Source organism: Elaeis guineensis, chromosome 10 (assembly GCF_000442705.2).
Source record: "Elaeis guineensis isolate ETL-2024a chromosome 10, EG11, whole genome shotgun sequence".
Lineage (NCBI taxonomy): Eukaryota > Viridiplantae > Streptophyta > Magnoliopsida > Arecales > Arecaceae > Elaeis > Elaeis guineensis.
Window position 1 is genome coordinate 33539752 of NC_026002.2, and position 72089 is coordinate 33611840.

Consider the following 72089-nt stretch of genomic DNA (forward strand, 5'->3'; position numbering starts at 1 on the left):
GGCCAAGACTTCAACGGGTGTTCGCGGTGGTGATGTCACGGTCGTTGAACCGCCACCGATGCCGATGACATCTTGAGCGCCTTCCACATTGTATCGATCTTCCACTCCCGACTGGTTGTCGGCTCTGATCGATCAGCCATCAGCTCAAGATCGCGGAAAGGTGCCACAACTTTTCGATGGTGCAATTGGCGAAGATGTTCCTGAGGGCTTCACAAAATATTTCAATATTCGGGTGTCCGAAGGCTAGTTGTCCTTGAGCAACCTAAGACTGGCCAGGAAGCTCGTAGAGGCTGCACTTCTTCTGACGGACAGAGAGAATAAAAAAAATTGGATTGTGTCCGAGATATTTTTTTTCATTTATCCTGTTCTCCTCACTGTAAGTCGATATTCTCTTATCCATCCATTTTTTGTTCACTAATATTTGTGATTCTGACTTTTCCCTTTCTTTTCAGTTGGCGCACGACATGTCATCACTGGAGCGAGGGTATCGAAAGTTTGCGAATCTTCGTCGGACGTAGTCTGATAAAGTGATGGCCTCAAATGTCAAAAGGGATGCCACCATACGGGTGATGGCTCAACTGGAGGAAAAGCATCAAGAAGAGACCTCCAAATTGAAGGCATAGTTGGGGTCGGTGAAAGCTGAACTGGAATCCGCAAGAGCTGAGTCGGAGGTGGCTCAAAAGTCTGCCAAATTTCATGAGGCCCAGATTCAGCAGAAGAAAGAGACTATCAAATGAGTTAGGAAGGAGCGCGATGATGGTCTCCAGAAGTTGGGGAAGCTATAGAAGCTGCATCGGGCCACCGAAGAGTAGTTGTTACTGACTGATGCGGAGTCGGCTGTCGTGAAGGAGTTAGCGAAGGCTGCTCATTGCACTTTATCGGAATCTCGATCTAAGCAGCATTCAAGTTGAGGCTCTGGAAAACACTGTCTCGACTGCTGAAGAAGAAACAGTGCCTACTGCCGAGGTAGTTCCGGCATTTGCTGAGGAAGAGCTGGTTGTTAGGATCCAAGAGACCGATGTAGTGGCAGCGACTGGAGAGACAGCCGATGGAGTCGATGGAAGGGAGTCGGTGTAGCTTTTTCTCTATTTTTGTATTCGGATCTTAGTCCATTTTTTGTAATTTCTTTGATTTTTTACAGCAATAAAAGTAAAATTTTCCATGTATTGAGTACTTACCTTTTCTTTCTTTGCTCGAATAATTGATTGGCTGATCAACTTTGACTGATTGGAGTCAGTGCCCAACCGACCGGAATCGATGTTATCAGTCAGTGTTATCTGATCGGAGTCGAAATTTACCGACTGGAGTCGATATTAGCCGATCGGAGTCGGTAATATGCCGATCGAAGTCGGTGTTTTGCCGATCGGAGTCGGTAATATGCCGATCAAAGTCGATCTTTTGCCGACGAAAGTCAAATCGGCATATTATTCCATCCGACCGTAGTCGAGTTGGCATATTGTTCTATCCAATCGGAGTCGAGTCGGCATGTTGTTCCGTCCGATCAGAGTCGATCAACATGTTGGTCCTTTTGAGACTCATTTCGATCCGAAGATCGGTATTTTTCTACTTTGGCCTTTTGGGGTTTGAGTTGGAGCTTGTATTTATCATCGAATCATCTTTGAGCTGGAGTTCATATTGTCTTGAGCCGGAGCTCATTGTATCATATTTCAGTTGAAAGTATGTTTGAAAATCGTCATTTCTCTTTATCAACTTTGTGTGGAGGGAGAATAAGTGACGATGTTGGACTCGATATGTGAGATATTATCTGCTTTGATTTACGACTATCTTTATATTTTAGTAGATTTTGATCATTTAAAATTTTATGATTTTATTTTTTAAAAAATATTTTATGTGAGAAGAATGACCTCCGTTAGAGTTTTTTTTGATCCTAATTAGTATAGGACTAACGATGTGTATTTTTTTATACCACGATTGGAAGGGATAAAGAATCATAAAAAAATTGAGAAGAGAGACATGAAGAAGAGAGACGCGAAATTTCAGCACAGTACAGGGGTCGGGTGGTCTAAAAGGCCGGCTTAGTTGTTGGTGAACTTTTTTCCGCCAGTCTAAAAGTCGCTCGCCACGTTACCTGATGGACCAGGTTCAGTGGGCGAAGGCCAATACTTACTCGCCATATTACCCCTTCCAAGATGAAATAAGGGACGTACACGTGCCCCGGATCAGGAATGGTCCACTGAACCGGGCCCGTATAACGATTTCTGAACCTATTTCAGACGTTTCGTTGATGTGCCTTGCCCCGTTCGCCTTACCAGCTCTACCCCATGATATATCGAGAGAGAGAGCGCGAGGGATTGGCGAGATCCAGGGCCCAAAGCAAGTAAATGGCCGCCTCCGAGACCTACGCGTCATCCTCCGAACCCGAAGATCACAGAAGAAGCCGTCGGGACGGCGGCGCCGCCGTCCCGACACCGGGAAGCCGAGACAGGCCAAGATCTGGCGGCACTGAATCTAGGCTTCCTGCAAGGGACGGAGGGACGCAGCGAGATGACCGTCGCAGCAGCTCCGGCGACGAGGGTTCGGATTCGGACGGCCGAGGGAAGGGACGGAGGTCGATGGACGATCGCCGGCACCGCGGGCACGCCGACGAGGGACAGAAGGAGAGGAATCACCGGTCGGGCGGGAGGGGGCGCGGTAGAGAAGAAGACGACGACGATGGTAGCGACGATAGTGGTAGGAAGAGGGACAGGAAGCGAAGGTCCGACGAGGACGAAGGCCCTCGGAGGCGAGAGAGGATAAGGGATAAAGGGCGCCGCAGGTATCGTGACCATGATAGCGCTTGCCGGCGAGACAAGAACAGAGATAGAGACCGGTATCGTAGGAAGCACCATTCGGATGAGGATAGAAGCCCTCGAAGGCGCGAGAGGATCACTGACAATTGGCATGGTGATGGTGATGGCGATGACGATGATGACCGTCAAGCACGGCGTCGAAGACATAGAGATAGAGATGTTGAAGAAGGCCATCCAAGAGACGAGGAGACCAAGAAAGTTGGAAACGAGCTGCCGCCGCCACCTCCGATGCCTGATTCCATTGCGGGAAGGACTGGTGGCATATACATCCCACCGTTCCGGATGGCACAGATGATGCGTGAGGTGCAGGACGAGCAGCGAGGCCTACAGAGGCTCAGCTGGGATGCTCTTCGGAAGAGCATTAATGGGCTGGTGAACAAAGTCAACGCTACCAACATTAAGAATATAATCCCCGAGCTCTTCTCGGAAAACCTAATTCGTGGGCGGGGTCTGTTCTGCAGGTCATGTATGAAATCACAGATGAGGTCGGCGGGATTCACAGATGTTTTTGCTGCATTAGTTGCCGTTGTGAATACCAAGTTCCCAGAAGTGGGTTGACTTCTATTGAAAAGGATTGTCTTACTGCTCAAAAGAGCTTATAAACGGAACGACAAGGTCTGCATTTATGTTTCTAACCTTTCAATTCTGTTGTCATTTGATTGGGAAAGGATGATGTTCTGATATATGCGATAAAAATTTTTGATGTCAGCCTCAACTACTTGCTGCAACAACATTTAAAGCTCATCTTGTGAATCAACAACTAGCACATGACGTTATTGCATTAGAACTTCAAACGGTGCTGTTGGAAAACCCTACTGATGATAGTGTGGAGGTAATTTTTTCTTTTAAAAGTGTTTTCATCATACTAAGTTTGATTGAACTGTCCTTATGTCTACATCTTCCATTCTTGTGCAGGTAGCTGTAGGTTTTGTTAAAGAATGTGGAGCACTACTTCAGGACTTCTCCCCTCAAGGTCTCCATGGTGAGTGGGATTTAATTTTTAGTATAGATTGGAATTTTATTTAGCTGATGCATGCTTGACGCCAAGGTTTTATGTTCCGATGGGATGGAGGGTGTTCCGGTCATCCTATCATGTTCTTGTGAGAAAATGGGACTGGGACGGGATTGGGAGAAGAAGAAATAGAAAAAAAAAGAAGGAAAGAAAAGATAGAGAAAATGAATGAAAGGAAAGAAGAAGAAAAATGAAAAAAGAAAGGATGGGAGAAGAAAAAGAAAGAAAAAAGAAAGGAAAGAAAGGAAGATAAAGGAAAAGAAAGAAAAGAAGGACGAAAGAAAAAAAATGAAAGAAAGAAATGAAAGAAAAATGAGAGAAAGATGCAGGATATCCACTGAGGTGCACGACCAAAATTGCTGTCGGGATGGGATGGGATAGTGGGGCATTCTGTTTCCTTGAGAGATTGGGACACTTTTGTCCCATGGGATTTAAAACCTTGCTTGACGCATTTTAGCTTGATAATTTGGTTATGCTTTTTTGTTTGTTTCATTGGTGGGAATTGATAATTTAGCTGTTGTTCATCACATACAAATAAATGATTATATACTTGTTGTTGTTATGTGGGGAGAATGTAGAGAGGTATCATCTAGAAGTAAGTATATACCATTGTGAAAGTGATCTAAGTTTGAAAGATATGTGGAGAAAAGCCAATTTTACTAATAAAAATTAGATGAATCATTTATATGGTCTTGCTCCTATTTCTAGCTTCCTAAAGCTTGATCTAAAGTCTAGAGATACTTCTTCTATTGCTGCAAAACAGTAAATTCTGATTTGTTAAACAGTTACTTAGAGAGTGAAGTTTGAGGGCACCTAAATAATCCTTAGTATATTGGGAATTTTGGATTTCCAACTTTTTAACATGTCTTTTTTCTTTTGATTTTCAAATCAGGAATCTTAAAATAGACTTTAGAAATTTTCCAAATAATGCCCACCAATACAATACTCTTTGAGGGAAGACTCATAGCATTGTTAAAATCTTTTTAGGAGTGAAATTTATTACAAGGGTGTGAAATGACTTGTAAATAAAGCTAAGCATGTAGCAAATGGTAATCTATCTGATAGGCTTAGTTCAAAGGAAGATGAGGATGAAATTTATAAAATACCTAGAGTCAAAGAAGGGAATCCAAAGATATTGATCAAGTTAGATGCATTAAGAGTGGTGATGATATGATATTAGTGAAAGATGAGGAAACTAAAGAAAGATGGAGATGTGTTTTGAAAAGTTGTTAAATGAGGATTCTTCTAAAGAAATCTTTGTTGAGGAAGTACAGTTAGGGAGGAGTTGAGGTTCCGTACAAACATTCTATGGGAGTGAATTTGTAGATAGCTTTAAAAAGAATGCAAAATGGTATGGAATTAAGATTAGATGAAATACTTATTTTGGGAAAATCATGGGAGATATTGGGCTAGTTTGGCTTTGCTAACTTATTTAATGAGATTTTAAAAACCAAGGAAACTCAAGATGTGGAGGAGAAGTCCATCTATAAGAGTAAAGGTGATGTACAAGGTTGTCCTAAAAATCAGGGAATTAAATTTATGGTACTTATTGAGGTTGCTAAAATCATGGGAGATATTGGCTAACCTGGCTTGCTAACTTATTTAATGAGATTTTAAAAACCAAAAAAACTTCAGATTATTGGAGGAGAAATTTATCTATAACAGTAAAGGTGATGTACAAAGTTGTTCTAAGAATCAATACAAAGTTGTTCTTAGAATCAGGGAATTAAATTTATGAGTACCATAACTATAACCATGAGAGTCTAGCCTTTTCTCAACCATTTTGGATTTGTTTTATGGATCCTTATTTGCTAAGAAATCCTGTTTAGAGCCACTTTTGATATTATAGGTGATTTATAAAATTGTGGGAAAGGATAGTTGAAAAGGATTAAAACAATAGCAACAGTTTCAGACAAACAATGGATTTATGCCTGAAAGGTTAAGAAGAGAGGCTTTTCGTACTTAGGTAGTTGATAGAAAAATATAGAGAAAAGGGAAAAAGTTTACCTATGGTCTTTAGTAATGCAGAGAAAACTTATGATAAGGTAACACGAAAAGTAATTTGATGGGCTTTAAGAAGTGTGTACATAAATAATATATTGAAATGATTGAGGATATATATGGTGGTGAATTATCAACTATAGAAGTTGTTGTAGTACAATATGTATATTTCCAATTACAATATGATGAAATTACTGCTGGTAAACAATAAGATGTACCATGCATATCTTATCAGTAGACAATATAATGTCATTGATGAAAACCATATACATGGAGTGTAAATTTGGTAGAATGGAAATGAAGAAGAGATTTTGATTAAGATTGAGGGGCAAGAGCAGCGTGATTGGTTCTATTATTTAGCATCTATTACACAAAATAATAGGGAGTTAGATGAAGGTATAGGTAATAGAATTAGAGCTAGTTGGATGAGGTGGTGAGGCGCATTTGGAGTATTATGTGATTGATGCATATCTTGGAGATTAAAGGGAATGTTATATGGATCGAAGTGCTAGGCAATAAAGAGAGTTCAAAATATGATGGAGATGAGAATGTTAAGAATCTTAAGATAGATGTGTTATAAAACTATAGAGGATAGATTAAGAATGAATAGCTTAGAGAAGGTGTAGGAGTTGCACAAATTGAGGATAAAGTGATCGAAAGTTAAGTGAGATGCTTTAGACATGTACAATGAAGATCTGAAGAGGCTCCCGTAAGAAGAGGTACTTTATTTTGTGTGGAAGTGGAGGATAATAAGAAAAAGATAGAAATCTATGGTAATATTGATGGAGGTTGTGAGGAAGGATATGGATAAGTTGTGTGTAATATCGTGGATGGCCCTAAATAGCAATACTTAGGCAAATGAGGATTCATAAGATTAACCCCAAATAGTTGGGACAAGGTTCAATGGTTATGGTTGTGGTATTTGATCTTCAATTTCATAACCATAAGCAATCATGGTTAAAGTTTTTAACTTAAGCATTTGATCTCCATTGTTGGACTATTGCTTGAATAAGTTTTTCTTGACATTTGATATCACGAGAATCTGTTTATGGCTTGCAATGCCATAACTCTGGGATCTGAAACATGTTACTAATTGAGGGAAAAAGTACATAGTACATGTGCTCTATTAAGAAGTGGCCCAAAGCAGTGTAAAATGATTATGCTGCATCGACTTAAGTTATTTTCATGTCTCCTCAAATGGAGGTGACAATCCTCTTTTCAAGTTTCAGCTGTTTTACTTGGAAACTCTCCTATGTGTTGCATGCATAGTTGAATGGTCTATGCGTCAGACATGGATATTTATTAATTTTCTTTAACTGTAGCTTTTAGAAATTGGCAGGGAATTGGACTCTTCTAACAATGAGTTCAACCCACTATAGTAGTGTCCAAAATAATTTTTTTTTCTTTTTTTTCCTTTCCATAATATTTAAAAGGAGGTTGAAGCACCTCTAACTTTCCCTCATAAATACTACCAAGTGCATTTGCCTGTTAAGATGCTAGGCTGGAGCCAGTGGACTGAAATCCAAATCTGAATGCCTTGATTAATCTCTATTTGATCCTGCATTTGGAAGCCAGTTTGCTGCTTAGTTTGCCTCGAAATTATATGATAACTTGAAGGAATATGGATGTTGGGGTGAGATGAAAAGTATTGTTCTGAAAGGTAGATGTTGTTTGTATGTAGCTTGACCTCAAAGGATCCAAGAAATAGCAGCAGCGGGGTCACCCTGTAATCATATATGGGTAGCATTAAGCTCCTTTACTGCATAATGAAGTCAATCCATGCTGCTGCTAGTTCTACAAAGGGAACAAATGTACTATGAAGGTGTTGGGATCCCACTGCAACCATTTACCCTTTGTCACTTCAAATGATGAAACCCTCTCCAGCAATGTCAGAAACCCCTTCATGGATTTCTCAAAGATAACCTTGAAGAAACTTGGGGATGCAAGTAGCTATAGGAATGTTGTAGATTGACCCTGATGGGTAAGTAGTGTGCTCCAGTGATCTGACTATAAGTAGTCGTTTTTGAGTGAAATCAGACTATAGGTAGTCAGCAGTTAATCAAAAGCACGCCATGCAATAGAATCTACATATTAGAGTATCTTTGTAAAGTATCATATTCTAAAGTTCAGAAGCTAATCTGGAAGTTTGGATGAGAAACGTGCATTACAAACCTTAATATATGTTTTCTAAGTATTTTCTTTGTACAATATTAAAAAAATATATTAGTTAAAATTTTTTCTTAGGTTGATTTCAACCCTCTTTATATTATGCTTAATGGCATCTTGGTCTGTTCCCATAAATGCAGTATGTTTCATTACTTCATGTCTATAAGTTCTTATCTGAAGGTTAGAATATTGTCCTATTTACTAGATACTTTAGCTCCACATACTCAGGTTTAGATGCAATCATGTATACTTTTCAGCTGCTAGATACCTAATTCAAATATAAAATCAGCTGTTAGTTCTATTATCTGGTTTTTACTGATATAAGGTGGCTTAGTGGGTCTATAGCTCAAGTTTTTTGTTACTGCAGCCTAATCCGACTTCTATGCACCTAATTTTTCTTGAAGTTCTAGTTTTTTTTTTATAAATTATTTCTTTTAATGCAGCCTAACCCATCTTAATCCATATGCACCTAATTCTTATTTCGAGGAAGACCTGCTAAACCACTTCTCTTGGGAAGTCTTGTGCAACACAATATGGGGAAAAATTGCTGCCACGTCATATGCTTGTCTGATATTCATAACAAGGCGTCCAGACGTGTATATTAATTGCTGAAATTTGTCATCAGCATAGAATTAGAGCTTAATTAACTTTTTTATACATGGTTTATCTGCCATGCGCAACTAGTCAACTTATATAGGTGTCTTTGTCCTTCCATCCAGAATCTTAACTCATCATTAGCAATTTTCCTTTTTTATCCAGTGTTTTATATTGGAATGGTGCTGATAAGTGTGTCATATTGTGGAAGTTATCATTGTTGTTTGTCCTTAAATATGAATTGTCTGATGTAATCATTTTCTTGCCTCATATTCTTACTGACCTTTCTAAATAAGTACAGAGTTGTGGGGCACACCTAGGTTGATATGTAATTTGCCAAGGGATTCACTTTGCAGTAAAGTCCTTGGATTGTACAATGTTACTCATGGTCTGCCAAACTGACTCAAACTGCTCGGCTTAGAGTGTGCTGATGTGAACCGATGTAGAACTAGGTTGGTTTGGCCTCAGCTCAGGAATGTGTGCAAATCGGCCCGAATTGCTCCAAACCAAGTGGATCTACTCAGTTCTGCCTGCTTTGGAGTGGTTTGGGTTGGTTTGGCCCTTCCCACAACCAGAAAGAGAGAGCCATGTGATGTCATTCTTCTTTCTTTTCTTCAAAAATTGTGAAGAGATGGTTGGATTTTGTGAGAAACAACTAGTATATTCTACTACAGGATTAGGTTCGTAATAAAAGTTTATAATCCTTGTCCTATTAAAAGGCATTGAAAGGGATCATGTTCAATTTCCAAATTCGTAGAGAATGTCGAAGGTTAGGATATGTAGATCTCATAGATCTCCATGATAGAGGCTGTTTCTAGTTTGCTTAGAAGAGGGACTGTTGAATACTCACTACCACATTTAATATTTGAATAAAAATCTTGCTCACTTCTAATAACCTTTTTCATAACCTATGCCATGCCCTTCAATAAATAGTTCGCCACCATCTAAGCTTTGTGTTGCTTAATTGATCAACAAATAAAGACACTTTTTATGAATAGTGATTGGAGAAGGCAAACTTGCATTCATTAGTTCGTTGAAGAACAAAATGCTCCTTAACCATAGCCTTTTGTCATCTAGGAACCTTAGAATCCTCCAATAATGTTTTAAATCTGGATAGGAACAGTGGTTGCATGAACAAAATGAAAGCTTAAGAAAATCCTAAGACTGTTTTGTTAGACCAATGCCGCTCTTATAGATGTCGATTGCAAATTGGGCAGCAACAATTACCCTCTATTTGCTATGAAGGATGGATTAAAGGAAGAATGGATGGAGGAGGACGGATGGATGGAGGAAAGGATGGATGAAAAATCCTTTCTATGTTTGGTGAAACAAATCTATCCATCCTTTCATATATTTGGTGAAACATGGAAGGATGGGTGGAATTGAATTCTTTGTTTGTTTGGTATAGGAGGAATGAGAGAAAGGATGAATGATATTTGTATAATATTTTTACTAAACTATCTTTTGATAAAAATATTATTATTATCAATTTATAATACTTATTTATACTAAAGAAATAAACAATGTATAAACTTATAATCTTTATAATCTATAATTATATAAAAAATTATATAAATATTTAATTTAATACATGATTTTATAAATTAATTATTAATAAATTAATTATATAAGTAACTAATTAGTTTATAATTTAGTTTAAATAGTTAATTCATATTATACAAATAATTAATTAAAAAATAGTAAATATAAATAGAGAAATAGAAGATAATCTAATTATTTAATTACAATTATGAAAATTATATACTAAAATTAAAATAATGACTAATAAAATTTAATAGCATATGATTAATAGTATATATAAAAAATATATAAATAATATGAATGAAAAGGTGAAGAAATATTATAGTTTTATCAAAACAATTAATGAGGGATAATTTTGTCAATGCAAAAGTCTATCATTCAATTCTCCATCCATCCTTCTTTTATCCCAATTTGGGACGATGCAAATTGGTGGGCCAAGATGGATGGGCAATTCTTCCTTTTTCATCCATCCTTCTTGTAACTTTTTGAATTAAATAATGGACGGAAGCCATCCATCCTTCCAATCTCATCCATCCACCCTCTCATGACCCTAACTAAACACAGGCTTAGAGAGGGATGCAGAAAGGTGCAACCATAAGCCTGAGAGTAAGATAAGAACTAGACCTTGGGTGTCATAGTTATCAATATATTAGGATAATGTATTCCTTTTAAATTTATGAGATGAACACAAAAACAATAGAGTTAGAAGTAAATAGAGGATGACAAAATTGAAAAGTATGAGTTCAAGAAGGTGACTGTTGAAAGAAAGATGAGGTCTTGTGGATGATGAAAACTAGAGCATACAATGATATACATCTGCATTCCAAGTTACAAATCTATGTTTAGTTATTACAACTGCATCTATTTAGCAATCATACAGTCTCTCCCAACCAATATGAAATAAAATAATATTAAAGTACTCTTAAAATCACAATTTAAGATTCATGATCTTAAAAATCAAAAAATTGAAATAAATAAAAAGGGCAAGAGATAGTGAATTGGTACCTTGAGCCAGTACATAACCATGTATTAAGAGTCGGTATTGTTCAGCTTGGCACTGTATCATACTAGTACCTAACTGATTTGGCCCCAATATTGAGATTATGGACCTTGATGCTACTGATATTTAGTTTTGTAATCATCTGTATCTGAGGTATCTATCCCTAATTATTACCATCTGAAACATCCGATTGCATTTAGCTGTACTGTAGAAAAGTTCATATTATGATTTGATTGAGCATTCTTTGATTGTATTGGATAGAACAAGTACTGCAAGCAATACATCTACATTTCTCATGGTAACTTTCATACTTCTTGATCTTTGCAGGTATTTTTGAACATTTTCGGGGAATACTTCGTGAAGGGGAGATAAAACGAGTTCAATTCTTGATTGAAGGCCTTTTTGCAATAAGGAGAGCCAAATTCCAGGTATGGTTGAACTTTCTATACGAGTTCGCCTGAATCATGCATGTCTCTATATAGTTTGAGTCAAAGTATATAATTAAATCAATCATTTTATATGGTTTCACATCAATATACAGGGATTTCCTGCTATCCACCCAGAATTGGACCTTGTGGAGCAAGAAGATCAATTTACCCATGAGATATCCCTGGAAGATGAGATAGATCCAAAGGCAAATCTTGGTGTGTATTGGTTTTAAGTTTTCCCATGCGTTTTGGTCATTTGCAGCATCACTTAATATATTGCAAGTTTTTGACTATATCTTGTTTAATTGGCAGATGTTTTTAAGCCAAATCCACAATTTCTTGATGATGAGAAGGCATATGAAAACATTAAGAAAAGTATCCTTGGGACAGAGTCTTCTGGAGATGAAGAAGGGTCTGATGCAGCCTTAGATGATGAAGACAAAGAAGAATCTGAAAAGGAGGAAGAAAAGAAAATGAAAACAAAAGATGAGACTGAGACAAATCTTGTTAATTTGCGGAGAACTATTTATCTCACAATCATGTCAAGTGTTGATTTTGAGGAGGCTGGTCATAAGTTGTTAAAAAACAAACTTGAGCCTGGTCAAGAGGTAAGCAATAAAATTTTCACTATTCATTTGCAGTAGTTTTTGTTAAGGACTACAAGTAGATTTGCTAAATTTTGGAACTTCTAAGCTTGTCAAAAGTGATCATGCTTTCATTGGCTACATTATGTGACTTCATTGTATGACTTCTGAGCACAGAATGAGTAATTTAATATTTGTAGGCTGTGTAGATGCATTTTTTTGAATTTGATACCGTGCTGTCATTGGTTCATAGCATATCTTATTTTTATTGACTATTAAAACAATAGCTGTTTTTACTTTTTATCAAGGTTTTTTGTACTGGATCGAACCGGCCGGTACACCCCATCCCGAGCTGGATCGATGGGGAACTGGCATGGTTCGGCTGGCGAAGATGGTATACTGGAGGAGGGAGAGGGAAAGAGAGGAAGAGGGAGAGAGAAGAGGAGAGGGAGAGAGAAGAGACGCCTCCGGAGGCTTGCGGTGGCCCATTGCGGCTGTCGAAGGGCTGCGGAAGCCTTTGCGGCTCGACCGTCGCCTGAAAGGATTTTGAAATGAGTGAGAAAGAGAGAGAGGGATGTACCGGAGGGAGGCAGAGCTCGCGGAGGGGTTGTCGGACTTTGCGTGATGGCTGCCGTAGCTATCGGATAGTGAAAACCGCATGGGCAGAGCCGCAGCTACGGAACAGGGGTGACCCTATTCCTTCATTCCATTTTTTAAAAACGATGATGAATAGTGAAGTCGGCAAATCCATTGTCGGCTTCACTTTTTGAATTTTTTTATAAAAAAATCAGAAACAGTGAAGCCGGCAATTGGTTTCATGGTTTTTCGACTTTTTTTTAAAAAAGACAGTGAAACAGGGGCATCGTTCCTGTTTCATGCCCACGGCACCGTACACGTGGAGTGCGCTGTCTGGCGGCCACGGCGATCACGGAGGCCGTCCGGCAGCCTCTCCGAGGGCTTCTCCTTCCTCCTTTTCTTTCTCCACCCCCCTTTCTCTCTCTCTTTCTCTCTTTTTCTCCTCTAGGAACCGCCGGCCGGCCGGCCGGCACGGGTCCTGGTTTCGGTTTCGGGAACCTTGCTTTTTATAGTATTGTGTGGCTGAAGGTTTCTAATGATGTCTGATTTCTGATAATTTCATCTTGTACCCTTTACACTTATGTTTGAATTTGGATTGGCAATATACTATACATCACCATTTTGGAGAATGTTCTTGCTTGCCTCGTTGTTGATAATGAAGTTTGAATTGTCGACTCATAATTGTTAAAAACAGTTTGAACATGATATGAACAATATAATCCTTTATGAGGGGGTATATGAGACAATTTATTTTTTTTAACAGCTGATGGAGAGAAAAAGGATTTTGCAAAAGCAAAAAAACCTTGTTGGAGGAAGGAATGATTTATGGACTTCTGCCATTTGAAGCAAAATAGAACATGTTAAACCTCCTTTAAAGTAACATATTGTGATATTATTTGATCATGTTATTATGCTGATTTTCCAAACCGAGCTGTTTCAATAAATATATGATCAGGATGCCTTCCCCCTGTATCTTGGATGATATTGGATAAATGTATGAAGATGAATAAGCATGTTTTATACTTTCAAACCATTTTTTAATTCAGACAAATACATCATAGATTATAGATTCTCGTTGAAATGAATTATAGTACTTGATGAAGCCCACCAGAGAGTTTAATGTATTTAGAACTTCATACTTGATATCAGAATATCTAATAACTATATAGGTGTGTCAACATCCCATCTTAAAATACCCTATCCCAGAATACCTTCATTGTCTTGGACTTTTTCATGGATTAATTAACTTAAAACTCTCAGGTGTCTTTTCTCTCCGAATACCCCTATCAATTATTTTACTCCTCCCCCCCACCTTCCCCCCAACCAAACAAGAACATGCATGCATTGGACACCTAACAAAACCTAAATAGCTTGGCAACTTTAAAAATGTCTCCACTTGAATCAAGTACCCCTACAAGTACATTTACTGACTTTCAAAATACCATAAGGACTAGGGACTCTGGACTTTAGAAGGTCGAACTCAATTCAAATTCTCACCAAAGAATTGATTCTCATGGAAAAAAAATTCAATTTAAAACTCACCATAATAATAATAATAATAATAATAATAATAATAATAATAATAATAATAATAATAATAATAATAATAATAATAATAATAATAATAATAATAATAATAATAATAATAATAATAATAATAATAATAATAATAATAATAATAATAATAATAATAATAATAATAATAATAATAATAATAATAATAATAATAATAATAATAATAATATCATTTATGACATATATATGCTTCTATGATGTCAGGACCTAACATATAACTTACCTATAGCTATGTCAGACAATTTATTAAAGTTTAGAAGGAAAGAAAAAAAGATTTTTAAGTAATTGCTTATTGAGCTATATCTGGATGATGTTTAAATGAATTGCTATGATAATATATCAAGACCTTCCATGTCATTGAGGTTACCTGTTCATAACATTTTTATTATCAAGTTCATATACTTAGAATAATACTTTTAAAATATAAATCTTATGCCAATTTTATACATTTATTCTGTGAATAATACATGATTAAAAGTTCATGTTATTGTATCATCATGATATATTATTTCTTTATATAAAAAATTGCAGTTGATATAAGAATTTTTTATTGCCAAAAAAATTCCAGTCTAAGGCATCAAATGAACAAAGAACGACTATTATGTCTATTCTAAGGAGAAAAATCCTTTTGGAATGGACCATTATTGGGGTGTATAATATTTGTTAGCGTCTTGCCTAAGCTGTTGTGTCAGGTGTTATCTAACATCACCTGTAATACTCGAGTTTTCATAATCAAAAATTTTAATTTGACCCAATGAATTTCTCAAATTTAGATCATCTGTGTTCTTAAAGGAAAAGAAGGTATCAAAATAACAACTTAACAAATTTTGTAATAGTCATGAATACATGGAATGGTTTTGGGGTGAGTGTTGTTAGGCCAAATCGTCACTGTGGAAACATTGCTTAAGATGTTATACCAGGTTTACATAATGGCTCCTGCAATATTCTAGTGTTTATAATCACAAATAGCAATTTGCCACTCGTTATAACATTCATAAATTCATGGAGTTTAAATCATATCTAGCTTCATACTAACCCCATCCAAAATAAATCCTCTCTGGCTAATGTAAAAGCTAATTTTCATAACTAAGTAGAGTTTGAAATAATAACCTTGGTCAATGATCAAGTTAACAGAACCTATAAAGTGGCTTGCTATTATCTACTTCCATATCAAATATGATTGAAGAAATATTCTCTCATTCCAAGATCAATATTTAATTCATGAATTAGATTTACAATTTGGTTCACGATTGATTTTCTAATAAATCGATAAGAGATGGAATTACTTCATTACTGGATTTAGGCATACTTAACCTATTGCACCTTAACTTGTCTACAGCAGTCTAAGCAGCTTCTTTTACAACATGTTTACATGTCATTTAATAGAACAGGTTAAAAATTGTAGGTGAAAATGTAGATTAGAAGGATGAAGATATTGTAATTTTAAATCATTTGAGTATTATGCAAGAATTTTTAAGCTGTTACCCAATGGATGCATCTCTCTTTTATTCAGAGGTGGCTCCATATTCAAACATCAGGTGTTTTCCCAGGTCTTTTCGACTATGCTATTGGAATTTTTCTTTTGTCAATTTAATTATTTTTCTTTCAATACACATGCATAAGCATGTGCACTATAACTAGTTACAATTAAGGAAAAATTATCTTGACATAATACTCAGATATATGGTCTTATCTTGCCAAAATTGTTTAGCACTACTTGATATGGGCCACATGGCACTACATGTACTTTTGCCTTAATCCTATTATCTATAAAAACAGAGACAATAATAAATGAGGGCTTTATCTGATGAATAAATTATTCTAGCCTTTAGTTGGAATAACCATTCTGTGCTCCTGTTTTCTAGAAGTGTTTGGCAGGCATAAGGCATATCCCAAGACATCTCTGTTGGTTCCAACCCAAATAGAAGTAGATCAAGGTTCAGTTTGAGTTACCGCTTAATCGAAATTTTGATTAAGCTGAAATTTGGTCAAAATGTTAGTCTAACATGAACCTCCTTACCTATATCTGGATCATTAAGATCTTGCAAAATGTTGTTTTTGATATAATAAAGATAGTTCCGATCAGAAGTTAGAAAGCACCACGAGTTTTATTGTATTCCTTTTTTCATAACTGAAATTTATTAACATAATTGTTTAGATGATCAAGTATAATATATAATATAGCTACAATCATAACATAAAAAACTTACTTTAAGATGGGGAAAAAGATTTTGATATTGCTTCTTGTTTGCCAAGCTAGGTGAAGAAGCTAGCTAAGGGAATGCTATTGCAGATATTGATTCCACCCTATGAAACATAATTCTTGAATATGATATCGAAAAAATCAGTACCACCAAGTTTTCTTTAATTTACTAGACTACCTCAAGAAAACTTACCTTCTTTGACCCAACCAACAAACGAGAGATATGATTCCATGTAATGAAATGTACCACCATAATCTTATTGGGATCTTTTCTTTGTTTTTCATTCTCTGCTGGGCTCTTTTAAGTAACACATGGGAAAAAAAGCATTCTTCTCCGAAGGACATGCTCACCACCTTTTTCTTGTCACTGGAAGAAAAATTTTAGAAACAGCCTTGACTGCCAGGATTGCTTGTCTTTTCTCATTGGATTGTTCTAGAACAAAATATGGATAAGCATAACAAACATATGATGTCCAAGTGGTGCTAACCGAGCAGAAGTGGCTTCTAACAGTTGTTTTTGTCTTTTCCCTTTTGAACATTCTAACAGAGTCTGATAGGAAGTACAGTGCATCCAAGTGGGGCAGACAGCGTGGCAGGGCTTCTGCCACCATATAGTAGTATAGATACAAATATAAGAGACAACAATTTTGTTTAAGTATGTCCGAGATTATAAATGGAAGATTTACTCAGCCTGCCACCTGCGAAGTCAGACAGCAGTAACTGCTTCATAGGCCAAGAAAAAGATATGCTTTAAAGTTGTATAGATATTGGTAAAAGATATAGAGTGGTGGTGGAAGCTTGTTTGGCTATTTCATTGCTCTGGTTGTTGCTTCATGTAAAGATATGCATAGAGCTTTTAAATATTCAATTACTTTTTTATTTCTGCCCCTTGTGCTACTAATTTTTTTCCTTACAGTAAAAATAAATATTTTGGATACTCAGACTAGAACTTGGACTCTTCCATGTAGTGTTTTAAGTCAAGTGAAACATGTTTTAAAGTCAAATGAAATGTGAAACATGTTTTTTCCCCCTGATGAACAAATCATGAACCTGTATATCACAATATGCAAGGAAATAAATGCTGGAACTAATGTAATATAGGTTATAATAATCTGAGAGACTAAAACAGAGACGGAATTTCATTGTGAAAACTTATTAATTTTGACTATTAGAACTAATTTCTGTAAACAAAAATTAAATATCTAGGTTTTAAACGATGCACTGTCCCATTATAACAGACCACCACCTAAACATTATTGACCATTATAATTAGAAGAGCAACTTTTCTAATTTTTAATATTGAAATTTGAAATAATCACTGAAGTAGAGGTTTCTATAATGGTATTGTAATGGGAAATAACAAAAAAAAGGGCATTATCTTTCCCTTCACTTGTCATTAGATAAAAATAATATTTTTGACCGTACAATCTCAAAAAGGGCTGTTAAATATGTTAGAATGGTTCATTTTTATGGGAAATAATGGAAAATAACAGAAAATAGGAGCCTTTATATGTTGCCATGTTATTTATCTCAATAATGGAATATGGGGGTGCCCCAAACCCTCTATAATGGCCGTTATATAATGGTTATAACACCATTATTTAAAGCCATGCTTAATAGTTAACGTTATACATGAAACTAAAACATAATTATCGGATGTCAAAACATTCCGTAACAGTAAATTTTGTTTGATAGACTGTTTTGTGCTGTAATAATTATTACAGTATGTTGCTGTGATTCCCTATGACACACGTAGATCTGAACCCAAGGTTTGCCGTACCGGCCCGAACCGGCCGGTACGGGACGTTCCGGCCCGTACCGAGCCGGACTGGTGCTTTAACGGTCCGGTTCGGATATTTTTTTCGAGAAACACCCCGAACCGCACTGAACCGAGCGGTTCGGTCCGATTCGTTTCCATACCATCCAAAACCGAACGGTATGGTTCGTTTCGGTTCGGTTCGGCATGAACCGAACCGTACTGACCGTCCCATGTGAATAAAGTGAGGAGGAGAGGGGGGTGGGGTCGGAGACCACATGCATAAAGGGAGCATGTTTGGAGTTCTCTGAGATGTCTCAGAGAACTCCCGAGGGTCCGAAAGTTGCGAAGGTCTCAACGAAACCGTTGAGATCTCCGAAAAATTAGAAAAAAAGAAAAAAACTCCGTCAAATTGTAGGAGTGGTTCGAGGAGAGGCTGATCTTTGGCCGGAGGTAAGATAATGTATTATTTTCTTAGTAAATATTTTTTTTTTTATTTTTGTTGTTAAAAATAGGATAAGAATGAGAAAGAATGAAAATAAGAGAAAATCATGCCAAAATCTTGTGATTTTGGGATGATTTAATTATATGTGATAGATTTTTGGAAGATCTACATGATGACACCAAAATTGTTAATTTTTGTTAATTATATATTTTTAAATATTTTTAAATATTTATTTATTTAAAAATTAAAAAAAAATAAATTTTAGGGAAAAAAATCAGAGTTTGGGAATCATGTTTAGAATGATTCAAGCTACTTAAATCTAATGTCAAATTTTTTTTCAAATATTTAAAATTAAAAAATTATTTTTTTAATTATTTAAATTAAAAAAATTAATTATAAAATAAAAAATATTTAAAAATAGTGTTATATTTTAGTTAATTTAAAAATATTATTTGAAGCATATAACATATTTATTTTGAATTTATAAGTTTTAAAATAATTATTAAAATTATTTTAAAATTATATATAAGTATTTTAATTATCGTTAAACTATCGTATTTTGTTATACTTGCATATATTTATAAGAAAAAAATTTAGAGCATGACGTTCGTTCACTTTAATTAATCAGCTATTTTATAGTATATATTTATTTATATAAAAATTATTAAAAAAATAAAAAAATAAAAAATCAGTGTTAGTTTTGAAATTGAGACTAATGTTTAGAATGATTCAAAATAATTGAAATATTTGAATCTAACTTGAGATTTTTTTGAAATTTTTTTGTAAATATTTAAATAGTAAAAAATGTTATCAAATAAAAAATATATGTAATTAGTGTTATATTACAGGTAATTCGAAATAATTAGTATTTTGTTATATCTGCAGAAATGAGTAAGAAGAAAGATCAAGAGCATGACATCGGTTGAGATCATGGTGAGATGCTCTCGGCTCGGCATCATTGGAGATGCAAATGGTGCAACACAGAGTTCAAGGAAGGAGGAGTGACTAGGTTGAAGCAGCATCTAGCTGGTGGTTATCCTGATATGTCCATGTGTCAGAAATGTCCGCAAGAGGTCCGACAATCGATGAAAAAGTACTTTGCTGATTCGAAAGCAGTGAAGGAAAGGGCAAAGCAGAAAAAGATCGTAGTAGACCGTCGAGCTGCAGAGCCACCTTCTTATCACTCTAGAGAGTCAGAGGAGGCTTCTGCTTCAGATGATGAGGAGGCACAGATTGAGGTTGCCATTCATGCGAGCTTGGCGGATCAGTACCAGCAGGAGGAGATGGCCCGGTACAGAAACCGATTCGGACCATCATGCTACGAATCAGGATCTGGATCAACGACTGGTAGGGGAGAATTCGAGTTCAGGAGGACTACCTCAGTCAGAGAGCCTGGTGGTAGAGGGAGCAGATGCAGCATGTCTTCTTTGTTGGGAGCTTTTGGTAGTAGGAGGAGGTCCTCCAGAGATATTCCAGCAGGAGCCAGCATTCAGGATTTGGATCCACATGCTTTGCCCAGCAAGGATTCAAAGCAGCAGAGAATTGACAGTATGCTGAAAAAAGATAAGAAGAAGGATATGTGGCGAGTTATTGGATCATGGTTTCATTTCAGCTATATTCCAGCAAATGCAGCAGCCAATCCTTACTACCGATATGCTATTTCAGTCATAGAGGCTGCTGGCAGGGTGTAGATCTTTCAGGACCTAAGGACATCTATGATCAGCTTCTTGACAGCAATAAGGAGGATCTGCAGAGATGGATTGCTTCTTACAAAAATAAATGGCCTACATACGGTCTGACAGTGATGTGTGATGGTTGGACAGGTCCTACTAGGCGGAGCATCATTAATTTTTTGACATCCTGTGATGGAAAAATATTTTTTTACAAATCAATCGATGCTTCAGATAAGATGCACGATGCCACATATATCCTTGGTCTGATGGAAGAGGTGATTGATTCAGTGGGTGAGCAGCATGTCGTGCAGGTCATCACAGATAACGGACCACAATATAAGGCTGTCGGAGAGTTGCTGATGGAGCAGCGACCGCAGATATACTGGATCCCATGTGCTGCATATTGCATTGATCTTATATTGATGGATATCGGAAAGATTTGCAGGGTGTAGCAGGTAGTGGAGATTGCCCAGACCATGACTAGATTCATTTACAACCACACATGGGTTCTTTCATTGATGCGGACGTATACTGGGGGGGGAAGATCTTACGACTGGGTATCACACGGTTTGCTACCAACTACATAGCACTTGATAGTCTTCTTCAGAAGAAAACAGCTCTACGTCAGATGTTTGTTAGTGCTAAGTGACAGGAGAGCAGATATGCGAGGGCCGGCATTGATGGAAGTCATGTGGAGAACTTGGTGATGAGTCAGTCATTTTGGCAGCGGGCTGAGAAGATAGTGAAGGCTATCAAGCCTTTATATGAGGTGTTTCGCGCCGTGGACAGCGAGAGATACCCCTAGATGGGCTTCCTATATTACATGATGGAGAGGGCAAAGAAACAGATCAGTGAGAATGATCCCTAGCATGCTCAAGAATTTATTAACATTATTGGGCGCCGTTGGGACTATCAGATGGGCAGAGATTTGCATCTAGCTGATAAGTTTGGATTCAAGAATGTTTTAAAATATTTTTTCGAAGTATGAAAATAAAATTATGCTTAATCAGTCTTGAAATTAATCTGTAGCTTATTATTTGAATCTGAAATTTCAGTATACTATTCCGGGGATAGATATGGATAGCGAGCTTCTTGCTGCTCTTCGCAATGTCATATATATAAGATGGTGCCCGATCCAGAAATCGAGTCGTTGTGTCTGCAAGAGGTATGCTAGTTTAAAACAGATGTAATTATTCAACTAAATTCGATCTGATATATTTATAAATAATAAATATATTTTATTTCAGACGAAATAATTTAGAGAGGGATCAGATAGTTTGGAGTCCCATCAGCTGTCGTAAGCAAAAAAACAGATGAATCTAGGTAAATTACATATCAATAATGAGCAATGTAGATTGATATGTAATTTTGCTTAATAATATCATCAAATTTGATATGTAATTTTGCTTTTGTAGTTGAATGGTAGATTCATTTTGGAACGTCAGCAGAAAATTTGAGACATATGGCTGTCCGTATTCTTTCTCAGACGGTCTCTGCTAGTGGCTGTGAGCGTAATTGATCCACTTTTGCCCTTATCCACAGCAAACAGAGAAATCATCTGACACAAAAATGCCTCGACGATCTTGTATATGTTCACTACAATCTGAGGTTGAGGCTAAAATGTATTCAGGAGGAAGTTCAGTTGAAGTACACTGATCCGACACTGGATGATTATGCCGACGAGGATGACGATCCGATCATCGGATGGCTTGCAGGTCAGCAGCAGGAGCTAGAGCTTGATGAGCCAGGATCCCCTCCACGACCAGCCAGTGTGGTGGCAAGGGAGATCAGGGTGGATCCAGGATAATGGGCAGAAAAAAATATTTCACATAGGGTTCCAGCTGATCAGCCACAGTCTGAGGGGACACAAGGGACTCATTCATCACATGACTCGCTATCCGATACATCTTTTCAGAGATTCGAGTGAGAGATGTATAGACGTTCCTCCCGGCAGCCAGCAAGAAAGCATCTATCCTCCCAATCATAGGAAACTCAGTCACAGAGGGGCACAAGGGGAGGAAAGGAAAAAACAGTTGCACGTACACCACTCTCGAGAGTACAGGAGCTATCTGGTTCAGATACGGACATCAGGGAGAGTGATGATGATACTGGTAGTAGTAGCCATAGATTTGATGATCAGGGAGGAACTGGAGACAGGAGACCATCGTTTATGAGACACAGCCACAGGATGATATTCGATTCACCAGTGAGTCTCAGTTTACGCATGTCACACAGGATAGGAATTATGGTGGACGAGTCGGTAGAGATCGTGGGGAGCCGATTTTATATAGACGACGGGCTCCTAGAGGTCGTCCAGTACATGATGCAGCTGCGGACGATCTTGCACGTGGAGTAGGGTCCATGGATGTATCTGGATCATCCTCACATTATGGATCCTATTATCCACAGCCACTTTATGATCCATATGCATATGGTGCATCCGAGGCATCATCTTCTAGTGGTTATTACCCTATGCAGTTTGGAGCATCTTACGGATCAGATTTTGCTACTGGCATATTTGGATGGGCTCCTCCACAACCGTACCATCATCTCGAGGATACTTCTCAGAGTCAGAATTTTAGCGAGAGGTCTGAGATGTCTTATAATCCAGAGAGGATGCCTTATGGGATGATGAATATTCGAGAGTATGGTGCAGCTTGGCTAGAGGGTTGGACTGATGTTCCTTCAGACTATGTTTATGATCCAGATATCTACGAGCGTCACAGACACTCGACAAGAAATTAAATGCAGAGTACATCTTAAGGTTCGTATATCAGTTATTGCGCTTTGTACTTAAATATTTAGATATATTTTAATACGTATTTTATATATATTTTTTTTAGTTTTAAGATGACATAGTTGAAATATAATGTAAATAAATATATGTTTGAAATTTTGGATCAAGAGTCTTTGTACCGCAACTTAACTCCAAATTGAATCCAAATATGTCAATAATATGCAATATAATGCCATATTGAGGTTGTATTTATTAATTATTAATTTTAAAAATTAAAAAAAAAAATTGAAAATCGAAAAAAATTGTGTATCGGTATCGGACCGGTACGCTTGGACGTACCGTGTATCGGTACGGTATCGGTACGGTACCGTATCGGTCTGGCACCGGCACGCCGTCCGGTATCGATACAGCAAATCTTGTCTGAACCAATGTCCATCTATATGTGGCTTGTACAAAGTATGCACCCCACTCAATGTGCTAGCAGCCTTCTGACACACAACATGTCATATGGCATGGTATAATGTAGATTGACAAGTAAATCTTTGAGCATGCAATCAAGCAACAAGCAACAAGCACCATGTTATATACGAGGGAGTTCACTTGCAAGCCTTGTCCATTTGTCTGCTTATACACATGCATTTTTTAGTATATGTAGTAACAACAACAAATTTCTAGGGCTAATTGCTTGCATACATGCACATTGGGGTGTGATTATTCAAGGGCTGGATCTAAAGCATGTAACTGCGCCTTATGCTTTAAAGCATTGATGAATTATTACGGTGTCTGTTGTTCTCTAGGAGGCATACCTCTGGTGGCAAAGTTGTGCTAAACTCTCTGTTGACTGAGAAAAAAATTTATTCTTATACTGAGATGGATTTCTCTAGTTTATCTTGATTTTTGTGGCAAACTCCACAAACTATATTCTCCTTCCTCTTAGTTACACTGCCTCTCTCTCTTTTGTCTTCTTTTTATACCATTGGGTTTGTTGCCCGTGAAATGTTTGCATTGTTGGTGTGGCAATGCTACGATGGATAAATAAGAAGTCTCGAGCTTTAAGCTTATATGCTGTGTCCAGTAACTAGACAGAGCATCAATAAGTGTGGTCTCAGAAGGTTCAGAAAGAGTAAGGGACCTAGGTGATCTGACAGGGTAGTGAAAAAGAATCTTAAAAAAATCAACATTAATGGAGTTATCGGCAATAGGAATTTGGAAGAAATGCTGTAAAAGTTTTCTAAATTTCTATTATCTGGTCACTTGGTGATCCTATGGCTGATGGTGTGGTCTCCATGAACTGCAAATTATATTCAGAGGGGAAACTGTGTAGATATCATATCAGTTAATATCAAAGAAAAAACAGGGTTAACTGAAGCTGTTCAAACAAGCATGGGTCAATTAAATCGTATTCCTGTAGCAATTGGTGTTATGGATTTTCAATTCACAAGACGTATTCATAGAAACCTATAAAAGTTAAGGTTCATATTAAATGATTATTATTACAAGTCTGATCTGAATTATGTCTACATTTTTTTGCTTTGATTTTTGAGAGAAATATTCGCCCCTTTGCCATTTGCATGCTTTTTAATTGTCTCCACTTATTTTCGTCAAGTATTTTGCTTGTTTTAAGCAATAAAATGAATTAGCAAACTTGCACCCCTTCTTTACTCATCTGCTATTCTTTTTGTTGGCACTACAGATGGAATTATGCATGATGCTGCTAGAGTGTTGCAGCCAAGAGAGAACATATCTTCACTATTATGGGCTTCTAGGACAGAGGTTTTGCATGATCAATAAAGTCTACCAGGAAAACTTTGAGAAATGCTTGGTGCAACAGTATTCCATGATACATTGACTTGAAACAAATAAACTACGAAATTTGGCTAAGTTATTTGCTCATTTAATTGGAACCAGTGCACTTCCCTGGCATGTTCTAGCCTATATACGCTTGACAGAGGAGGATACAACATCTTCTTCACGAATTTTCATAAAAATTCTCTTCCAGGTATGCATCTAGGGTTATGGAATTCCATTTCTTCATTTCTTTGGATGCTTCTAAATTTGAAGTTACGTGTAATTGTAATGCAGGAATTGTCGGACCATCTCGGCATTCGTTTGCTAAATGAACGTCTAAATGATCCCACCATGCAAGATTCATTTGAGTCTATTTTCCCCAAAGATAACCCAAAAAACATAAGATTTGTTATCAATTTTTTCACATCCATTGGACTGGGTGGCATCACAGAGAACTTGAGAGAATATTTGAAAAATATGCCTCGCCTCATAATGCAGCAGCAGAAACCTGCTTTGGGTTCAGATGAAGCATCTGAGAGTTCCAAGGGGTCGAGTTCGAGTGGCTCAGGCTCTGAATCGGGTTCAGAGTCAGATTCCGAACCAAGTTCTGAAAGCAAAGAAAGGCACAGTAAGAGAAGGAAGAGAAGATGACGAAACGTTCTGAAGCCTCGAGTCCCACATTTTTTGCTCGTATATATTTTTGACCGCACAAGTATGCCATGATTTTCCTTTAAACAAATGTTGATGCCACATATAACTCACTATTGGTTGAATTTACCAGCTTTTTGGATATGAATGTGTTCCAAGTCCGGTCATATCTGCACTCAGGAATTAAGTAGGGTATAAAACATCACTCACTGACTAGCGACCAAGAATCATCGTTAGGGAAAACTTCCTATCATAGAAAATTTTGTTTACACCGTGCCGTTATGTTTTATTTTTCGTCCTTTGATAACAAAGCTATTCACAGATCTTATGGAGGTGAAGATTGAACCAAATGTTGACATTTACGGCTATGTCGCATCTTCAATTTTCCCATCCATGAATTATTAGAGAAAATGATTTAATTCTTGCTATTTCCAAACTATAAGGAAGAGCTAAAAGGTCGTGGGTATTTTTGGACCAAGCACAAAACATTATTGACCAGGAGAAGGGATGGCCTCAATTACTTTAACAATTTTAAAAATCATTCCCTCCATTTCTTTTTTCTTTTCATCACGAATTTGGTGTTTGTACTTTTATTCATTAACTATTTCACTTTCAGCAGGTAGTGCAAGGAAGCTTAAGTCTGGTTTGAATGGCTTAGAGCACTTGTCTGTCCATGAGTAGGCGAATAGCTCGCAGATTTGACTGTCGAACTAGTGGTTGCATGGTGCTTTTGCTGCTATCATGTTTGGTATCTCCCAGCTGCCTTGAATCCTGTTATTGGATTGAAGAATGGCGTGGGGATTCTGAGTGCTGCCTGCAATAGAGACTTATTAATCAATAATTTTTGGGAGGAAGAACCTTACTTCATTTACTTTGGAAAAAAAGATGTATCTGCTTGGATTTCAGCAGCAAAAGTTTCTCCTCTTTCATGCCGTACATTAAAAGGCTCGTAGAAGGTGGAATCCAATGGGAAGGTGGGTGGAAGTTATGTGAGGTCATGCCTTGTTCAGGTGTTCCTGGTTGTAGCGGATTCCATGGCCCATTTGCTTTCTCAAAGTAGCATGCTTGTGGAAACTCGGGCGATGCTCTTTACCATTACCAAAGCATCAGCTTGCTGGCATGTTTAACGATGCGTGTTTTTGAAACGTCGTTGGTGGCTTGTGGTGACGCTATTGAGATCATAAAGCATCAGCTGGTTAGTACCAGTGCCATCTCGAGCTATCACGTATAAAATCTCTGGTCTGATGTACTACTATTCTGACATCTGGCACCGCGTGATCTTAGGGTATGCCTATCAAAGCATCAGGGTTGTGTCACCAGTCCTCGGGCATCTTCACGTGCAAGTCATCGGAGTGGTTGTAGCTCTTTGCCGTGGTCTTTGCACGTGACGGCGTCAGGGTGCAAGCGTTGCATGTCCTGAACGTGAGACTTGGCTTTATGTGCTTGATATATATATATATATATATACACACACACACACACGATGCTTTCTGGTTTTCAAAATGGACTGGAAGGGTTTTTGTTAACCACCAACGAGGTCTGCACGGCAAGATAGTTCTCTCTCCCAGTACCGAACAGAACTGCTACCGATTAATGGCCATAATGACTACTATTTGCCTCAAAAGTAGTATTTTAAATTGTTATATTAGACGTAGTCATTGTTATAATGAATGAAGGAAAGTAACAGGCAATAACAGGAATTCAACGGACGAAATTATCTTTTCATGGATATATATATATATATTTTGGATTCTGCAATCACCTCTGAGGAAAAATTTGATGAACAATTTGCATGTTTCAAAAGAGAACATTTTATTGAAATACGTACAGGAGAAAATAAGGGCCATTGTTTATATTATAGCAAACTGTTAATAAAAACATATAATGCGTTAAAATAGCTCTTATTTTTTTCTCTATTATATATATATATATATATGGGAGGATGGCGAAAGTGTTGCAACGATGGGGTGCCATTATTTAAACCTTGCTATTACAACGTTGTGTTTGATGATAGATGTTTGATGCAACCAGCAATAAACCTTATTCCCAGCTAGCCAAAACCTTTCACGGGGGAATGAAAAAATGTCAATAGTTCATTTTTGTGGAATAAAATGAGCTGAGATGAAAAACTTGTTCCTCTTCTAACCATTTCATTTGATCATAAAGGTGAGAGGACATTCCTGGATTATTATGAAGTTAGATTAGCGCATGAATCCAAATACTTTGGGGCCGGCAACTGTGTTATTTGGATATGATATGTAGCAAACAAAAGGTGTAATAACCTGTTTAAAAAAAAAAACCTAAGCCTACACTCCCTTTCACGACTCTCAAAGCAGGAAAAAGAAACCAAAAAAAGAAAAAGAAAAAGCGGAAGAGGAGTTCCGATGGATTCCTTCTTCTCTCCTCTTCCGAGTTCGATCGGGAGAGAGATTCCAAGACCAATCGAACTCCCGGGAAAATCCTAGATCCCCACCTATAAATCCCCTCTCATCCTCCTTAATGAAACCCCCAAATCTGCGGGAAATCGTCGGCGACGCTGTGCGATTTCTACCATTCTCCGCCGTGTGTTCCTCAGAGAATCGCTGCCGATTTCTCATCGGAGACGAGGCAAGGACCCTTTCTTTTCTTTCCTCCTCTCTTTCCCGAACCCCACTAGGAGTTTGACTACCGGATTTAATCTCCGGCCACCGGATTTCGTGGGACACCAAACCTTCCTTGTTTTTCTTTTGATTTTCCTTCCACAGGATCGGCCGCCGTTGCTGAAGACGGCCTTGCTCCGGTCATCGAGGGTCAGAAACATCCTTGCGGTAGCCACCCGAGGCGCTGCCGGAGAAAGCCAAGTCCATGGAAGGTGGGTCGGCTTGAGACCCTCTCTTCCCTTGATTCAACGAAGAAGAAGAGAAAAATAAACCAGGAAAGGGAAAGAAAAAAAAAAAAAAGCAAAAAGAAAAAGAAGCAAAAAAAAAAAAAAAAAACTCTCTCTTCTCTCTCTCCTCTCTATTCTCCCTCTATTTTCTCTCTCTATCGATTTCTCTCCCTATTTTTTCTCTCTAATCTCTCTTTCTAAAATTTTCTGGATCTAGATTTTTTTCTCTCTCTTCATGATTTTCTCTCTAGAATTTTATGGACCAATAGAGGGTCTAGATAGTTAGACAAATCTAGATCTTGATTGATCCTTGAAGAGGTTCTAAACTTATGATATTTAGGGATATTTTTATAATTTTTTTATCTTTAATCGTGCATGATTTTTAGATTTGTTCGTGATTATGTAAAGGTACAACTGATTGTATAAGAAGGTGTCGAGCGAAATATCTTGATTTTAAGTTTGTAGATCAAAAAATTTATCGATTATTGTATTTGAGTCAATCACTAACAAAGATAAAGATTCTTGGACACAAACATCAATATTTATATTTTTGCATTACATGATTTGATTTCTCATGATGATATATATTTATGATTGCTGGCATGATTATTGATATATTTTGTATCATATGTTTGCACAGAATAATGATGATTTTCGAACGATTTGGGTTACAATACTGGCTATTAAAAATTTTGAAAAGAACATGATATGAAATGGTATTTTATTTTATAATATGATTGAGATTTAATAATTTGATGATCAAGAAAGGGATGTTAGGATTGGCCATATTAAATTGAGAATAGCCTAGTCACGAGCAGGAATGTGACACCGAGAATAACCTTCCATGGGCAAATACATGGTACTGAGAATCGTCACGAATGGATATTTGGTATTTGAGTTTGCCACCATGAGCTGAAGCACGGATATTTTATTTTGCCACTGCGAGTTGAAGCATGTATTCTGGTTTGCCACTATAGACTGAAGTATGTTTATTCTAGTTCGCTACCACAGGATGAAGTGTGGTTTATGGCTTACCAATCGCAGACTGCAGCATGATCATGGTTAGTCTGAAATACTAAAGATAACTGTTGATTGATCTGGATCATGCTAATGAGATGTGGATGATTAGATATAAAACTATGATTGAGTAAAAATGAGTTTTACTTAATGATGCATGCATGGTATATCACTTTTAGAAAAGATAGATATTCAATAGTATATGATGTATGATTATATATATATATATATATATATATATATATATATATATACATATATATATATACATATATATATATACATATACATATATATATATACATATATATATATATATATACATATATATATATATATAGAGTTATACTGGATATTTGACATGGGATTTCGTAGCTTATATTTTTTTTTGATACTGTTCATATGTTATTTTCAATCATACTATTGTATTGGTGCAAGTATGCTGAGATTTTTACTGGGCTGTAAACTCATCCTTCTCCTTTTCTCTTTTTTTTTTAGAGTTACAGGATACTCATGATTGATTTTGGTTTGGATTCGCGAGTGAGCAAATAAATAAATGGAGTATCATTGATAACGATCGAATAATTAAAGAAATTAAATTTATAATTATATAAATTTTACTAATTATTATTGAAATTAGATCATTATGAATGTTGAGGTTGTAATGAATTTTTTTTAGACTTATATATTTTTTAGGGCTTGTCCTAAATAGTGTGTAGCCATCACGTATCTAATCCAGATGCTGGATTCGAGGCGTGATAGAGTGGTATCAGAGCTTAGATTTAAGGTCACTAGGAACTATGACATAAGTGATATCAAAAATTTAGTTTATGATCGATAGAGTGTGACAGAATGATATCATGATATAAGACATTGAAACTTAGGGTCATGATTATTAAGGATTGTGACAAAGATGATTCATAAGGTTTGGATGAATAATTTATATCTCAAGTTATAATTGGAGGAATTGATAATCTATGATTTTATTTATTAGTTTAGAAGTTATATAGCAAATTCAAGATAATTTGATGGATTAAATCAGAGTGCACAGTGAAAGCATGGTTTAAGTTATTTAAATTTGATCGGAAAGATTATTTCTAGTTCAGAGAATGTTATGACAGGGGATTGTAATTTTTTTTGAAGTGAAGAAAGCTACCTAGGAGCTCGAGGATAAGATAAGAATTTTACATCTTTAAGTTTTTGATTTTGCAGTATGCTAATTTCAAGGATGAAATTATTTTAAGAAGAAAGAATGTAATAATCCATTTAAAAAAAAAAATTTAAGCCTAAATTCTCTTGCACGACTCTCAAAGCAGGAAAAAGAAACCCCAAAAAAAAAAAGCGGAAGAGGAGTTTTGATGGATTCCTTCTTCTCTTCTCTTCCGAGTTCGATTGGAAAAGAGATTCCAAGACCAATCGAACTCCAGTAAGTATCCTAGATCCCCACCTATAAATCCCCTCCCATCCTCCTTAATGAAATCTCCAAATCTGCAGCAAATCATCGACGAGGTTGCCCGATTTTTATCATTCTCCACCATGTGTTCCTTATAGAATTGCCACCGATTTCTCATCGAAGACGAGGTAAGGACCCTTTCTTTTCTTTCCTCCTCTCTTTTTCAAACCCCACTAGGAGTTTGATGGCCGGATTTAGTCTCCGATCATCGAATTTCATGGGACACCAAACCTTCTCTATTTTTCTTTTGATTTTCCTTTTGTAAGATCGGTTGCCGTTGCTGAAGACGGCCTTGCTCTAGTCATCAAGGGTCAGAACCATTCCTACAGTAACCACCCGAGGCACTGTCGGAGAAAGCCATGGCCATGGAAGGTGGGTCGGCTTGAGACCCTCCCTTCCCCTGATTCAATGAAGAAGAAGAGAAAAATAAACTAAGAAAAAAAAAGAAGAGAGGAGAAAGAAAGAAGGTAAAAGAGAGAAAAAAAAGGGAGAGCTCTCTCTTCCCTATCTCCTCTCTCTATTCTCTCTCCATTTACTCTCTCTATCAATTTTTTTCTATTTTCTCTCTCTAATTTCTCTCTAAAATTTTTTCTATCTAGATTTCTTCTCTCTCTAGAATCTTATGGACCAATGGAGGGTCTAGATAAACAAATCCAGATCTTGATTGAACCTTAGAGAGGTTCTGAACTTGTGACATTTAGGAGTATTTTTATAATTTTTTATCCTTAATCACGTATGATTTTTAAGTTTATCCGTGATTATGTAAAGGTACAACTGATCGTGCAAGAAGATATCGAGCGAAATATCTTGATTCTGAGTTCATAGATCGAGGAGTTCATCGATTATTGTGTTTGAGTCAATCACTGATAGAGGTAAGGGTTCTTGGACACAGACACCGATATTTATATTTTTGCACTGCATGATTTGGTTTCTTGTGGCTGATATTTATTTATGATTGCTGGTATGATTATCGATATGTTTTGTATCATATGTTTGTGTAAAATAACGATGGTTTTCGAATAGTTTGAATTATGATACCAGCTATCAAGAATTTTGAAAAGAACATAATATGAAATAGTATTTTATTTTATGATATGATTGAGATTTAATAATTTGATGATCAAGAAAGGGGTGTTAGGATTAGCCATGTTAAATTAAGAATAGTCTAGTCATGAGCAGAAATGTGACATCGAGAATAGTTTATCATGGGCAGATACATGGTATTGAGACTAGCCTGCCATTGGCAAATACATGTATCGAGAATAGCCCCATTATGAGCAGATACGTGGTGTTTGAGTTTGCCACCACAGACTGAAGCACAGATATTCTGGTTTGCTACCACAGGTTGAAATATGGTTTATGGCTTGCCAGTCATAGACTACAGCGTGGCTGTAGTTAGTCCGAAATACTAAAGACAACCATTGATTGATCTGGATCACGCTAATGAGATGTGGATGATAAGATATAAAACTATAATTGAGTAAAAATGAGTTTTACTTAATGATGCATGTGTGGTATATCACTTTTAGAAAAGATGGGTATTCAATGGTGTATGATATATGATTTTATACATATATCAATATCGAGTTATATTGGATACTTGACATGGAATTTTATGGCTTATGTTTTCTTTTGATGTTGTTCATAGATTATTTTCAATCATACTATTGTATTGGTGTGAGTATGCTAGGATTTTTACTAGACTGTAAAGTTCATCCTCCTTCTCTTCTCTTTTGGTTCTTAGAGTTGTAGGATACTCATGATTGATTTTGATTCGCGGGTGAGCGAATGAATAAATAGAGCATTATTGATACTGATTAGATGATTAAAGAAATTGAATTTGTAATTATGCAAGTTTTACTAATTGTTATTGAAATTAGATCATTATGGATGTTAACGAATTTTTTTTAGACCTTGCATATTTTTTAGGGCTTGTCCTAAGGAGTGTGTGGTCATCACATATCCGACCAGATGCTGGGTTTAGGGCATGACAAAAGAAGAGAAAAATGAGTAGGATGAGAGATGAAAAATATTGTTTAATATACAAACAATGGTAAAGTTGCTTCATTATAGCTTAGAGGTCACTGTTCAAATTAAGATTTTTCTAAAAGTATCATTTAGTTTTTTAATTTTGTCATGTTGACTTTTGATTTCTAATGTTTCTCTTTTTTCATGTATTTTTTAATATGTGTTTTCATTTTCTATGTAGCTCATTAATGTTTGTCTTGTTCATTATGCAAGACTTTCTCTATAAGTCTTTTGCTATGTATTTAAATTCTAACATACTTAATGAAGATAGTATGAATTAGCCATAAATTTTTTCTTCTTCTTCATCATCTAGTCAACCTATCAAACCTATTCAAATCTATCAATTGGTATCAGAGCATATTTCTTAAGTGATCTGTGAATGGTTCTAAGGCGAATATAAAAGGTTGTCTTCAAACAATTTTTTTAGTACAGGTCCTCCAATATTTTCAGAAGAAAATTATCACATATGGTCTGTTAAAATGAAGTCCTATCTCAAAGCTTTGAATCTATGGCAGGCTGTTGAAGTCTGATCCTGCATCTCTTGGGACTGATCTTACTCTTGCTCAAATCAAGGCTCATGAAGAGAATAAGGCAAAGAAACCAAAGGCTCTAACTTGTCTCCATTCAGCTGTATCTGATATAATATTTATAAGGATTATGACTTGTGAATCACCTAAGGAGGTTTGGGATAAGTTAAAAGAGGAATTTGAAGGAAGTGATAGGGTTAATGCTGTTAAGTTTTTAACTTTGAAAAGAGAGTTCGAAATGTTGAAGATGAATGAACAAAAAAGAGTAAAAGATTACTCTTCTAAGCTTCTTGATTTAGTCAATAAAATCAGGTTGCTTGGAGAGAATTTTTTCGATAAGAAAGTAATTGAAAAGATTATGATTAGTCTTCCCTTAAAATTTGGGGTCCAAGATTTCTGCAATAGAAGAGCCTTGTGACCTTAAAACTATGACTGTTATCGAACTCATCAGCAAGTTTCAAATTTAGGAGTAAAGATCAATCATAAGGGAAGGAGAAGTTGTAGAAGGGGCTTTGCAAGCAAGATAAAAAGAGAAGCAAGTCAAGAAGGAAGGAAAGAAGGGAGGTAATGATAAAGAAAAAGCTATAGCAATGGTATCAAATTCTGATAAAAAGAAAAAATTTTCTCTTTACAAATTTTGCAACAGAACCAATCATCAAAAAAAGATTGTTGGTTCAAAAACAAACTTCCAATCCAGTACAGATTTTGTAAGAAACTTAGGCACATTGAGAAGAATTGCAGAATGAAACAGAATCAAGCATAAGAAAAATCTACTCAACGAGCAAATTACATAGAGAAAGATGAAGAAGAGTCTATCGAAAGTTTATTCATGGTAGCTTAAACCTCTATGACAGTCGAAAAGCACACATGGTACATTGATAGTGGATGTACAAGCCACATGACAAGAGATGAAGGTATATTCAGCAAACTAGACAAGTCTTGTAGAACAAAGGTGAGATCGAAAAATAGTATAGTAGTGGAAGCTCAAGAAAAGGACACTATAGCTGTTCAAACTAAAAAAGGTACAAAAGTCATCCATAATGTGTTCTTCATTCCAAGCTTAACACAGAACTTGCTTAGTGCAGCACAAATAATTGCAAATGGCTATTCTCTATTTTTCAAAGATAATTGTTGTTGTATTTATGACAGCAAGAATGAGTTAATAGCTGGGTTGCCTATGGCTGATACAATTTTTTCATTAAGATGAAAGTGTGTCACGAAGTCTTTGAATCTTGTTAAGGTAGATGAATCTGAATTATGACACAAAAGATTTGGGCATTGTAGTTATGGCTCACTCTCTTTGATGCATAAAGAAAATCTAGTAAGAGATTTGCCTAATGTTAAGCAACCGGAAGGTGTATGTTCCTTTTGTCCAGTGGAAAAGCAACATAGAATGTCTTTTTCAAATGCATCAGCATGGAGGGCTAAGGAAATGTTGGAACTTATGCATACTGATGTTTGTGGCCTATGAAAGATGAATCCTTGAGCAAAAATAGATATTTTATATTATTTATTGATGATCTAATTAGAATGACTTGGATTTATTTCATGAGTCACAAGTCATAGATTTTTAATATATTCAAAAAGTTCAAAAAGATGGCTGAAGCTAAATCAGGATTCAAATTAAAGACTCTAAAGTCGGACAATGGTTTGGAGTATAATTCTGCAGAATTTAAGAAGTTCTGTGAAGATGAAGAGAAACTCTTATCAACTAACTGTTGCTTACACTCTTGAACAAAAATGGAGTGTTTGAGCACAAAAATAGGAGCATTGTAGAGATGGTGAGATGCATGATAACAGAAAAAAGATTGCCTAATCATTTTTGGACGGAGACTGCTTACACTGCAGTTGATTTGCAAAATAGACTTCCAACTACAACTCTTAAAGGTACAGCTCCTATTGAAGCATAGAGTGGAGTTAAATCTTCAGTTTCACACATGAAGATCTTTGTCTCTTGTTGTTATATTCACATTCCAACCATTAAAAGGAGCAAACTGGATCCAAAGTCTGAAGTTGAGATCTTTTTGGGCTATGCCTCTCAATCAAAGAGCTACAGGACTTACAAAATCAAAGAGCAGAAGATTGTTATCAGCAGAAATGTAGTTGTTGACAATTTTTTTTTTTGAAATTAGGGCAAACAATAGTTTAAAAAATATTTTAAAATTAAAGAACCTGAAGCTATTGATATTGGAGTAGTTACTAGCTCTCCTAGCTCAAGCCATCTTGAATTAGATGTTGATGATGAACCATTGAAGAAAAAGATAAAGCCTCGTGCTGAAATCTATGAGAAGTGCAGTTTTATAATTACTGAGCTTACAAGCTATGAAGAAGCAACAAAAGAGGAGGGATGGATTAATGCTATGAATGAAGAGTTAAAGATGATTGAAAAGAATGGAACTTGGGAGTTAGTTCCAAGGCCTGATGGAAGAAATGTAATTGGCCTAAAATGAGTTTATCGAGCTAAGTGAAATCTTGATAGCTCCTTAAACAAGCTAAAAACGAGATTAGTTATGAAGGATTATACTCAATAATTTGGTGTAAATTATGGTGACACATTTGCACCAATTGTGAGGTATGACAGTCTGACTTCTTGTGGCCTTAGTAGCTCAAAGCAAATAGAAAATTTACTATTTAGATGTAAGTTTTGCTTTTCTAAATGATAAATTGCAGGAAGAAATCTTTATTGAACAACCTCCTGGCTATATAATCAAAGGCAAAGAAGGCATGGTGTATAAGCTTTACAAAACTTTGTATGGGCTGAAGCAAGCTCTTGGAGCTTGGTATAGTAAAGTAGATTCATATCTAGCAGATTGTGGATTCAGGAGAAGTCAAAATGAAGCTACACTTTACACTAAAGATGTAGATGGAGGTAAAAAGCTAATTATGTCTCTCTATATTGACGATTTATTGATAACAGGTGATGATGAAGATCAAATGAAGAAGTTCAAGACTGAAATGGAAAGGATCTTTGAGTTGACCAACTTGGGAGAAATGAAGTATTTTCTGGATATCAAAATTCACCAAAGTTCTAAAGGTGTTTTCATATCTGAGAAGAAATATGCTACAGATCTTCTTAAAAGATTCAAAATGGAATGGTGCAAGGCTATGTCAACTCCTTTGATGGCTAATAAGAAATTGTCCAAAGAAGATGAAGGTGCAAATACTGATTTTTCAACATATAGGAGTTTGATTAGAAGTCTATTGTATTTAACCATCACAAGGCCTAACTTGATGTTTTCAGCAAGTCTCCTTTTAAGGTTCATGCAAAATTCAGGAGAAATACCCATGGCAGCAGTAAAAAGAGTTTTTTGTTACATAAAAGAAACCATTAATCATGGCATATGGTTTGAAGCTGAAATTTCTGTCAAGTTGAAGGATTTTTCAGATAATGATTGGGCTGAAAGTATTGATGACTCTAAAAGCACTTTCGGTTATATTTCTTCTCTTGGCTCAGATGTTTTCTCTTGGAGTTCAAAGAAACAAGAGGTGGTGGCACAATCTTCTGCTGAGATAGAATATATAGCTACTACAGGAGCGACAAATCAAACTATTTGACTTCGAACGGTAATCAAAGATTTGAAGATGAGTCAAAGTGAAGCTACAATAATATGGGTGGACAACAAGTTTGTAATTTCAATGGCAAAGAACCCAATGCTTCATGGCAGAATAAAGTACATAAAGATAAAGTATCATGCTTTAAGGGAAGCTGAAGCAAATAAAGAAGTGAAGCTCAATTATTGCAAAGCTGAAGAACAAATTACAGATATTTTAACCAAAAGTTTGTTAAAGAAAAGCTTGAAGTGCTAAAGGAATAATTAGGAGTTTTGAAGAAAAATTTTAAGAAGTGTTAAAATTAAGATTTTTCAAGAAGTATCATTTAGTTTTTTAATTTTTTCATGTTGACTTTTGATTTCCAATATTTCTCTTTTCCCATGTATTTTTTAATGTGTATTTTTATTTCCTATGTAGCTAATTAATGTTTATCTTTTTCATTATGCAAAATTTTGCCTACAAATCTTTTGCTATGTATTTAAATTTTAAGATACTTAATGAAGATAGTATGAATTAGCCATAAATTCTCTCTTCTTCTTCTTCATCTAGTCAACCTATCAAACCTATTCAAATCTATCAGCCACGAGTTCGAAAAATGGAACACCTTTCTACATGTGGGACCAAGGCAATCCTTCCCAGATCCTACAGTGGTGGAAGTTTGCCCGGAAGTGTGCTTGCATGTTGAATTATCCATGTCAAAGTGTCTTTGGATGGTAGAGCATGATGCCTTTAAGAGCCTATTAGTGAAGATGATATGTTCTTTAGAATTATAGGTGGTGCTGGTTTTGAAGATGATATGTTCTTTAGAACTATAGGTGGTGCTAGTTTTGCAAAAGATTTCCGAAGATGACATGTTCTTTACTTTCCCAAATTCAGATTAAATCTTGCATTTAAAGGAAAATGAGTAAATTCTGTTCCTTCCAGCACACCTAGATTAGGGCTGTGAATAACATGAGAACTATAGGTGGTGCTGGTTTTGCAAAAGATTTCCATCTCCAAACTAAACAAAGGTACTCAAAGTTTGATTTTGGGTGAATAACTCCCAATTTTAAACAAATGTCGTTCCAGATGGTGTAGAAGAAAAGGCAGCTTGAGAAAAGGTGGTCGACATTCTCGGCTGCTTAATTACAAAATATATATGTAGGAACTTCCAAGTTTTTTCCAATTTTCATCCTAAGACTCTCTATTATTTAGCTAAGAGAAGCACTTGATTTTTAAAGAAACCTTACCATTCCATAATGCAGTGGCAAATTTACATCTGGCACCTCTTGTGATAAGGAAATGATAAAAGGAAGCCATGTCAAAGGTTCCTTTGCAATTTAACTTCTAAATCAGCTGCACATTGTCTTGGTTAAGAGAAACCATTGATAAGTATGGTTGATTTCAATCTGGACATCTGGTGAAGGATGATGCGGCAAACGATTCTCCAAGTACTTGATATTGTATTGAAAAAAATCCATAACCATACCATTTTTCTTCGGACTCAAATCAAAGAGCAATGGGAAAGTTTTTGAAGCGGTACATCACAAACTCGATCAGTTGTCCTTCTATAAGATATTGTTGCATCCATTTCCAATCTTGAATTGAACCCTATTCCAAAAAGCCGGTAGCACACCAACAACATCCTACTAATGATTTGAACATCGGCAGGTAGATTTCCAATTCATGGAGAGTTTAATCTTTTGTGAAAGGAAAATTATACTTGCTTCCTCCACGTACCTTTTTCATTGGAAAGAAACCTCCATCCATATTTGGCTAGGAGAGCAGTATTAATTTAATTAAAATCTTTTACATCGGGTCCCTCTTCCTACTTTTGATGGCACATATATAGTTTTCCAATTAACTTTGTAATTGATTCCATTGGAGTTGGATGCACCATTCTACAAAAAGGATGTTTAGTACCTATCCAATATCAAGATTGCCTATTTAGAGATCTTGAGAATATGTATATATATAGTAAATAGAAAGAGTCCTGTGTACTACATTGACCAAACTGAGGTGACCTCCAAAAGATATTTGCTTTTCTATGTAGCCAATCAAGCTTGCCTCTTTTGCAATAAGGCGGCTCGGGAGCATGCTGCAGGTGGTGGTCAGGTGGAAGGCTGACCACTATTTGTTTTTCTTGGGTTCGGATGGAAGAGAAAGAAAGAAAAAGAAAAAGAGGAAAAAGAAAGAAGCAAGAAAGAAAAAGAAGAGCTTGACAGTGATGCCTCTTGTCACCATTAGCAAGAATTGTGCTAATATCATTGGAATAATAGCCCATTTCCTTTATAGCATTTATAAATTAGAAGAAAATTAGAACTTTAGAATTTTGGAGGAAAATAGTAGAATAATTTTGAAATTATGAGTAAAGCCCTAATTTGATGTATTTGTGATTTTTGGATAATTAGGTTTTGAAGGATCTTTATAAACTGAGTAGATTGTTTGACTATCAATTATGAGGTAAGTAACATTTATATTTTATATTAATTAATTAGAATTAAATGAAAAATATATTATCTTTTTCTAATGATACAAATTATTATGATTAATTCAGATTTAATTGATCGGTGATTTGAATTATATGAATCGAATTATATAATGATACATGTTATGATTGGATGAGGCATGAAAGATCTTTTTACCTGTTTGATTCTATATTTTCAATCTATATCAGAAAGAAAAGAAATACTTGAATGATATGTATACATATATTTATATACATGTATCATGTGACTCTTAGCCTTACTGTGTATTGAGTTCGGACTAGATTGTATAAAGATCCCCACCATAGGGGTGATCATGGTGATGCCTTGTCAGAGAGATATGATGTAGTGACTCTACTACAGGGATGATCGTGGTGATCCCTACTATGGAGAATATTGTGCTAATCTATTGTGAGGGTAATCGTGGTTATATCTGAACTGCAAGGATATAAATACGCGCTTGGACCGTAGAACCAAAAGAATTGGGTATCCAAATTTAAATATATTATTATAATATGAGGCATGTATTGAATTTTGATATGACATATTGATTCTTTATGTTGATATTATTGAAAAGATGGCATATAATTTTGATGTAGATATCGTTGACAGTATGATTATGACGTTGGATATATATATATAAGTATCATATCTCATATCATTTGATGGAATTGCATTATTAATGACTCAAACTAGTTTTATAAAGTGTATTTGTTACTGGCTGAGCTGTGAAGCTCAAAATCTTCATCTATTATTTTTCAGATCCCGGAATCAGAAGTTAGTTTGAGATTGTTATTTTGGGAAGAGCTAGAGGCAAGGCTGTTCTTGTAAATAGTTGAATTGGTTGACCAGTATATATATAGCACAATATTTTCTGGGTGATGCATACATAACTTAATACTAAGAGGTTGGATTCTAAAAGTTAGAGGAAGAATCTCTGTGGCATGCTTTATGATGGTAGTGTTTGAAATATATGTGATATTTTGGGTTAATAGCTTAGCAATTCTGATATTTACTGCCTTCTATATATATGAATTGTATTATTTTGTAGATTATATTGAATTCATTGATAGGTAAAATACCTTGCGCGTGCTTACAGCGTCAGTCCTATGGACATGCAGTGGCTATCAGGCCCTTGAATTATGATTTTTAGTGTCAGGGGCATGACATCAAATCTTGCATTGTTTCAACCAAGGAGAATGTCACTAGCTGATCTATCTGCATCCATGAAAATTCAAGAGTTAATTTGACCATCAAAAATTGAACTTAAAATAAAAGAAGGATTCTCCAGATTGGATTCCTGTAGCCCGACACTGTAACAACCACTCGAGCCAAGAAAATCTCTTACAATCCTCCTCCTGATATGTTTTCCCAAGCCCCTAAAATTAAAACTGACTATTGACATGTGGATGATAGAAGACAACCGGAATTCAGCAAAGGAATATGTAATCCACATGATATGCAGATGCCAGTAACAGAAGCGAGAGCGAGCTGCTGGTAGTTTTACACACCAACTTATCAAGTAAACAAGGCATCCACCATTCAGAAGATTAAGACATGAGAATATAATACAACCATGGAGAGAACAATGTCGCTTGTATTCGACGCTAGTTAGAACCCTTTTCTAACTTCTGTCGAGTCTTCTGGGTTGTTTTTTTCTGAAAATATTCGACACTGGTTAGAACCCTTTTCTAACTTCTGTCGAGTCTTCTGGGTGGTTTTTTTCAGAACTGGGGTTTCAGAACTGTATCTGATAGTTTTTCTTATATGAATCACATAAAAAAAAGAAAAAAGAAAAAAGAAAAAGGAAACCATGGAGAGAACAATGTTGGCAGCCTGATCATTACCACAAAACCATGACGGCCATTGGAACAAACAAGAAGAGAACAACCAGACATCAGCCAGGAGATTGCACAGAAGGAAACATAACATAAATCTTGCTCTCGAACCCCTCGCTGTTACAATATCTCTCAAACTATAGAAGCAGACAGAAATCACATTAAAATTGAAACTATGAAATCTTTAAAAACAACTTCCTCTTCAAGAGTTGGAATCGTGCTCACATATCTAGCCTCGAAATTACTAGGTTATTTGCAAATGCCTGTAAACTATCTAATATTGAGTGTCAAGGAATCCTATCATATTTGGCAAAAAACAAAACCATTGCTAAAAATCTATCTAATTGTAATGGTGTAATCAAAATTTTCAGCTTATAGCACGCAAATCATGGGGAAGTTTAAGAATGCGCACTGTTGAGGTTTGTTTAAAAGGAAACAAACTCAGTAGAGATGCAAGAATCGTAGGATGCAAACTTACCATTGACGTGCAATGGTCAAATTATTAGGCAGGGACTATGTACAGGGTGGTTTCTAGCATAAAAAGCTATATACAGATAGTTGAGAAAAGTTAATAACATTCTTACAGTTATCATATTAGATCATGAAATAAAAAATTGCTACAACGTGTATAAGATTCTTTCATCTAGGATTGTGTTATATAGTAAGAATACATATACAAAAACAAAGAACTACAGACAATTAGATATAAAATAATAGCTGCATATGAATTTTCCACTTTATATATATATATATATATATATATATATATATATATATATATATATATATATATATATATATATATATATATATATATGTATTCAACATTTTCTCCTTTTGCCTTTAGTGCCTTGTTAAGCATATATGTCAAGTTCCCTAGATGTTTCAGACAATGAACATCACAAAACCTGCCAATGCGATCTGCATCTTGGTGGAAAAATGATGATGTGACATGTTATGTACGAATGATGATGTGACATGTTATGTTCTAATGTACTCAGATTTCTGGACATTGTTCTAATTTAACAACACCTTTTTTGGATATGATCTCTACTAACCAAGCAGAAAGATGTAGATACAGCGTAGCTCACAAATAATTATAAACATGCACATAGATGTATATCTTAAAATGACTAAGCTACTTTCAATAATAGAAGTTAATCGTGTTCTGAAACGTACATTGATTGTTAAATTGGTCAAGAGAAGTTGATTCAGTGGTGTACGTAACACTGCTAGACATAATTATCTAACGTGCTTATGTAGTAAAATTGGGCAGATATGAGACTATCGGTTGAAGAGAATTTAAGTTTCTATCGCAACATTTACCACAGAATGTAAAAGAGTCCAACAGTGAATTTATAGTTAGTCCTTTCACTGCGCTATATTTTTGGCGAGAAATTATGAATGAAGTTGACTGAAATTGCTAAAAAAAAAAAAAGAAGTTGACTTAAATTGATTATCTGAAAAAACGGGTTGAGTAATAGATAGTCCATTTTTTCATGAATGCCACGTATCATGTATTGGTGTAATGGACAATTAAATCAGGATTCTTGTAGAGGGTGAGAAATTAAGCACATCAAGTCATAATCATTTTAACCCTAAGAATACTATATTAATCTCTCTCTCTCTCTCTCTCTCTCTCTCTCTCTCTCTCTCTCTCTATACTGTACATCCGGAAAAGAATAAGTATTTAATCATCCCTGCAAACAGCTAGCAATCAAGAACATATCTAGCAAACTGTGTACAAATTGCATGACAAAATATGAGGTTGGCAACTTTATGCTTTTCCTGTGGAGAGGATGCTGGGGAGTTCGTTTAACACTTTATTAATAAATCAGAAATAAAAGCCAAAGATAGTAAATATGGAAACTAATAATAACTCAATGTATAATACGGGTATCTTTTCATAGTTACATGCAATAAGAAACGGCCAGGGATGTGAATCCAATTAGTAGGAAGATACAACTAAGATGATGTAGAAGAAATCGTATATACTACCCAAATATGCTATGACAGTAAATTTCAGCAATTTGTAAGTAGTGACAGCAGACGCATAGAATGCAAATTTACTTCCTTAAAACAGGTTACTCTTTAAGTGGTTCAAACTATAGAATTCCTAGACATATTAAGTGTCGTAATGAATTTTTCTGCATTTAGTATAACAATTTCTTCATCTGAAACTAATCATGTTCGCTGGTCAAGTTTCCTAAATCCCCGTCTTCTGATAATGATACGACAATGCTTTCCTGAAGTAATACAAAAAATAGTGCACGCAGACGATTGGAGGAAAAACAACAGATGGAGGGTATTGAATCTGCAATTAAAGATCAGGACAGACATATTATTCTTTCTAAGACAACACATGGTATGTCTACAAGACTTCTCATGCTGAAGAATATTTTTAAGCCTCAAGCATAACAAAAAAGAAAGGAAAGAAATAAGAAATCCCGAATTCAGCAGTCACACCCGATGTTGCATTCAAAAGATACAAGATACTTACTGTCTGTAGCTGACTGATGTATCTTTTCTACTTATAGTAGTACCTCCTTGTAGCCAAAAAGAAGGTCATAATGAACACAAAATCTGAAACACAAAAAAAAAAAACTATTCATGCGGTAAAGCAGCAGTTGTGGGAAGGGAAAAAAGATTATTTATTAATTATTATTATTTTTAATATTTTCAACTCATTATACAGTGACTATATCCAAGAAATAAAAATAAAGGTAGTGAAGAAAGAGGGACGCACACCCTATTAAATGGATATGATTCCTACTGCTATTAGTGGTAGTACCCCAGTCAGCAGCGCATTAGAGAACTCAACTAAAACAGTGAGGTAGGAGACTTATGCTTTGCGTGCGTGGAGAGTAGTAGGGATCAAAACATATAGTTAATAAAATAAATCTATAGCCCATATCACATTCATATACAAACAACCAAAGGCACATGGAAGAGCAGAGGTAGGAGGAGTGGAAGGGGAGGTACATTGACCTGTATCTCTTAGATCATCCGATGCCTGCTTAGATTCTTGTCTCCCTCTTCAAATGCCTCACATGCTCTTGCACCGCCCATGGCAAAAACACGTACAGTATTAAATAGATAAAAAAATGGAACTGAAGGTCTCAAATAGAAAAGAAATCCAAAATTAAATACCAGATTTAATACTGCACTTGAACCTCCCCAATCGTTCCAACACGAGAATATGAAAACAGAACCACAACCTCACGACAATTAATATAGAATTATATAAGAAGAAGATCCCATCTCCTCCACCCTAATTAACTAATCCCATTCTAGTTCCTGCCATGCGTAGATATAGAGAGAAAGACATATAGGTTGGGGAGGGGGTTCGTGGAGAGAGAGAGAGAGAGAGAGAGTTAAGGAACAGTTGCTGTAGCTAGCTTACAAGGTGGCTATGGGAAGTCCTGATGAGTAAACATGGATGATGGGCCAATCTCACCGCCTCCCTGAGACCTACTTCCGTTACTGCCCTGCCTTCCATCACCAATATTACAACCCAAATGAGAAGCAGCAGCCATTCCTAGATTCAAGTACACCATCCTTGAATCCAAACTAAGGCTAGCCATACTGCTGTCAGTGTTGCTGGCCGTATTGCAATCACTCCCTTCTGTACTCATTGACTGGTAGATGGCTGTGTTAAGATTGCTTCCACCGCTAGCACCGCCTCCAGTGGCGGAGGCGGCGGTGGCAGCAGCAGCCGCCTCCTCTTCCCGGGATAAAACCATCGCAGCTGACTGGACTAGTTCGAGGCACAGCCTGAGCCTGTTGGGTTCAATGTGGGACAGCCCCGGGACTGCTCCCTTGAAGAGGAAGTCAGAGGTCAGGTTGCGGAGGATGTCGAGCGGGGTTACACCATCGATGGTCCTGACGTTCGGATCGGCATGGTGGTCGAGGAGGACGGACACCATGTCGGGATTCACCATCTCGGCTGCAATGTGCAGGGGTGTCTTCCCGGCAGGCCCCGCCGGGCAGTTGACGTCGGCTGCTCCGAGCTCGAGCAGGGCCTTCACGACCTCGCGGCTGCAGTTTTGTACGGCATAGTGGACGGCGAGGGCATTGTTGAGGTCGAGACCCTCCCCCATCACCATCAGCTTGAGGAGGTCGATGTCGGATGAGTCGAGAGCACGGCGCATGCGGTGGATCTTGTGGTGGTCGTCTGGCCCAGCGGTGGGGGATGCGGCTGGGAAGTAGTGGTGTGTGGGGTGGGAGTGGTGGGTCAGGAAGGAGTGGCGGCCGGGCTTGAGGCGGAGCTCTTCAATCTTGGCGACGATGTCGATGGGAAGATGCTTGCTGAGGACCTCCGGCGGGAGGCCCGAATCGGCGATGAGGTGGGAGCTGGTGGTCCAGAGCTGGTGCATGTCCTGCTTGTGTGAGGCCATGAGGACCTTCATCACATCCTTGATGGATGCTTTCTCCACCATGCTCTCCAATTGCTTCTGCACTCAAAGATCAGTGAAGAGAACCAAAGAGGATGGATGGTAGTTAGGGTGGTGAGAGGAAGAATCCTAGGTTTTTACTTTGCGTAAAATATAGAAGGAAAATGTAGAAGTTAGGGAAAGGGAAAGCGAGAGTGAGAGGGGAGAGAGAGAGTCACCCAATTCAAGAAATTGGGATTGATGAAGAAGAGGACACAACAAAGGGAAAAGCAAACTGAGAACTCTAATTTCGAGCTGAGATGCGATGTAAGGGGAAGGATAATGACAAAGATGGGATTGGCCCAGCTCTCGAAAACGGAGACAGTATCAAGTAGCAGCAGAAGAAGCCACTTCCACTTTAGGAAGAGAGACTCATATATAACTCATTCTAGAAGGAAGGAGGAGAACTGAAATTTCTGAGTGCACCTTAACAAACCAAGCCACCTCATGGATAAATGACTGATGCTAATGATGAGGAGCCTAACTATTCACCATTTAAAAAAAATTTAACCAGTCGTATGATAATATATCTAGAAAAGATTTTCATTTTTTTTCTTGGGGGGGCGGTGTGGAGGTGTGGACCTGGGTGATCAAGGCAAGCTCCTGGACGCCGAAGGACCGGGCGGTGGCCAAGGTGTCGAGCGCAAGATCGATGGCGGAGGTGCAATGGGTGTGGCTGCAGCCGCGTTCGCTGCAATCAGGACGGGGCTTGTTCGGCATGACGGACACCTGCCCGCTGTAAAGGAACTGAAGAAGCAGCAGGAACGCCTCGTAGCCCACCGAGTTCAGCGGGATCACCGTCCCCAAGGCCGGCCCGGAGGGAGAGCGAGGGCTAAGCTGGTGTTGGTGGTGGTGGCGGTGAGGGTCGAGCAGGGTGAGCCCCGGCGGGGGGTCGGGGCCGCAGAAGAGGCGGCGGAAGAAGAGGCTGCGCGCGGCGAGGACGCAGCGGTGCGCGTGGATGAGGCGGCCATCCACGCTGAACGCGACGTCGCTGAAGGCCTGGCCATTGATGAGGAGATTGAGGTAGTCCACAGAGAGGGATTTGAGGGACTCCTCCGAGCTCATCTTACTGCTGATGATGAGCTAGCTATAAATAGCGCCCTTGTTTTAGGAGGAATGGATAAGAGTTGGGAGATACAAAGGGAGACGACCAAGAGAAATCTGAGGAGGGAGAGGAGGAAAGGAGTAGAGAGTTCTCTCTCTTTCATAACCCCGTTTTTTTCTACGACACCGGTATATATATCATTCACCACCGGCTGTAATTGACTAAGTGTGGTGGGCTTGGAGAATTTTTTTTTTCTGTTTTTCTCTTTTTTTTTTGGTCTACTTATTAAAGAAGAGAGATGGGGAGAAATGAAGAGAGATGAAAAAGGAGAGAGGAATTTGAGGACTGTAGGAGATTTTTTTTTTTTTTTCTCTTTTTTTTGGTCTACTTATTAGAGAAGAGAGATGGGGACAAATGAAGAGAGATGAGGACTTCGAGGACTGTAGCCCGTAAGGGGAGAAATTATTGCTTCGACCACGCCCAGATGAATCTGCACGAATCTCGAAATATATTCACGGTAGATAACGTACAATCGAAAATTGATGAGATACAATGAGTAATGTGGCGTATTATGGTCCGTCGGATTTAGCATACGAAAAATTATTAGATAAATCCGTTCTACCATGTGAGATATAGGTAAAATTTATAAAAATCTTCCATATCAACTATTTTTTTATTAATAATTAATCATAACTAAATATGATTTAGTAGAATTATTAATAATTTGAAAGTTTTTATTGTCAATGAAGTAATGAGGTGAGCAAACAATATTTTGAATAAAAAAAAAAAGATGGGTCCATCCTATGATTTAGTACAATCATTAATGATTTAAAATTTTTTATTAATTTTATAATAAAACACTGATCTATATTTTGAATAAAAAGGAGGTAAGACCGTTATAATTAAGAATTTTTTTTTATTGTGGGTGCTATCACTACGGTCATCCCAATTTTTTATCTCTTTTCACTCATAATCAATATAATTTTTTTCAAAATAATATGAGCCCTATCTTTCTTTTTATTACAAGTATGGTTCATCTCTTTACCTCACAATAAAAATTTTCAAATTATTAATAATTTTCTACTAAATCATGATTAATTATTTATGAAAAATTATAATTTTTTTTGACTTTATCTGTATCCTGTATGGTAGGATAAGTTTATCTAATAATTTTTTTATTTTTATCAAATTTTTTTTGTCATTTTAATTAATAATAATTAATTATAAATTAGAACCTCTAAACTATTAAAATAAATTTGATTCGAATTGTACCTATTGAACAAAAATATGATGTCCTAGAGAGCCAATAATTTTGATTTATTAACAAAAAAACCTCTATCATTTTTTCATTTCAACACCGGCAATTTATATATAGCACCAGAGTCCCAGTCTTTTTTTTTGGTAACTAAAAGAGCTGGAAGCTACGTTAAAAGGCAAATGAGTACACTACAGTTCAAACATTCTTACAGACCCACTATGAGCTAGAACCACATGCACATTGAACTGCTACTATATTCTGCCGGAAAAAAAAAAAAAAGCTGCTACCATAAGACAGCGACCATGCGTATATGTAAAGTTAATATAGCTGAAGCACCAGAGTTAGCATCAAAACCGGAGTACCAGCCTTTCATAAATCCCCTTATCACTGCCTTCTCTCTAAGTAGAACATTGGATCCTAAATTTCAATAATCCTATGTTTGAAGCAAAGTTACAAATATTTAGTTAGTCTACAGTTGGTAGATGAGTGATGATCCACAATCTCAAGATATAATTCACATAGAGGGACAATTTAGGACGTTCCTATCTCTCTTCCTCAAATTCTCTTTCATGAGAATATTATTTCTTGTAGCAAGCCATGAAAAATATTTTACTTTATCGGGCACCAAGATTAAGAAACATTTAATAGAAACATACATGCAACTTCAAAGAAAGATCCACCTCCATGAATATTCACCAGGAAAATAAAAAGGAGAGCAATGCAAAAAATGCTCTCAAGTAATCTGTCATGGACTCATCAATAAATCTGCTGAATCAAGAGAAAAACAAGTACCACACCTAGTCGATATTCCGAAAACCAACCATTTTTTGAATCAAAGGTATCTCATCGACCCACCTATCCTTTCAACATCTGATAAAAGAATTATTTCTAATATAAAACTTTGATCTACAAGAAAAGCTACGTTTCGTCTTTGCAAGAGACTGTTGCCTTTGCTTCAAATGCAGAGCTATACAAAAAGCTTCTTTCGTACTATCCGTCACGCAATCTTTGTCTAGGGATCTTGCTGGGTAGGAGATGTCTTCTTTTCAAAATATCTAATCTTGACATGCCCCCATTTTTTTTTTTTTCTTTGGGTAAAGGGCAGATTGTAAAGATAGAATTTATTGCAAGTGCACGTAAAAATCATGCCACATGAGGCCTTCGTTGGAAAACATTTGTGACGGGGCCGGGGTAGTGGGACTTCTGTTCCCACCAGCACGGAGATTTTGCCTTTTTGGTACATCAAACGTGTTGTGCCAATCCTTACCAAAAAAGAACATGTTACACCAGTAACACCTCTTTCTGTAAAAAAAATGCACTGACTACGCCTTGAACCCAACTTTTTTTCTTTCCGGGTAACATTAAACCCAACTTTTTAGATAAATGTCATTCGTCACATGAGACGTACCAATTGTTGCGACCAAAAGAATGGCTTTGTTGGCTACAAAATTGGGTGCCCCTATATTGTCTAGGGGGTGTTCGCTACACCAGCTAGTGGTGCCTAAAGCCATCTGTTCTTTAAAGTGGGGTGGCTTAAAATTTGGATGAAAAGAGATGCTTTAAAACAATTTTTTTAATCAAAGTTTATTAATTATTTCAGCATTAATGCTGCCGTCCAACTCAGGTACTAAATTTCTCTTGTAGGTCATGTGGCCAAAAGTCATATAAAAAAAGATCATGTGGCGAAAAGCAATTACAATAATTGGTGGAGTTGGCGTCATCCATGTCCTGTACAACACCATTTCTTTTGTGCCACATGGCATGGCATGCCGACTTAAACAGTAAGACATAGAATCTTCCTTCTATGGGAAAAAAAGGTTTATCTTCTTTCACATGAATAAACGTTGGATCATGCAATGATCATCTTGAGATCTATGCAGACAGAGGAACGAGAGAATTCAGAATATTTACTCTGAGATCATGCATGATCGGGTCCAACAATTAATTCTGCGAAAGAAGATTGATCACTGTGCAGCCCGGGTCCATTTCGCTATTAGGTTGTGGAGAGCGTTTTTCACTTTTTCTGATAACAAGACCAGCTTTACTATTAACAGAGAAGTGGCACGGATTAAAATAAAAGATTAAGAGGTGCACTTTGAGCTACGTGCTGTTTTAGATAGGCTTAAATGGTACACATCTTTTGTTGTTGTTGTTGTTTTTTTTTTTTTTTTAGTCGAACGGTCCCCATCAGGCGGACGCCCCAAGAAATGGAAAAGTTTAACAGGTTGGTACGTCGTAAAAGAAAAGGAACCTGCTATATAAGAAGCTCTTCTGACATGCATGCATGGAGGCACCAAGCTTCCCCATGAAAGGTGCAATTAATCCACCCTAAACACTTTCCAAAAACGTTTCCTAACAAGCCTGCTTTGTCTGCATCTGTGTGTGCCGGTGTGGTTTGAATCGCAACTTTTAGCGTTTGGTTCTTCTCAAAGAAATTTTAGCTGCTGCTGCTTCTTAAAAAGATTTTAGCTCTTGGTCTTTGCATGTAGTAACTTGTCTAACATCTTCAATGGTTTCATAATGTGGGATAACTAATTGAGTTTCCCGCGAACCTCCACCGGTTGCTTTACAAAAAGTTTCTTAGAGCTCATAAAGCCATACGTGCTTCTAATGAGAAAATGTGACATCGTGGACAAGTACAACTTTTAGCTCTTAGTTCTTCTCAAAAAGCTTTTAGTTCTTGGTGTTTCTATGTACGCAAGTTAATTAAGAAACCCTTCCATCAAGTTGTATGGCCAAATTAATATGCTTGTGATGAGAAAATTTGACACCGTGGTGGATAAATTTTCTCTTTCTTCTTAGTGCAAATGCCATATCTTTCGTGCAATTTCATACTGTATATTATGTATCTACATTTCTCCCTCTTTCTCTCTATATGCATGCATGTGTTATACATTTTGCTATATCTATATGTAGGTCTCCATCAATATATATATATATTTGTGTGTGTGCGCGATGTATCTATATTTTTCGATCTCTCTCTTTATACATGCATGTGTTATACATTTTGCTATGTCTATATGTAGGTCTCCATCAATCTATATATATATATATATATGTGTGTGTGTGCGCGCGCGCGTGCGTGTGTACACATATACACACACCTATATACATACACATATGTATCATAAATATAAATTAAGCAATTGCATGGGATCCGCTCCTGTTAAAGATTAAATGGAGAGGGTCAGTTCTGAAACTTTGTTGTTATTGTTACCGTTATTGATATTATTATTTTAAGATGTTTCTTTTTGTTTTTTGCTTACTAGTAATCATGCATGTGCAATGCACATTTAAGGGAAGATAGAAGAGAGAGAGAGTGATAGGGCCCAATCTAGCTCGGTTTAGAGAGTCCAGTCTATTAGGGCTTTAAATTAGAGAGAGTGATAAAAAAAATCTAACCTATTTAGAAGTTTTATGTAAGAAGTTTGATTGAGAAAGGGAAGCGAGAGTACTATATATAATAATTAACATGAGTGAGAAAGCTAGTGAGGTAATTAATATATTTTTTAATATAATCAGCAAATAAAAAAAGATATTCTCGATCGAAAAACCATGAACAAAATCAAGAGAGAATATTCCTTGATTTTTAAACAATCATTTTCACATATAGTATATATTACTTTGACAAAATGGGGAAAACCTTGAGCTATAATCACCTAGGTCTAATACTTCGCAAACTCCCCCAGGATTTGGACATCAAACCTTTTCTAGATGCCGGCTATTGATAATTAATGGGAGAAAAATGTTTGAGGCCACCTATTTCAAAAGTTGTCCAATCCTAGTAATGCTAACTTGGTAGCTCAACATTCAAGCATACCTATAGTACTACAATTCATATGCATTAGACTAATTATCCCATGCCATGCGGCAAAAGAAGTTTTAAGATGCACAAGAGGGGAACCTCCTAGAATTACTTGCAATGGGCTATGACCCTACATTATGTCTTCTTGATTATAAGAAGATATAATGTTTGTGCAAAGTTTCTGAATTTGTTCTTCATGTTTTTCTCTAAAAATAGATCGATATCTCCTTCTCTATTTAGAAAAAGAAATGCAAGAAAGGCAGGGAAATTTTTGGCAGTTGACTAAAATTTCTTCGTTCACCTTGACGATTGATATTTTGATTGCATTCATAATTCCTTTTTATGTTGACTAAAAGCAAAATTTGTTTATTTATCTATCAAAATATATATATACAAAAAAAATCAGCAGAATCAATGATCTATATTTTTAATTAGATAGAGACTATTAATGGGCTAGGTTTGGGATAGGCCATTTTTAGTTTGGTCCTAGCCCAAATGATAGTTCTAGACTATGATTGAGCCTAATTTAGACATTTCAAACCAAGCATGATCCTCATAAGAATTATTATTTTTTGTTATTAATCTTTAGCCCAAACTATCCCAAATTTTGGGAAGCATAAAATGTAGGTTGAGCAATTTACAACCCCACTCATAATCAAACTTTCAACTAACTCTCTTGACACATTTACCTATTTAACCTGTTTCAATGGATTTGGTATTAATAGATTTGGATCATAATTAGGTTTTGCCTAGACCTGTTTATTAAACAAATTATGTTCATGTTAAAGTTTCGATCTATTTAACTTATTTTGATCTGTTTACCTATTTAACATATTCAAAATCTGCTTAGCCTGTATCATACCAATTCAACCTGTTTCGCTTAATCTATTTATCTATTTAGCCTAGTTAACCCACTTATGTTGGACTTATCAAGTCTGTTTAGCTAAATTCATTCTATTTAGTGAATAGGTTATGCATGTCTGATTGATTCGGTGTTTAATAAAATGGTCAAATTGGAATTTAGCTTGTAGATGGCCTATTTAATAAATAAATTAATTTGGGTTGACAAATTTTTTATTGAACCTCTTTCCGTCTTGACTTGTATCCAATGTGACTAACCTGATAGGCAACCCTACTTGGAAAGGTGGTGCTAGATCATATTAGATCTGCAAGAAATAGGGTCTGGGAAAAGTACCAAAAGTTACTAGGGAATAATTTCCGGTGATTTTGCTACTATGACATTGGTAAATGTGCCATTGCTATTTCAAGCCCCACATTTTACACAACCAGTGGAAAAGCGAAGTTTCAGTACTTTGTTTCTAGGGCTTGCTAACATTTTTTTTCTTTTGCTGCAGAAACTATTATAGTGGCTGTAACCATTGCAAAAGCATTTATTATGGTCACTTGATTCTAATTTTTTAAACTTCGAGCAATGGTTCTGCCTGTCAGGAATAATCATTCAGCAATGATTTGACTGTTGGAAATAAACTTTTGGTAACAGTTCTTAGAGTCCTTTTTCCTAATTAATATAAAAAAAATTATTTATTTAAATAATTTAATTTTTAATTTATCCATTAGATTGATGCAAAATCGGTAAAATGTTATTTTGAATAATATTTTATCATCATCACATCATCCCCTATTTTCCACGTAAATCACGTAAAAAAAAATTAAAAATAAAAAATACCAAATAATATAGTACTTTTAAAAATACCATTTGAAATGACGTTTTTAAAAATGCCATATTATTTGATAATTTTTATTTTTTCTTTCAAAAAAATAATAAAAAATAAAAAAATAAAAAAATAAAAAATTTAAATTTATAAAAAATAAAAATTTTAATTTTGATAAAAATAAAAATTATCATTTAAAATTAGTATCTTCATTTTAAATTATCTTTTTAAAAAAATATCTGAAAAAAATTGATGTAAAAAAAATTAAAAATACCATTAAAAAAAGAATCGAAAAGAAATAGAAATTATAATTCTAAAATTTAAGAAAATAAAAATTTTAATTTTAATTCAAATAAAAATTATCATTTAAAATTACAATCTCCTTTTCAAATTAATTTTTTAAAAAAAATATCAAAAAAAATAGAAAAAAAATAAAAATTATAATTTTGAATTAATTTTAAAGAATAAAAATTTTAATTTTAAATCAAATAAAAAAGATAATTTTAAATTATTTTATCCATTTTATGTTGAGGACCTTCGGGCCGGTCTTCGATTTTTGATTCTGGAGTTTGTCCGAAATCTTCTTGATTACTATGGCCTTTATCCTGCTCAGCTGGCTCCGAATTCTGTCCGACTGATCATCAGTTTTGCCTTGTTGTGTCGGCTTATCCTGACTAAACCTCATCCTTCTCTCTTTCGATCTTTCTTCGTCCTTCATCCTCATCCGAAGGTCAAGGGTTGGTGGTTCTTCAACCCTAGGAAAAGCCTTTTTTTTATCATCAGTCTTCCATCGTCCATTCATGGATGGAAGAATCAATTTTTCTTTATCTCTTCTTTTTTTTCCTGGGGCTTTTCTTCGTGCTAGGGTAATCCAAGAACTGGCTCCAACGAGAACAGTTGGGTGGAGGCCAATGATCGAAAAGACTTCCTCCGACTGAACGATATGATAGCTCCACCACAACGAGAGCTGATGACCGAACAAGCTCTCTACGATGCCAGATTTAGTTCGATTATTTTTTTAGGTATAACATAGTCGGTCACTTTATTTTTCTTGTCTGTTTCTGAATTTTATACTGATCTTTTTGTTCTGATTGCAGCTATGCAACCAAGGGCACGAGTGTCGGCTGCCGATATCCACTCGCATGCTGTCAAGAAGAAGGCAGCAGCTGAAGCTGGACCCTCTCGACCGTCGAAGAAGAGTTGGGTTGCCACTCCATTAGTACCGATGAGGAAATTCGACATTTTGTTGGAGACAATTTTTGAGCCAGTCTTGGCATTGTTGCCCCGACAACGCTTTTTGAGATGCTGTCTGCTAAAGATGGGATGGCAAGAGACAACGGAGCTGCAGCAGTACCATCGGTAGCTCCATCAGTAGAGGTTCGGACTAGAGCGAGAGTCACGGTCGAACCTGAGCAGTCTATGGCTGCGCCAGTCGTTCCTCCAGTGGAACGTTCTTGGGCGCAGTCAAGCACCGACTTTTCAGCGGTCTCAAGTGCTCGATCGCCGACTGGAGATCGGGGGAAGGCACCGATGACTTCAGCCGATGACGGGTCATCTGCAGGCCTTCTAACACTTTTCGATATCAGGATCTCCAAAGGTGAGTCGACCTTGGTCAATCCGGTATTGGCCAAATGGCTCATCGAAGCTGTCCTTCTCTCGACTAATCGGGAGAACAAGAAGAATCAGACTGTTGCCAAAATATTTTTTTCTTTCTATCCGATGATACTCGGGATAAGTTTTCCGACCTCTCTCTCTTTTTTTTTTTAATCTAATCTGATTTGATTTATCTTCTGCTTTTAGTGGGCGCATGATATGCACGCTTTAGAGAACGACTATTGGAAGATCGCCAACTTCTGTCGATCTTGGATGGATAAGGTGACGGCTGTCACTGCTGAAAAGAATACTGCCATCGAATAATTTCAAACAGCAACCGAACGGGAGAAGGAACTTCAGGAGCAGATCTCCTGAATGACGGTCAATCTACAGTCCTCCAGAGTCGAACTTGAGTCGGCTCGCCAAAATATTTTATCCCTTGAGTCGCGGATCAAGAGCAAGAAGCACTCCATCTATCGGCTCTGAAGAGAGAGGGATGGATGTATTAAAGAATTAGAAGTGGAGCGCAGAAGGCATCGGGCCACCCTGAAAAGATTGGCATGGGTCGATACTGAGTCAGCCTCCATGAGAGCTGAGCAGAGTTGGAAAGAATAGCCATGAGTCTAGCCGTCGAGAACTTCAAAAATTCTGAAGAATTCGAAAAAAAAATTCTCGAAGGTGGATATGCTTCCTACTATGTCAGGTACGAGGATGGTCGAGATGCAGTCAAAAAATTATACCCAGATTTGGACTTGAGTAGCATCACTCCTACTAGTTCGGGAGATGAAGCTGCTAAACAGGGCTCTGCGCCGATCGAAGATGACGTGCCGATTGCACCAGAACCTGCTCCAACTATCGAAGCTGCATCGGAGCAAGATAAAGACAATGACTGGTAATCGATATAGCATTTTTTTTCTTTTGGTAATCAGATAAATTTTGTAACTAGATCTTGGGTTTAATTTTGTAACTTTCCCTTCAATGAATGAAAGAAAAATTTTCTAAGTATAAACTCTTTCTTTTTGTGTACTTTCAACATTGTAGAATTATAGTCGGACAATCGAATACCGATTGGTGAGTCGAACGTTCAGTAATAACTATAGAATTTATCTGTTAGTTGAATGTTGATCGACATACCTTACTGTTGCCCAGCTATGTAACCCAAGAGGGGGGGGGTTAATTGGGTTTCTAAAAATTTAAACTTAATTTATAACTTATGAAGAATATTTAACAATAGCAAGATAAATAAGGAGAGTGTAATTGATGCAAGGGTAATAGTTGGATGCAAGAATGCAAGAGAATAAAGAAGTTTAAAAGAAGAGCAATTAAGCACAACACAAACAAGAAGATTTATAGTGGTTCAATGCCAACCTTGCACCTACATCCACTCTCCAAGCTCCTATTTGAGAATTTCAATCTACTAACTTGTATTCAACCTGAATACACTTGTCGGAAACTCCGATTCTAGCTATCCTAAGCTAGTCCACTTATTTTTCGGGTACAAGCCAACCCAATACAATCCAATTCAAGGTTCGGATCAACCTTCCCACATTTTGGAACCCTTCTAAAATAAAAAAAAATAACTCAAAAAGAGTATTACAGTTAATTGCACAGAAATTCAGATGAAGCTCCTTTAATGAGTGAATAAAGCTTTAAATACACTTTACACAATTAGAAGAAAGCTCTTCTTGATTTTTTCAAGGTGGTTGGAGACTTTAATGAACTCTTGAGGAGTTGGTGAACTTGAAATAAAAGCTTCTTGAACTCTTTTTGTGGGCTCTTGCTTAGGGTTGACAAGAATGCTTGAAGAACCTTTTTCAAATCTTTTTCTTTTTCTTCTTATCTTTGATTTCCTCCTTTAAGTCCCTTTATATAATTTCAAATAATGATGGAGAGTAATCTGGGCTGAAATAGAGCCGTTAGAGCACATTAAATGAGCATTAAATGTAATTGAAACGGGTTAAAAACTAGCCGTTGCAAAATTTTTTCGTCACAGGAGTCGACTCATAGGGTCGACTCATGCTCATGGGTCGACTCATAGGGTCGACCTTTGTGGAATAGAAGAGAAAATGACTGTTTTATAATTTTGACCTGCAAAGCAGCAGAGGTCGACTCATAGGGTCGACTCATGCTAAGGGATCGACCCATGGGGTCGACTCACAGAGAGTGCCAGCCAAAATTTCAGCGTGCCGTTCAGCCCTTTAAGCCATGAGTCGACTCATGGGGTCGACTCAAAAATAAAAATCTGATTTTCTTACAAAATACACTTTCAAAAATATTGAAGTTTCCTCCAATGGATTGTACGTCTTCAGTTCTTGCTCTTGAGGCTTCTAAATTAGATCTTGACAAAATTATGATTTTATCCCTGAAATGTAATAAGTCTTTTTTCAAGCCAGAATCATTAGTGATCCCCTCAAATACTTTGTAATCATCAAAATTAATTCAAAGAGCAACAATCTCCCCCTTTTTGATGATGACAAAACACTTGAGCAAAAGTATATATAAAGCATTGAACATGAATTTCAAATTTATGAAGATGCATCACTTAAATATTATAGTCAAGTATTGGAATGAAATGTATCATAAGCAGTTTAAAGATAAATTTAAAATTTACTTATAAGTGCATTTGTCTGGAAAGAAAAAGTTGATTTTGATTCTTTGACATATGACACATGTGCCCATTTGCTTAGCAATTTACTTATTGCTCATTCTTGATTTGTTTATTGCTCAATCTTTATTTATTGCTTATTGTTAAATCTTTATTGCTCTTATTGCTCAATCTCAATCTCGATTTTTGGATTTTTGCTTAAGGTTCAATCTTTATTGCTCTTATTGCTCAATCTCAATCTTGATTCTCTACTCCCCCTTTTTGACAGCATCAATTGAGATTTTTTACTCTCCCTTTTTTTGAATATATTTTCTCTATTCCTTCTTTTTGATGGGATTAATTTTATATTTTTAGCTTCCTTCTTTATTGCTAGTTTTTTTATTGGTTATTATTTTACTCCTCCTCAATATAGCAATCGTTAAAGATATATCAATTTGGTCATTGAAAAGATATTGCTATTCACGTATTTCAGACTTTAAAAGTAACTCCATTTGATCAGAGATATTCATTGAAAGTTAAAGTATATATATATCCAAAAGATGAGTGAATATAAAGATGTTTCAATACATAAGTGTTGACTTAGAGTATAAAAGACATGGATAGAAACTATCCAAGAGTCAATCAGTCAACAACTACAAGATAGATCCTAGACAAAAATTAAAGAAAAGATAGACTGCACTGGATCTAGTAGATATCATGGCTGGATGGATCGGAGTCTGATGAATCAGAGATGGGGTGAGGGGATGAAGGATCATGTCCACGAGCTCGACCTCGATCGCATCTGCCTCTACCACGGGTAGAGGTGCCAGCACGAGTGAAGGGGTGAGAAGATCCTGAAGCCTGAGAAGCAAAGGACTGAGCTATAAGAGAGTCTGATGGTGTCCAGAAGGTTCAGAGCTCTCGAAATAGATTGTAGCAGTGCAGTGAACTGAGTGGAAGCATGCTCACTAGAGCCCCTGATCTCTCTCCTCAGAAAGTCAAAACCACTCTCTAAGACTCCTCGTAGTCTGGCTGCCTCCGCAGATAGGTCTGAGACCTTAGTGATGTCCTCATACGACTGTGGATGGGCTAGAGCTAACACTTACCTCTGCAAGTCAAATACTCTGCCAGTCAGCCTCACTACATAACCCTCAAGCTGCTCGATGTGTACTGACTGATCAGAAATCATCTGAAATACAGTGGAGATGTGGGGGATCAGTGTCTGATCAAATACATCGTGAGATGTCGATCTCTGAGCAAAAGCTGAAGTACCCATCTGACGAGATAGTATGGAAGCTACACATTGAGATATCATCTCTATCTGATCATCAGCCAATCTGATCTCTGAAGGACGCGCTCTACTGTTCGACTGCTGAACTGAAGTGTACCTTTTCATAGACTCTAACGGTCCAGCCTCATGGTCAGAAACAAACTGAATATTTGGAGATACAGCCCTGTGATCATGGAGAGGTGATGATGGTCCTTCCTCCTTTGCTCTGTCCTCAGCTCTCTCTTCCACACCTTTTGTCCAACCACCATCAGTCTTGAAAAATCTCATGCGGTGCAGAGTATGGCGGTTGATAGTGTCAGAGTGAGAAAGTCTAGCTACTGCCTCCCTCTCAAAGCTAACTTCAAACCTCCTAAATACTAAAGTGAGAGCCATACTGAAAGGCAAATATGCCTTGGACCTATTCAAGGTCTCTCTCATAGCCTCAATCATCAATGCCGAGAGGTTCAGGGGGTTTGAGTAATAACATGATATATAATGCAGATATCCCGACCAGAGAGGAGATCATGTCTACCACTTCTAGGGAAGAATAACTTAGTTACCATTTGGTGCAGCAGCCTCATCTCAATGGAAAGAATCTTAGCCTCTAATTTGTTTAGGCTTCCAGTGAAGGTTCTTCCTAGAATAGCATTTATTTCCTCCTCCTTAACTGGGAGTTCCATGTTTGTGTATCTCTCACAGGGTAAATGAAGAATTTCTCCCAAAAGCATAGGATCAAGGCTAATTTCTATACCTTTTACTGTGGATTTTACTGTTTCATTGCTATATCCCAAATTCAGATAAAATTTCCTAACAAGATTCACATAAGTATTTTCTTTTAGGGAGCAGTAGAATTTCCAACCTTGGTCCTTAATTTTTGATCCGATAGAGAACCCCTCCTTTTCAAAAAATTTGAAATCAATATTTTTGCCGGGTTCTACCTTCCTATCGGAAAGGGGTACCTTACTGGGGCTGATTGGAGATCAAGTTGTAGCAGGAGCAGATGCAGGAGCAGGGATTGAAGCTGACGTGGTCTCGGTTGCTTGTCTCTTCCGGCGCACACTTTCTTCCAACCTGCGGACTGATTTTCTCCTCTGTGAAAGTTTCATTTTCGGAGCCATTTGCACAACCAGAGCTAGCAAGGAACTTAGGAGAGCAAATGTGTGGAGAGATAAAAAGTTTTTAGGAGAAGGATAATGATTTAGGAGAAGAAGAGTGTCGATTTGGAGAAGATGAGTAGAGTCTAGGGCAAGCTCGACTCGCTCCAAATGAAAAGGGAGAAAAGGGAGGAGCTGGGTTCCAAGAGGGCGATTTAGAGGGTGAGAGATGATGGGAGAAGAGTTTTTGAGGAAAAACTTGAATTTGAGGAAGAAGAGAGGGAGTCTTTTGTCTTGGTGGAAGAAAGAAGATGAGGAGTTGGGTCGGCTCAAGGGAGGTTTTCCAACAAAAAGAAAGCGTCCGAAGGATTTAGTCAATATTACAAGTTTACCCTAGGGTCGACCCTGGGGGTCGACTCATGGCACAGAGAAATTTAGAAAAATGATGAAACAATTTTGAAAAAGTTCGAAATATCAGGGGAAGAATGTTTATCCAAAAATTGATCATGAGAATATTTATTTTGGGCTTTTGAGCTCAAAAGAAAAGATGAGAATTAAGCTAAAAGAATTTTTGGCATAGATACCTTGGAATCAGAGAGATACCTAAGCAGATGGATCAAGGATTTCTAGTTCTCTTTTAATTTCATAAAATCTATCTTCACTTAAGGCCTTGATAAAGATGTCAGCTAATTATTTTTCAGTACAAACATAGTCAAGAATTATGTCTTTATTTTGGACATGTTCTCTTATGAAATGATGCCTGATTTTAATATGTTTTGACCTAGAATGTTGAATTGGATTTTTAGTGAGATTTATAGTACTAGTGTTATCACATCTTATGGGAGTTTCATTAAGTTTGATACCAAAGTCTTCGAGTTGTTGCTTAATCCACAAGATTTGAGCACAACAACTTCTGGCTGCAATGTATTCAGCCTCGGCTGTAGACAGAGCTACCGAATTTTATTTTTTGCTAAACCAAAAGATTAAATTAACTCTAAAAAATTGGCAAGTTTCACTAGTACTTTTTCTATCTAATTTACATCCAGCAAAATTGACATCTGAATATCCTATTAAATCAATTAGTGAGTCTTTAGAATACCATAATCCTAGAGTTTGTGTACCATTTAAGTATCTAAGGATTTTTTTAACTGCATTCAAGTGTGATTCTTTTGGATTTGATTGAAAGCGAGCACACAGGCAAACACTAAACATGATATCAGGTCTACTAGCAGTTAAATATAGTAGAGAACCAATCATGCCTCTATAAAATTTTAAGTCTACACTTTTACCTTCTTCATCCTTGTCAAGCTTACGTGATGGGCTCATGGGTATGCCAATTACTTTGGAGTTCTCCATTCCAAATTTTTAGAGCAATTTTCTTGTGTACTTGGTTTGGGTGATGGAGATTTTTTCCTTCATTTGTTTGATTTGGAGTCTGAAAAAGAATGTAAGTTCTCCCATCATGCTCATCTCGAACTCCTCCTGCATGAGCTTTACAAAATTTTGATAAAGAGTTTCATTAGTAGACCCAAAAATAATGTCATCGACATAAATTTGTATAACTAATATATCATCTTGATTTTTTTTAATGAAAAGAGTTGTGTCTACATTTTCTCTTGAAAAATTATTATTGAGTAGAAATTTGCTTAGCCTTTCATACCAAGCATTGGGTGCTTGTTTCAAACCATATAGAGCTTTATTTAATTTAAAAATGTGATTAGAAAAAGTATGATTTTCAAAACCTGGGGGTTGTTCTACAAAAACTTCTTCAGCGATATATCCATTTAAAAAGGTACTTTTGATATCCATTTAGAATAATTTAAATTTTATAAAGCAAGCATAAGCAAGTAGAAGTCTAATTGCCTCTAATCTAGCAACAGGTGCAAAAGTCTCATCAAAATCAATTCCTTCTTTTTGATTATAACCTTTCGCAACTAATCTTGCTTTATTTCTTATCACATTTCTATGTTCATCCAATTTATTCCTATATACCCATTTTGTGTCAATTATTGAATAATTTTTAGGTCTAGATACTAAGGTCCATACATTATTTCTTTCAAATTGATTAAGTTCTTCTTGCATTACATTAATCCAATTAAAATCTTTTTCGGCTTCATCTATGGTTTTGGGTTCAAGATGAGAGACAAAAGTATAATGGTTGAATACATCTTTAAGAGAAGAACAGATTCTTACACCATGTGTAGGATCATCAATGATTAGTTCTTTAGGGTAATTGTGATCATACCTCTATTCTTTGGATAGATTGTTTGTACCTTGAGGTTGTTCTTGTCGTTCTTCATCTTCCTCATCTTGTTTGTCTTTATGTTCTTCATCATCTTGAATTATTGAATCTTTTAGAATGATCTCCTTCATCCCTTCTATAAGAGGATCTGCATCATCAAAATTTTCATTCTTCCTTGAAGGAAGATCGTTAGTTTCATCAAAGATAACATGTATTGACTCATTTACTACTAAGGTTTTTTTGTTAAAAATTCTAAAGGCTTTACTAGAAGAGGAGTAACCAAGAAAAATTACTTCATCGAATTTTGCATCAAATTTTTCTAGTCTTTCTTTACCATTATTTAATACAAAATATTGGCAACCAAAAACATAAAAATATACAATGTTTGGTTTTCTTCCTTTCCAAAGCTCATAGGAAGTTTTCTTTAAAATTTATCTAATTAAAGCATGATTTAATATGTAACATGCTGTGTTAATTGCTTCCGCCCAAAAGTATCTTGGAAGATTGCTTTCACATAGCATGGTACGGGCCATTTCTTTAAGAGTTCTATTTTTTCTTTCTACTACCCCATTTTGTTGGGGTGTCCTAGGTGCTGAAAAATTATGGCTAATTTTTTTTTCATCACAAAATTTTTCAAAATTTTGATTTTCAAATTCGGTTCCATGATCACTTCGAATATTTTGAATTGAAAAACCTTTCTCATTTGTGACTTTTCGATAAAATTTAGAGAAAACTTGAAAAGTTTCATCCTTGTGTGCCAAAAAAAAACCCATGTAAAATGAGAGAAATCATCAATAGTTACAAAATCATATCGTTTTCCTCCTAAACTAGTAGTTCTAGTAGGTCCAAATAAATCCATATGCAATAGTTCTAATGGCCTAGAAGTTGAAACAATATTTTAAAATTTGAATGAAGCTCTTGTTTGTTTACCTAGTTGGCATGCATCACAAATTTTATCCTTTTCAAAGTTCAATTTGGGTAAACCAACAACCAATTTCTTCTTAATGAGTTTTGAAAGTGAGTGCATGCTAATATGTGCAAGCCTACGATGCTATAGCCAACTAGTCTCATTAATCTTGATATTTAAGGATACTAGGCATTGCATGTTTATTTTGGATAGATCATTCAAATCTATCAAATAAACATTGCCATGTCTATACCCAACAAATTTAATGCCTTCATTAGCAGGACTAGTTACAATGCATACAGAAGATTCAAAAATAACTTTATATCCTTTATCACAAAATTGACTGATGCTTAATAAATTATGTTTTAAACTATCTACTAATAAAATATTTTCAATGTACTTGGAGGGAGTGATACCAATGTTATCTATACCGATGATCTTTCCTTTGTCATTGTCTCCAAAGACGACCATCCCTCCATTTTTAGCATCAAGTGTGATGAATTGGGATTCATCACCAGTCTGTGTCTCGAGCATCCGCTATCAAGATACCATTTTCAGTTTGCTCCTTGGGATGCTAGACACATCTGCAAGCAAAAGTCAAGTTTTTACTTTAGGTACCCAAGCTTTCTTGGATCCTTTTTGGTTAGTCACAATGGTTCCTTTTGGAATCCATATTTTCTTTGCATTAGAATTTGAGAAATTGTTAGAGAGATAAGTGTATGACTTGTGACCTACTTTACCATATTTGAAGCAAGTAATGTTTGAAAACTTATTGTTTGAAGAGTTTACATAGATATTTTTTAGAAACTTTTGTTTCTTAAAGGGGTTGTAACCAAGACCAGCCTTATCATAAACAGTCCTTTGATTTTCAAGAATCATATTAAGTTTATTAGAACTTAAAGTGAATTTTTCAATTATTGATTTTAGCTTGGCAATTTCATTCTTTAAGTTCAAATTTTCTTGAAGCAGGATAGATTTTTCATTTGAAGTGCTCTCATTTTGTTTTAGTAAAGATTGATTCTTTGATTTTAACTCTTTATTCTTTACTCCTAGCTTCTTTAGTTCATCAATTAAATCATAAAAGACTTCATGAAGTTCTTCAAAGGTAAAGTCAATAGGAGTTTCAGAATTTATCTCATTTTTATGTGCCATAAGGCACAAGTTGGCTTGTTCATTTGAGTCTTCTTCTTCAGAGCTTGACTCATCACTTCCACTCCAAGTAGCCATCATGGCCTTCTTCTTGTACTTCTTGAGATCCTTCTTCAGTTGTGGGCATTCAGACTTAAAATATCTCAGTTTCTTGCATTCGTAGCAAATAAGGAGTTGGTCTTTATCCTTTTCTTTGCTATATTCTCCTTTTGTGGGTGGCCTCTTCCTCATTTCTTGTTTCTTTTTTCTCAAAAATTTTTTAGACCTTCTGGTAATGAGAGCCATTTCTTCATCCTGCTCTTCATTTTCTGTATCATCAGTTTTTTTTTCAAGTTGAGCCATAGATTTGAGGGTGATTGTCCTCTTCTTTTTGATTTCTTCTTCTTGGTGTTGTTTCATGCTTAACTCATGTGTCATCAGTGATCCTAGAAGCTCTTCCAAGGATAGGACGTTCAGATCCTTGGCTTCTTGGATAGCGATCACTTTGGCTTCTCAAGTTCTTGGTAATGACCTAAGAATCTTCCTCACGAGGTCACTGTTAGAATAAGACTTACCAAAACTTTTTAGATTATTTATAATATCAGCAAAATGAGTAAATATTTCAATTATAGATTCATCATGCTCCATTTTAAAAAGTTCATATTTATGCACGAGCATGTTAATTTTGGATTTTTTTACTTGATTAGTTCCTTCATGAGTTACTTCTAATCTATCCCATATTTTCTTAGCAGACATGCATATTGATATACGATTGAATTCATTAGCATCTAGGGCACAATACAAAATATTCATGGCTTTAGCATTTAGTTGAGCCATTTTCTTATCAATCTCATCCCATTCTTTTTTGGATTTGGTTGATTCCATACCATCAATAATTTTAGTGGGTGTATGAGGGCCGTTTACTATGATACTCCACATATCATAGTCAAGTGCTTGAATGAAGATTTTCATCCGAGCTTTTCAATAGGTATAGTTGGACCCATTGAAAAGTGGAGGTCGGTTAGTGGACTGCCCCTCAGCTAGAGAAGTGCCGACTTAAGTTTCCATAGATCTTTAACTCTTTGATGGCTAAATCAAAGTAGGGCTAGAGCACCAGGTTCTGATATCACTTGTTGCCCAACTATGCAACCCAAGAGGGAAGGGGTGAATTGGGTTTCTAAAAATTTAAACTTAACTTACAACTTATGAAGAATATTTAACAATAGCAAGATAAGTAAGGAGAGTGTAATTGATGCAAGGGTAATAGTTGGATGCAAGAATGCAAGAGAATAAAGAAGTTTAAAAGGAGAGCAATTAAGCACAACATAAACAAGAGGATTTATAGTGGTTCGGTGCCAACCTTGGACCTACATCCACTCTCCAAGCTCCTATTTGAGAATTTCAATCCACTAACTTGTATTCAACCTGCATACACTCATCGGAAACTCCGACTCTAGCTATCCCAAGCTAGTTCACTTATTTTTCAGGTACAAGACAATCCAATACAATCCGATTCAAGGTTCGGATCAACCTTCTCATATTTTGGAATCCTTCCAAAATAAAAAAAAATAACTCAAAAAGAGTATTACAGTTAATTGCACAGAAATACAGATGAAGCTCCTTTAATGAGTGAATAAAGCTTTAAATACACTTTACACAATTAGAAGAAAGCTCTTCTTGATTTTCTCAAGATGGTTGGAGACTTTAATGAACTCTTGAGGAGTTGGTGAACTTAAAATAAAAGCTTCTTGAACTCTTTTTGTGGGCTCTTGCTTAGGGTTGACAAGAATGCTTGAAGAACTTTTTTCAAATCTTTTTTTTTTCTTCTTATCTTTGATTCCCTCCTTTAAGTCCCTTTATATAACTTCAAATAATGGTGGAGAGTAATCTGGACTGAAATAGAGCCGTTAGAGCACATTAAATGAGCATTAAATGCAATTGAAACGGGTTAAAAACTAGCCGTTGCAGAATTTTTTCGTCACAGGGGTCGACTCATAGGGTTGACTCATGCTTATGGGTCGACTCATAGGGTCGACCTCTGTGGAATAGAACAAAAAATGACTGTTCTGTAATTTTGACCTCCAAAGCAGCAGAGGTCGACTCATGCCAAGGGGTCGACCCATGGGGTTGACTCACATAGAGTGCCAGCCAAAATTTCAGCATGCTGTTCAGCCCTTTAAGCCATAAGTCGACTCATGGGGTCGACTCAAAAATAAAAATCTAATTTTCTTATAAAATATACTTCCAAAAATGTTGAAGTTTCCTTCAGTGGATTGTACGTCTTCAGTTCTTGCTCTTGAGGCTTCTGAATTAGATCTTGACAAAATTATGATTTTACCCCTGAAATGCAATAAGTCTTTTTCCAAGCCAAAATCATTAGTGATCCCCTCAAATACTTTGTAATCATCAAAATCAATTCAAAGAGCAACACTTACCTTTTAGGTATTTGGATGGATGGTGATAAGCCGAACATCCTTCTACTGACCGTAGTCAAGGCGGTATGTCTAATTATTTTGATAAACGGTGGTAAGCTGAATATCTTTCGACTAACCATAGTCAAGTCGGTATATTTTTGATTCGATTAGGGTCATATTGGCATAATATTTTATTTAATTAAAACTAAGTCGGCATAAGTAATTATTCGACTAGAGTCAATTTTTACAGTGAAAAATTAAAATATAGTCGGTGTGTCAGTTTTTATGGTGAAAAATTGAAATATAGTCGATAAAAATTGACCATTCATTTATTAGTCTACTATTATTTTGTAGTTGACTGAAGCTTTCATGATTCTGAAATTCAATGTTTCATTTTGAATATTGTTCATATGAATAACTTTATTGATAATACATTTTCAAATTATTGGCATTTCAGTCCGAAGAATAGTTGTTCCGTCAAGAGTTTTTAGCCGATATATACCTGATCAAAGTATCTCGATTTTTCTGTAGGATCCTTCTTAATTTGAAGATAATTTTTTCTGGTCCAAAGGTCTTGAAATTTTTGCTTTCCTTAGGATCAGGTCTCCTGGATGGAAGACCTTCGGCTTAACTTTTGCATTATAATACTGGACTACTCTTTGTCGATATGCTGTCATCCAAACTTGAACTTGCTGTCGGACTTCTGAAAGTAAGTTTAGATCGGCTCTCTGACATTCTAAATTGCTCGACTCATTGTATTGTTCCACCATTGCTGATGGTAGTCCGATCTCAAGTGGGATCATCGCTTCTATTCCATAAGTCAGATTGAATGGCGATTCTCCCATTGGTATACAAGGAGTTGCTTGGTATGCCCATAGGACTGGATACAGCTCTTCTACCCTAAGGCCTTTAGCTTCATTCAGTCTGATTTTGAGTTCATGCTAGATTGTTCAATTTATCACTTCTACTTCATCGTTGGATTGTGGATGACCGACTGATGTGAGTTTGTACATAATGTAAAATTTTGTACAGAATTTTTTGAAGTTCTGATTGTCGAATTGTCGATCTTTGTCAGTGATGATAGTATGTGGTAGATCGAATCTGCATATGATTGACTTCTAAATAAAGTCTTTCATCTTATTTTCAGTGATATATACCAGAGGTTCAGCTTCCACCTATTTGGTGAAGTAATCAATGGCAACTACTATGAATTTTTTCTGATCTAATGTCGGAGGAAAATGATCGAGTATGTCTATTCCTCATTGTGTGAAGGGCCATGATGTAACAATTGATGTCAGCTGACTGACCGATTGATGTTGTATATTTGCATAGTTCTAACATGATTCACATCTTCGGACAAGTTCAGTTGCATCTTTCTTCATGGTGGACCAATAATATCTTTTTCGTAAGACTTTGTAAGCCAAAGATTTGCCCCTCAAGTGATTTTCACAAATCCTTGCGTGAACTTTTCTGAGTGCATAGTCGGTATTTGCTGGTCTCAAATACTTCAGTAATGAAAGAGAAAATGATCTTTTATAAAGTTGGCCATTCATCAAAATATATTATCAGGCCGTCCATCTGAGTCGTCTGACTTCTGAAGGGTCTGTTGGTAGAGTTTCATCAGTCAAGTATTGAATGATTGGATCCATTCAGCTTGGCTCATCATTGACTTGTAGCACTTCTTCGACTTTATCAATACTCTGCTGTTCAAGGCATTCAATGAATGTTCTACCCAGTAAGTTGAATGATGTAGTTGCAAGTCTGAAAAGTGCATCTGCTCGAATATTTTCTGTTCTTGAGATGTGAGAGATCTCAAAAAATTTTAGGGTCGATACAAGATCTCTCACTTTCTGAAGATACTTCATCATAATGGGATCTCGAACTTCAAACTCATCCTTAACCTGTCCGATAATCAATTGTGAGTTGGTGAATACCTTCAGACTATCGATGTCAAGCTCTTTGGTAATCTTCAAGCTGGCTAGGAGTGCTTTATATTCGATTTGATTATTTGAAGCTTTGAAATTGAATCAAAGGGCATACTTCGTTACAATCCTTTTGAAATTGGTGAGGATGAGACTGGCTCTACTGTCCTGTGTATTAGATGCTCCATCAATATGTAGTAGCACCCATGTCGATGTTAAGTCAGCTTGGGAGTTGCAACTTGCTTTATTTTGTCATTGGATTCATCCTCAGGATTATTGTCTGGTATAGTACACTCAGTGACGAAATCAGTCAAAACTTGTGCTTTTATTGATGGACGTGGGCGATATTGGATATCAAACTCACTGAATTTTATTATCCATTTTATCATTCGACCTGAAGTATCAAGTCGATATAAAATCGCCTTCAACGGTTGATCTGTTAAGACGACAATGGTATATACTTGAAAGTATGGACGAAGTCGTTGTGATGATATGATTAGAGCATAGATCATCTTTTTCGCTCTAGAATATCTTATTTCAGTATTATGAAGTACCTTGCTAGTGTAGTAAATAGGTCATTGAATTCGATTCTCATCCTTCTGGATGAGTACCGAACTAACTGCTTCAGTCGAAGTCACCAAATAGGGATATCAAGTTTCTCCAATCTTTAGTTTTGTAAGTAGTGGTGGAGATACCAGATATCTTTTCAGATCTTCGAAAGACTATCGGCACTCGTCTGACCATGTGAAGTCCTTTGCTTGTCTCAAGATCTTGAAGGAGGGTAAATATCTTTCTGTCGATCTGGAGATAAATCGACTGAGTACGACGATCCTTCCATGAAATTGTTGTATCTCTTTCTTGATACTTGAATGCTTCATATTGATGATAGCCTTTTTTTTCTTGGGATTGACTTCGATTTCTTATTGTGACACAAAAAATTCAAAGAATTTTTCAGAAGTTACCCCAAATGCATACTTAGTCGGATTTAACTTCATCTGATATTGTCGAAGTGTGTTGAAGGCTTCTTCTAGATCCCAAACATGATTAATAGTTTGAGAATTTTTTTTCAGCATATCATCCACATAGACTTTCATATTTCGTATGATTTGTGCCTTGAATATTTTGTTGACTAGCCATTGATAAGTAGCTTTGGTATTTTTTAAACCGAAAGGTATTACTTTATAACAGTAGATATCTTTGTCGGTTATGAAGGCTGTGTGCTCCTCATCTTCAGATGTCATTCAAATCTGATTATAGCCTGCAAAGGCATCCATGAAGCTTAAGAGTCGGTGTTCCAAAATTACATCAACTAGTTGATCAATTTTTTGAAAAAAAAAAATTATCCTTCAGACTGGCTTTATTTAGATTTGTATAGTCGATGCAGATTCTCTATTTTTATTGACTTTTCTCACCATCACTATATTGACGAGCCAATCAGGATAATTAGCTTCTCTAATGAACTTAGCCACGAAGAGCTTGTCAACTTCTTCATCGACGACCTTCTGCTTTCAGGAGCAAAAAATTTTTTCTTTTGTCTCACCGACTTAACTTTTGGATCAATGTTTAGCCGGTGGATTCTTATTTTCGGAGGGATGACTGGCATATCAGTAGTCGATCAAGAAAAAATATCGACGTTCGTTCTTAGTAGATTTATTAATTGTTGCCACTTCGGATCAAGTAACTGCAATCCAATTTGGACCGTCTTCTTAGGATCTTCTTGTAATGGGATGAAAATCAATTGCTCGGCTGGTTCATCCCTTTCTTCATTTTCTCTTTGATCCAATTTATCAACAGACAAAGAGTCTTCTAGTTGTTTATTCTGTGTGGAGATCAGGAAGCAATGTCGAGCAAGTTGTTGATCTTCACGCATCTCTCCGACTTCATTTTTATTGAGAATCAGACCAATAGTGAAAGAAAAAATCATCTTTTTTCTTTGTAGGATCTTCCAGATTTCATCAAATCTGGGGTGAAATAATTAAAAAAAAAAATTATCCTATATTTATTTCAGATCTAAGTCTCTAGATCTAATCTTCATATCTAATATTAAGTCTAAAATAAATCTAAAAGGGATGAGGAAACAAGTAATACCTCAAGGGTAATCTGATTACCCTGTAGATGATCTCAGCACAGCTTGAGGTTCTGATGTAGCCATGCAAGCACCTGGCCTTTACCAGTATCCACTCAGGCAAGACCTGGAATGTCTTCTCCTCATGAATCTACACTCCAAAAATTAGATCTCTATCTGATTTGGAAGTACTTCAGAACTCCTTCTGAAGTTGGAGCAGCAGCCTGTCGAAGATGTCCTGCAGCCTTCCTGTTCCAGGCGTCACCACACCTTGGATCTTTGCCAGATGGACGTCCAACTCTTTGGACATGAAGAGGGGAGAGAGGAGAGTAGGAAGGATGTAGAGAAGAGGAGAGGATTCTCATTTTGGTTAGGTATTGAGCAGAAACTTACAAACCCTAGGCACAGACAGAGATTTTATAGACCTTGTATGCTGCACAGTGCCATATCATTCGACCAATCAAAAAATTCCAATAAATTTTGAAAAAAATTTGATTGGTGGAGTGATGTCATTTGATCACATCAGATAAGAACCCCCACTCTCTCTCCTATGTTGGTGCCAACTTTGGATAAGCACAAGCAAGGTGGCGCCAAAGAGTCCATGTTTATCGGGACTCTTTGGTTCTTATCCATTTGGGGCGCCCACTTTAATCCAATTGGGCTCACACCATAATCTGATTATGATGCTCAATTTAATATGATTTAGGCATGTGGACACTCCACAAAAATTCTCCAATGAGCTCTCTTCAGTTTAAGATCCATATGTTAACATTTGATAGATATCCTAAAATAAAATTGGCAGGTGACAGAAATTAGCAAGTGCTTGTCTTAAATTCATCTCATAAATTAAGACAAGCCTTTTTTGAGCTGGACAAGCTTCATTTAGACTGAGAGAAGCCTTCTCAAGGTTCTCTGGGTTAGTCAAATCACATTTGACTTAGTAGAGACAGAAAAAATTACACGAGGAGAAAGTTAGGCTCAATCGTGTGCTAGCATGATTTTTTTGAACCTAATTGAATCTTATCCAAATCAATTGGGTTAGCCCAATTGATGACATTCAGACCCTAACCCTTGTTTGTGTGATCCAGTTAGGTTTAATTCTGTATGGTAATGAGACATGTCGTGATCTCATCATCGACATCATCGAAACTCCTTTTGATGGATCAGAACTCTTCTGATTCAGACAATTAGAATGATCGATCATTAATATCATTCTAATTACTTCCAAAATTTATCAGTGACACCTAGCAGTATGTAGTGACAATCCATCAGAACTGAAGACGAACCTCTCGGTGCAGCTACCTGTGTGATTAAGTTCCTCTATCATGAATTCCGACTGAATTAGGGTTAAGGTGAACTCGTCAAACTCAAC

At 36.4% G+C, this 72089-nt stretch overlaps 2 protein-coding genes across 3 annotated transcripts; one reads left to right on the plus strand and one right to left on the minus strand.

Moving 5' to 3' along the window:
* The first annotated feature begins 2270 nt into the window (after window positions 1-2270).
* Window positions 2271-25705, plus strand: LOC105052755 (uncharacterized). Of its 2 annotated transcripts, XM_073244582.1 has the most exons (9): window positions 2271-3182; window positions 3272-3425; window positions 3520-3642; window positions 3726-3792; window positions 11453-11553; window positions 11667-11769; window positions 11866-12161; window positions 24796-25101; window positions 25185-25705. In XM_073244582.1, exons 1-2 carry the CDS (start codon window positions 2343-2345, stop codon window positions 3410-3412), a joined length of 981 nt encoding a protein of 326 aa, XP_073100683.1. In that variant the 5' UTR covers window positions 2271-2342; the 3' UTR covers window positions 3413-3425; window positions 3520-3642; window positions 3726-3792; window positions 11453-11553; window positions 11667-11769; window positions 11866-12161; window positions 24796-25101; window positions 25185-25705. The 2 variants fall into 2 exon arrangements, with proteins under 2 accessions (XP_073100683.1, XP_073100682.1); XM_073244581.1 differs by having other exon boundaries at window positions 2271-3425.
* Window positions 25706-44398: 18693 nt separating this feature from the next.
* Window positions 44399-46782, minus strand: LOC105052756 (BTB/POZ domain and ankyrin repeat-containing protein NBCL-like). The gene is made up of 2 exons (XM_010933696.4): window positions 46300-46782; window positions 44399-45738 (listed from the first exon to the last, which is right to left on the minus strand). Exons 1-2 carry the CDS (start codon window positions 46780-46782, stop codon window positions 44695-44697), a joined length of 1527 nt encoding a protein of 508 aa, XP_010931998.1. The 3' UTR covers window positions 44399-44694.
* Between the last annotated feature and the right edge of the window lie 25307 nt (window positions 46783-72089).

Coding starts and splice junctions, on each gene's coding strand:
- LOC105052755 (XM_073244581.1), top strand. CDS start 2,343: ATGGCCGCCTCCGAGACCTACGCGTCATCCTCCGAACCCGAAGATCAC.
- LOC105052756 (XM_010933696.4), bottom strand. CDS start 46,782: ATGAGCTCGGAGGAGTCCCTCAAATCCCTCTCTGTGGACTACCTCAAT. Junction 45,739..46,299: donor AGCTTGCCTTGATCACCCAG/GTCCACACCTCC, acceptor CTTTGAGTGCAG/AAGCAATTGGAGAGCATGGT.